The sequence below is a fragment of the Malaya genurostris genome, chromosome 3, assembly GCF_030247185.1.
Source record: "Malaya genurostris strain Urasoe2022 chromosome 3, Malgen_1.1, whole genome shotgun sequence".
Taxonomy (NCBI): domain Eukaryota; kingdom Metazoa; phylum Arthropoda; class Insecta; order Diptera; family Culicidae; genus Malaya; species Malaya genurostris.
Window position 1 is genome coordinate 155,901,504 of NC_080572.1, and position 60,948 is coordinate 155,962,451.

General features: G+C 37.2%; 1 protein-coding gene and 1 pseudogene across 1 annotated transcript; both read right to left on the reverse strand.

The window, feature by feature from the left end:
- Positions 1-3,091: 3,091 nt before the first annotated feature.
- On the reverse strand, positions 3,092-60,722 carry LOC131434926 (cytoplasmic tRNA 2-thiolation protein 1). Its single transcript, XM_058602213.1, has 2 exons — positions 60,581-60,722; positions 3,092-4,111 (listed from the first exon to the last, which is right to left on the reverse strand). Exons 1-2 carry the CDS (start codon positions 60,626-60,628, stop codon positions 3,158-3,160), a joined length of 1,002 nt encoding a protein of 333 aa, XP_058458196.1. The 5' UTR covers positions 60,629-60,722; the 3' UTR covers positions 3,092-3,157.
- Positions 21,313-21,488, reverse strand: LOC131439707 (U4 spliceosomal RNA; annotated as a pseudogene).
- Positions 60,723-60,948: the final 226 nt, after the last annotated feature.

Genomic DNA, 60,948 nt, shown 5'->3' on the forward strand with positions numbered 1-60,948 from the left:
ACGTTCCACTCCTTTGTAGTGGTTCAAAGCCGGAACAGTTATTTTGTAGCCTTCAGTACATAAACGGATTGTTGCCTGTAGTCCTTTGCTGATCAGTGTGTTGAAATCCGAGCGTAGAGTTGGTGGGAAGCCCTTCAGGTAGAAAGGCGGCATTTTTTCCTTCTTCTGCAGTTCCTCTTCGACATCTACTGGCAGATCAGCATATTGGTTTTTACTCAGCAAACGGTCGTTTACCTGTACATCACTTGGGTTCAGACGCTTAGCATCCTTTGGATCCTTCTCGGATCTATGGCGGTTTTTACCCATAGCTTGGGTAGGTAGACAACTGCGAATAAAAAATAAAACAAAATCGAAATTAGTCGTAGTAGGTTATTCGTCTATCCACATCGAGTGTTAGATGACGAATATTGATCGAATTTCGACCACGGTTCCCCTTTTATCCGCAGTCAGTTGTAGATATGTGCCTGACTACCTCAAAATCGTCGTCCTTGCGCGAAAAAACCAAGCAAAAGTAAAGAGTTTTCCGCGTTGTTTTAAAAATTTGAGAAAACCTAATATTTGAGTTGTTTGTGGTTATCTCACACTGTTCAAAATAATATCCTAAATTCCTGATCAAATTTTTAATGAAATGGTGAAAGAATTATGTTGCTGCTTTTAATACAAGTCGAGATATTCACGATTAAGTTCTGCCCATTCTACCATATGGCTAATTTTGAAAAGGCACCCCATAGTAAAGTAAGTCGTATTCACGACAATAGAAGAAAAATCTTTGGAAACCAGTGTCACAATAGAGAAACTGCACAAATTTCAAATACTCAACAGACAAAAGTTGGAGTATCTACAAACTATACATTCAACAAAATACCTAATGCATACGGGCCTGTCCATATTTAGTATCATTTTAGGATTAACATCACTCATCTGTTTGATAAAATTCATTAGACAGAGTAAGCTATTCAACAAAGACGAACAACCACCAAAACCAAATTCGGAAAGACCAAAAAGTATCGTCCCGGGACGTGCCGAACTTGAGGAAGGAGAAGTTAACGAAGCGCTCCACCGTTCACTTATTTCAACTTTGTCACCAACCGGCAATAATTAAACATAAAGTACACCAGCGGCATCGGCATCATACAGCATCGGATTCCATCGGAGATTTTAGCATCAGTTTATCATGTTTATATAAAGCATCTTTTCTAGAGAATTCAGGGACAGGGCCTCTGTAAACCTTTTCTAAATTGTAATAAATCACTTTTAGTCTAACTCAATTATATATATATATATATATATATATATATATATATATATATATATATATATATATATATATATATATATATATATATATATATATATATATATATATATATATATATATATATATATATATATATATATATATATATATATATATATATATATATATATATATATATATATATATATATATATATATATATATATATATATATATATATATATATATATATATATATATATATATATATATATATATATATATATATATATATATATATATATATATATATATATATATATATATATATAGCTAATGATCAAAAAAGAACCGGAATTTTCGTTTTAAAATTCCCGCGCTTGTCCAATCGGTAAACTTTTATTCTCTCAATGTTGGCAACACTTTTATACACATTCTGTCAAATTTTGACGCATATCCCACGATTAGTTTTTGTTTGGCGTCTCTACAAAGAAGTTGAAAAGTTTTCGTGTGGCGATTTTTATAATGGATGAAAATTTAGGACAACGTGCGTGCATCAAATTTTGTGTTGCAAATGGATTTAAGTGTTCCGAAACGTTGAAAATGATAGAAAAGGCCTTTGATGAATCGTGTCTAGGAAAAACACAGGCATACGAGTGGTATAAACGCTTCAAAGGTGGTCGTACAAGCTTGGATCATGATGAGAACCCTGGCCGTCCAACAACATCTGTTACTGAAGAAAACATTGAATCGGCGAAGCAAATCGTGTTGCAAAATCGTTCTGTACCGATTAGAGAGATTGCTGTGTTGTTGGGCATTTCTTATGGATCAGCCGAACACATTTTAACTGATGTTTTGGGTTTGAAACGCGTCGCTTCTCGGCTGGTGCCAAAAAGCTGAATTTCATTCAAAAACAGCGTCGTGTTGATGTGACCAAAGAGATGATTTCCAACGCAGATAGTGACCCCACATTCATCGAATGCATCATAACTGGTGATGAGATGTGAATCTATGAATATGACGTCGAAACCGCACAACAATCGACCGAATGGCGCTTCGAAGGCGAGCCATTGTTCTAAATTTTCATCCATTTTAAAAATCGCCACACGAAAATTTTTCAACTTCTTTGTTTAGACGCCAAACAAAAACTAATCGTACGATATGCGTCAAAATTTGACAGAATGTGTATAAAAGTGTTGCCAATGTTGAGAGAATAAAAGTTTAAGTTTACCGATTGGACAAGCGCGGGAATTTTAAAATGAAAAATCCGGTTCTATATATATATATATATATATATATATATATATATATATATATATATATATATATATATATATATATATATATATATATATATATATATATATATATATATATATATATATATATATATATATATATATATATATATATATATATTTATATATACACTAAGGTCTTTTTTTATGCGGTTTTTTACGCGATTTTTTTTATGCGAATTTTCAGAGTTATGCGGTCTTTTTTTTATGCGAAGTTTCAGAGTTATGCGGTTTTTTTTATGCGAATTGTCTGAGTAATGCGATTTGCCCTTCTGCGGTCTTTTTTTATACGAAGTTTCAGAGTTATTCGGTTTTTTTTATGCGAATTTTCAAAGTTATGCGGTTTTTTTTATGCGAATTTTCAGAGTTATGCGGTTTTTTTATGCGGTACGTAAATTCGCATAAAAAAAGATAAAAAATAAAAAAAAAACCGCATAACTCCGAAAATTCGCATAAAAAAAGTCGCGTAAAAAAAACCGCATAAAAAAAGACCGCATAAAAAAAGACCTCAGTGTATATATATTTAAATAAGGTTTCACTTTCGGATTTGGAAACAAATAGAAGTCATGTTATACTGAGAATTTTTCTTTGTCCACATTTTGTTATGCGTATACATTATGTATTAAAAATCGTTCTTCACCAAATTTACAGTAATTAATCGATCTGCTTTTGATTTTTTTCCTATTCCTAATTTTGGTAAACCTCGATTTAATCCTTCTAATAGTACACATGCTTTACATGGTTGTTGTGATGATATGAAGCCACAGCGTTTACACACATCTCTAGAAGGTTTTTTAACACTATGCTTGAAGGATATTTTCTCTCCTGAATGAATTATATCGATTATAGCCGATGGTTTAACCTTCTCTAGGTCTTTTAGGAACGCTCTTGCATAGCCCCGATATGCATTCGGGGAAAAAACACATTCAGTGGAAAAGTAAACTATTTTTTTGAAATGTGCATACATTACAATTTCTTTTTCATATGAATATTTCAGTGGTTTAACACGCGGCACAGAATTTGGTTCATTTCCACCTGTTTGAATTTCACAGCATCTACATAAACGTGATGTGTCCCCGCGCAATATGTTCATCAAGACAGTTTCGGCTATATCGTCTGCGTTGTGTCCTGTAGCAATACAATCTACACCAAGCAATCGCGCCCCTCGATCTAAAGCTTGTCTTCTGAATACTCCACAAAATGTGCAATTGTTAGATGCCCCTATGTTATCAACAATTTCATCCATAGTCCAGTTATAGAGTTCTTTATAAGACAAAATCTTAAGTTCCATATCGTAATCATCACGATTTTTTTTTACTGTTTCAAGACTGTCATCTCGATATCCTGAAATACCTTCATCTATTGATAGTAATTTCAACTCAATACCGTATTTATATCTTTCGTTAAGAATCTTCAGTACATGCGCTAAAACAGTACTATCTTTCCCTCCACTTGCAGCAACAGCTACTAGACTTCCTTGTTTAAAAATTTTACTCTGTTGAATAGTGGTATGGATTTCTGTTTCGAACGCTAAAAAGAAACACTCTTTGCATAACGCATCTCCAGTTTTTGGACGCTGTGAATAAGATATAAAAAGTTGTTTGTTATTGTTTTTTTTATAAATGAAATACGGTTTATTTATTAAGAGATAAGGATTACAGACTTTAGGATATTAATTCATTCTTGACGTTCGAGTCAACACTGTTTAAAAGGGTGTCTGAACTGTTCTGATAAACTGAACAAATGTCTGCGTGTGTGTGTATGTCACCTCGGTGACATGATTATCATCGGTATACAATTGGCTTGAAGCCGAAATTTTTGGTTCTTTGGATCTAGTTCGCTGTCAAATGCTGTGTTTAAGCAGTGTTCACATCATTCTTCATGCGGTTACACCAACATAATGAAACGATTTCGAAGGAATATAATCAAACTATAATAAACCATACATTTCGTTTCTTATTCAAAAAGAATTCAAACTACTGGTTTCATAAAGAACACAAGATCAGAATTATGCTTGTATTGAGTTTGACGAAATTAACTTTTGACACCAGTGTGGTTTGATTGTATTAACTTTTGGATGCAGGGTAATGTCGGATGCGCACGATACGCTTTACATTTTGTTTCCTCTTGCATGAATTTTGATCAGAGATTAGTCTACAAATCATAAGATTTCTTATATAATACTGCTGGGCTTTCGTCGTCAGACTTTTGAACTTTCCGCGACGTTTTTTTTTTTTTTGCTCGCAAACTCAATTTTGTGTATCATACTTTAGAAAGAAATTGAAGCCTGCAGATATTTTTTTGAATTTACAGACTATGCAACCATAATTGTTTTGATTCGATATAATGGTTTTTGGTTAAACGAATCCTTGTGAAACGTATGTTTTAGTCAATATTAATATTAGGCACTTGCTAATCGTTAGTGAGCATTTACAGAGAACAACTCGAGCTTTTATTCTCTAGCTACGGTAATAACTTAAGTAACAGGTCTCAATACTTAAAAAAATTAGTTTTTGAAAAGTATTGTTTGAAGTTAAAATCTCATAATATAAATATTTTAATATATTCACTAATTAAATGACTACTGTCATTCAGTAAAAAGCGTTCAAGCAGACAGGTTGTGTTACTGGCTTGTGAGTTAACGGCTATCACCGAGTCAAGGCAACTTTAGCTGCAGGTAAACAAAACCCACCTGCTCCTATTGCAAACGCAGCAAAAGCTGGTGTACAGCCAATATTCGGGGCGTTCCCGACTTGGAAGCAATCGAAGAAGGCCATCCCACTCGTACGCACAGAGGTGAAGAGACACAGAGGTGCGAACGCATAGAAGTGCTCAAACACTGAGGTGCGGAGACGAAGGGGTGTAAAGGCACAGAGGTGCTAAGGCACAGAGGTGCTACGGCGCATCAGCGCAAAGCCACAAAGACAACCACCAGGTATCATTTCGTATGGTATACAGTACCGGTTGCGGTGGACAAAACGAAGCATTATCGCGTGGTGCTACACAAGAAGCATCACAACTCATCGTCAACAAGAGCTACAACGCTGTATCTAAGGCCAGGTACAGACAGCGTACAGACCAAGCTCAGAGAAGACCACGACGGCAGAGCATAGAAGACAGCAAATTTAAAATAGTTGGAGCGAGCTTCATGCCGAGTACCTGTGGGAAGCAGAAAGCGACTAACAGGTAGATCTATAATTTTAATTTCTTTCACTTCAAAGAGTATTCTCGTTTATATAATTCAGTTGAGATCAATTATTTAAACACATTTATGTAATGGATGATCTAATGGATGAGAATCCAGGAGATCCATCTCTGCCAACAAGCGAAAATTTAACGGTTCCTAACTCGCAGAGAACGAAGTTTTACAATGAAACTTCAGCGGGCCCATGGATAGTATATTTTCGGCGTAAAATGAAGGCATTGAATTTATTTTATATATCTAAAGAATTGACATCACGATTTCCCGCTACCAAAGAGATCTTAAGAGTCCATAAAGACAAGATCCGTGTTGTAGTCGATTCCTTAAAGCAGGCTAACGAGATTGTTGTTTGCGAATTATTTACCCGCGAATATCGCGTATATATTCCTTCGAAAGACGTTGAAATAGACGGTGTTATCACCGAAGCGGGTCTTTCGGTTAAAGAGTTGCTTGAGCATGGAGTTGGACGTTTTAAAAACTCTATGCTTGAGAGAGTAAGGATACTCGAGTGCAAGCAATTGTACTCAGCATCTTTTGAAGAAGGAAACAAAACTTATCGACCTTCGGATTCGTATCGAGTAACATTCGCTGGATCTGCCTTGCCTAGCCATGTCCACATCGATAGAGTTCACCTTCCTGTTCGGCTTTTCATACCAAATGTTATGAATTGCACGAACTGCAAAAAATTTGGCCACACAGCTACTTACTGTAGCAATAAGTCGAAATGTACAAAATGTCGAGGGCCTCATAAGGATAATCTTTGCGATAAAGATATTGAAAAATGTGTTTATTGTGGGGAAAGTCCTCATGATGATCTTTCAGTATGCGCTGCATTTAAATTGCGTAAGGACAAAATGAAGCTTTCTTTAAAAGCACGGTCTAAGCGCACATATGCGGAAATGCTCAAAACTATCATTTATGTCCCACCTTTGGAATCCGAGAACGGTTTTTCAAATCTCGCGGAACCAGATGAATCTGACTCCGACGGAATTAGTGAAGATACCTCGTTTGTCACTCCTCAAGGGTCTGTTAAGAGGAGATTAACAAACCACAAAATACCAAAAAAGACACCTAAAATTACACCTTCAAAAAAAGATCCCCGTGTTAAACGGCATTCCTTCCAATAGCTAGAGATTTTTTGAAACAGTTATCAGCTCAATGGCCAGTTCTTTCAGGTTTTGTATCATTTGATGGATAATTTATCATCCGCCGCAAATGATTCAATCACTGTTCTGCAGTGGAATTGTCGAAGCATCATGCCAAAACTTGATTCATTTAAAGTTTTGTTGCATAGTCAAAAATGTGATGTATTTGCTTACATCAAACATAGCCTTAAATTTTAATGACTTTAACATTATACGTCTCGATAGAGACTCTCCGTATGGTGGAGTGCTTTTAGGAATTAAGAAATGTTATTCCTTTTATAGATTAAACATTCCTTCGACTTCTAGTATAGAAGTTGTTGCTTGTCAAATAAACATTAAAGGAAAGGACATTTGCATTGCTTCGGTATATATTCCTCCAAGAGCTCAAGTTGGACAACGACAGCTTAATGAAATGGTCGAAGCCCTTCCTGCTCCACGTTTGATTTTAGGAGATTTAAATTCGCACGGAATGATGTGGGGTTCCGTTTACAATGATAGCCGATCATCTTTAATATATAATATTTGCGACAATTTCAACATGACAGTATTGAATATGGGTAGCATGACACGGATTCCAAGACCTCCTGCACGTCCAAGTGCTTTAGATTTATCTCTTTGCTCGACTTCAATTCGACTAGATTGCACCTGGAAAGTATTTCCTGATTTACACGGTAGCGATCATTTACCAATCATCATCTCAATTAGCTGTAACAAATGTATTGCTAATTCAGTTAATATTCTATATGATTTGACAAAAAATATTGACTGGATTAAATTCCAAAGTAATATGTCAAGTATCTTAAATTCCATGGAAGAGCTCCCCCCACTTGAGGAATATGACTTCCTCGTTTGTTCGATACTAGAGGCCGCTGAACAAGCACAAACCAAACGATTTCTTGGCCCATCGTCTAACAGAAGACCTCCAAATCCTTGGTGGGATAAAGAGTGCTCAGATGCTAAACACGCGAAACAAAATGCTTTCAAGGCGTTTTTAAAACGAGGAGGAGGAACTCCGCAGAATTTTGAAAAATTCTTGGTTTTAGAAACCAAGTACAAGAACATACTTCGGGTCAAGAAATGCAGCTATTGGAGACATTTTGTGGAAGGTTTGTCAAGAGAAACCTCAATGAGCACTCTTTGGAATACGGCCAGACGAATGAGGAATCGTAACGTAGGAAATGAGAGTGAGGAGTACTCGAATCGATGGATATTTGATTTTGCGAGGAAAGTTTGTCCAGATTCTGTTCCTACGCATAGCATTATTAGGGAGTCTTCTTCAAATGATGATTCCATTGATAGCCCCTTTTCAATGATGGAATTTTCCATAGCACTCATGTCTTGTAACAATAACGCTCCTGGGTTGGACAGAATTAAATTCAATTAGGTGAAGAATCTGCCCGACCTAGCAAAAAGACGTTTGTTGGAATTGTTCAACAAGTTTCTTGAGCAAAATATTGTTCCACCTGACTGGAGACAAGTGAAAGTTATCGCCATTCAAAAGCCAGGGAAACCAGCTTCCAATCACAACTTATATAGACCTATTGCAATGTTGTCCTGCATCAGAAAATTGTTCGAAAAAATTATTCTTCGACGTCTCGACACTTGGGTCGAGACGAAAGGTTTGTTATCAGATACTCAATTTGGCTTCCGAAGAAATAAAGGGACGAATGATTGTCTTGCATTACTTTCGTCTGACATTAAAATTGCCTTCGCTCAAAAACAACAAATGACCTCTGTATTTTTAGACATTAAAGGAGCATTTGATTCAGTTGCCATTGATGTTCTTTCAGACAAACTCCAACATGGACTTCCAGCGGTTATAAATAATTATTTGCACAACCTTTTGTCAGAGAAGTCCATATATTTTTCACATGGCGATTTGGCAACATTCAGAATTAGCTACATGGGTCTTCCGCAAGGCTCATGCCTCAGTTCGCTCCTGTATAATTTCTATGTAAACGACATTGACAGCTGTCTCGTAACCCCATGTACACTAAGACAATTGGCAGATGATGGCGTGGTTTCAGTTACTGGATCCAAAGCTATTGATCTGCAAAAACCATTGCAAGATACCTTAGATAAATTGTCCGTTTGGGCTGTTCATCTGGGTATCGAATTCTCTGCGGAGAAAACTGAGCTGGTTGTCTTTTCAAGAAAGCATGATCCCGCGCAACTTCAGCTTCATATGATGGGAAGAATGATCCAACAGGTTTTGACTTTCAAATACCTCGGGATGTGGTTTGATTCCAAATGCACGTGGGGAGGACACATTAGGTATCTGATAACAAAATGCCAACAAAGAGTAAATTTTCTTCGAACGATAACAGGTTCTTGGTGGGGTGCTCATCCGCAAGATCTAATAAAATTGTATCAGACAACGATACTTTCAGTGATGGAATATGGATGCGTTTGCTTTCGTTCCGCTGCAAATTCTCATATTATCAAACTGGAGCGAATTCAGTATCGTTGTTTGCGAATTGCTTTAGGCTGCATGCATTCGACACATACAATGAGTCTTGAAGTTCTGGCGGGAGTTCTTCCATTGAAGGATCGTTTTTGGGAGCTTTCGTCGCGACTGCTAATAAGATGCGAGGTACTGAATCCCCTAGTTATTAATAACTTCGAAAGGTTAGTTGAGCTTCAATCTCAAACAAGATTCATGACTGTATATTTTAACCATATGTCACAGGAAATCAACCCTTCAAGATATATTCCTATCCGTGTCAGCCTCCTAAATGTCCCTGACTCAACTTTATTTTTTGACACATCCATGCAGCGCGAAGTGCGTGGGATCCCGGATCACCTACGCTCTATGGAAATCCCAAAAATATTTTCACGTAAGTTCAGGTATATTGACTCTGAGAAAATGTTTTACACGAACGGATCGCGAATTGAAGAAGCGACAGGGTTTGGTATGTTCAACAATAATGTTTCGGCCTCATTCAAGCTTCAAGAACCTGCATCTGTTTATATAGCAGAGTTAGCAGCAGTTCATTATAGCTTGAATGTAATCGTCACATTATCTCCAAACCATTATTTCCTCTTCACAGATAGTCTGAGTGCAATTGAAGCCATTCGCTCAAACGCTGCTGTCAAAAATGAACCGTTTTTCTTGGACAAAATAAAACAGTGTCTGAACGACATATTGAATAATAATTATCAAATCACAATAGTCTGGGTCCCGGCTCATTGCTCCATTCCAGGCAATGAAAGAGCCGATAGTTTTGCCAAACGTGGTGCTATTGAAGGTGAAATTTATGAGCGACCGATTGCTTTCAACGAATTTTATAGCGCGACTCGCCAAAGAACACTTGCCAGCTGGCAAGCTTCTTGGGATAGAGATGACCTGGGTCGGTGGATGCACTAAATTATTCCTAAAATTTCGACAAAGGCATGGTTCAAGGGGCTGGATGTGAGTAGGGACTTCATTCGTTTGATGTCCAGACTCATGTCCAATCACTACACGTTAGATGCACATCTCCTTCGAATTGGACTTTCCGAAACTAATCATTGTGCTTGTGGCAAAGGCTATCGCGATATTGATCATGTCGTTTGGACATGCGTGGAGTATCGTGATGTCAGATCTCAACTAATAAATTCCTTGCGTACCCAAGGTAGACTATCCAATGTCCCAGTTCGAGACATTCTTGCTTGTCGTGACCTTTCTTACATGAAACTTCTTTATCGTTTCATAAAGACAATTGAAGTTTCAATTTAATAATTGACCCTTTTGAGGGTTAGTTCTGACTCCTACTGCGTCCATTAGTTCATCCAATAGCAAAATTTTAATAAAAATGATGTGCTGATACAAATAAACTAAAAATAGGTTACGAGATCAACAACAAAATGTATAAAAATTTAAGCTTATCTTATAATTTATAGCAGTTAATCGCTTGGTTCAAATAATGTTCTTAAGTAGATTTAATAATAAATAACGAAATAGCTAATATGATATTTAAAATATAAGAGGAATATGTTTTATTAAACTCAAATCGCTGTGACTATATTAGTATTATATTAGGTTAAGAATTCTATGTGAAAGTGATGATACGGCGAAGAAAAACTTATGTAAATTGCCTTAAGAAATAAACGTATATATGAAAAAAAATGACTACTGTGTTACAATAGCAATATTTTTATTTGATAAAACTAATTTAAAATTTACGATCTTCTCGTAGCATGAAAGAAACGGATAATTTAAGTGTGTTTGCAATAACTTTTCTTAATATTCTTGCCATTCTTTCTATATTTACTCATACTTATTGAAAATACAAACAAACGAAGCAGAGCAGAAACGTTTTTACCTCAGTCGGTGTTGAACAGTCGTTCGCACCGCACGCATATAGCTCTTGGCTCCTGGAAAATTTTTCTGGCTACCTAGAGTTTCATTGATTCAGGGCTTCAGTCTTTTTCGAGGCTACCTGAATCACTAACAGTCTTTTTAAAGACTATCAATTAGTCAGGCAAGGCTATACAAAGAGTGATATTAGAGTGACTAAGTGATACAAAGAGTGATATTAGAGTGACTAAGTGATACAAAGAGTGATATTAGAGTGACTAAGAAATTAATCAGCCTTTTAAAGGCTAGCTATTCAAAGAACTATTATTCAAAATTCATAATTCCATTCATTTAAAAAATGCCGGCGTTCAATCGGAAAGGCAACAAGCCTAAGGCTTAAAATAATTCAATACGGAATAAATCACAATCCGTTATTCAACATTTTTTCCAATAACATTCACGATCTTATAGAATCTGAATGTAAAAATAAAAGACAACGGACGGATTTCCCTTGCGTTGATCCTATGCCGTCTAACAATATTTACGAGATTCTTCCTGAATCCGATTGTAGCGACATAGAAGAAAATTCTTCAAAAATTCCCAAAATGGACGCTTGTCGATCTGAGAAGAAACAACAATCTATGCCACCAGTGACGGTGATGATTTCCGACTTAAAAGCATTCCGTACTGAGCTTTCTACTTTCCTCCCGGAAGTAAAAGTCTCATTTCAAATCGGACAAAGAGGAGAATGTCGAGTCTTGGTTGATGGATTGGAAGATTACGAACGACTTATTCGATATTTGTCCGAGAAACTTCATAAATTTTATTCATATGATATAAAATCAGACAGACCCTTCAAGGCTGTCTTGAAAGGCTTATCAAATGATCAAAGTATTGAGGAAATTAAAAATGAAATCAAAGAATTGCTTGGTTTTGCCCCTTCCCAAGTAATACTTATGAAAAAAAGAGCGAATGGTACTTCTAAACCACGCTCTGGAATTTCCCATGAACTTTACCTAATACACTTCAATCGAAGTGATGTAAACAATTTGAAAACTTTAGAAAAAGTACGTTTCATTTCCCACATTAAAATTCATTGGGAACATTATAAACGGCATAATCGTATTGCAAACTTAACGCAATGTCGTCGTTGCCAAGGCTTCGGTCATGGAACCAAAAATTGTCATATGGATATACGGTGTTTGAATTGTGGTAAATCGCATTCGAAAGACGTTTGTCCAATGAATGAAACCACTGATAAATTTTCATGTTCAAATTGCAATGGAAATCATAAATCCAATTATTTGAAATGTCCTGTCAGGGAAAAAATTTTAAACGCTCGTTCGCTTAGACAACAAGTCAAATCAACGAACTTAAATTTACAGAACATACCTGAAAATCAAAAAACCGTAACAAATGCCACGCCTAATTCTTCTAAGGCACCTATTTCTTCTAATTTAAAACAAAAAACAGGTACGCCTGCCAATTCGTCTTCTAACGAAAACAATTTATTGACAGATAGATCGACCTCGTCATCATCTTCTTCTAATGTCAGTTATGCTGGTTTATTAGGTAGAAATCTACCACCTATTTCTTCTAATGTAAATAATCAAAACACAGGACCGCCTTGCAGTCCATCTTCTAACGAAAACAATTTATTAATAGGTAGACCGGCCAAATCATCATCTTCTAATGGCAGTCTACCTACAAATATTCCTTCAATGCCATTCGCTTCTTTAAATGAAGTCGATTTAGGCGATATAACTGAAAATAAAATGATCTACCTACAAGATCAACTTTTTCAAATGATCATCCAAATGAATTCGACTTCATCACTTTTTGAAGCATTTCAAATCGGATGGAAATTTGCAAATAATATTATATTGAATTTAAAATTTAACAGTGATGTTAAATAATCATTTGAATATTTTAAATTGGAATGCTCGATCCTTGAAATCGAGTGAAGATGAATTTTATAATTTTCTCGAAGTTTACAAAATCCATATTGCCATTGTGACAGAAACTTTTCTTAAACCAAATGTCAAATTGAAAAGTAATCCACATTATGTGGTTCATCGATTTGACAGGTTTACTGGAATGGGTGGTGGAGTTGCCATTTTTGTCCAACGGCAAATTAAACATCGAATTTTACTTTCTTTCAATACTAAAGTTATTGAAAGCTTGGGAATCGAAGTTGAAACCATTCATGGAATTCATTTCATCGCTGGAGCATATTTGCCATTCCAATGCACCGGCGAACAATTAAATTTCTTTAAAGGCGATTGGCAAAAACTCACAAGATATCGACCGAAATTTTTCGTAATAGGGGACTTAAATGCTAAGCATGTCCAGTGGAATTGTAGGCAAAATAACAGTAATGGTAAAATACTTCATAATCAACTCTCAGCTGGTTACCTCACAGTTCTTCATCCCAGTAATCCTACTTGTTTCTCTTCCGTGAAAACCCCGTCTACAATTGATCTGGTTCTAACGGATCAAAGTCACATTTGTAGTGATCTTCCTGTAACATTCAGACTTTCCAACGAAGCTATAATTAATCCAATTAGTTCTATATTCAACTATCGTAGAGCTAATTGGTTGGATTACAGATCTCACATTGAAAATCATGTGGATCATGAAACTATTTTAGAAAATTCTGCGGACATCGACACAGCAATTGATAATTTGAATCATTATATTATCGAAGCTAGAAATCTTTCAGTTCCCAAAGCTCCAACTAAATTAAATTCTCCTATCATCGATGACAATCTTCAACTGCTCATTCGGTTGAAGAATGTTCGTCGACGACAATATCAACGTTCTCGTGATCCTGCTATGAAAAACATAGTTAAGGATTTACAAAAAGAAATTAAACATAGATTTACTATTTTGCGAAATGAAAATTTCGCTAAAGAAGTTGAACAAATTAAACATATTCTAAACCTTTCTGGAAACTTTCTAAGGTTCTTAAGAAATCTCAGAAACCAATTCCAGATCTCAAGGAAGGAAATCAAATACTTCTTACAAATGGCGAAAAAGCTCAAAAACTTGCTCAGCAGTTTGAGAGTGTACACAATTTTAATTTGAACGTTGTGAGTCCTATTGAAAATGAAGTCTCACTGAAATATGAGCATATTTCAACCCAAGTGTTATCACACGATGACATTATTGAGACGAATTTTGAAGAAATTAAATCAATTATTAGGAAACTCAAAAACATGAAAGCTCCTGGTAATGATGGAATTTTTAATATTCTTATTAAAAATCTTCCCGATGTTGCCTTGAGACTCCTGGTTAAAATTTTCAACAAGTGTTTTTCATTAGCTTACTTCCCAAAAAGATGGAAAAACGCCAAAGTAATTCCTATCCTGAAACCTGATAAAAATCCTGCAGAAACATCAAGTTATCGACCAATTAGCTTACTTTCTTCTATCAGTAAACTTTTTGAAAAAATTATCTTGTTGAGAATGATATCTCATATAAATGAGAATTCAATTTTTTTACCAGAACAGTTTGGATTTCGCCATGAACATTCAACTACTCATCAACTTGTCAGAGTAACGAACATGATAAAAGCAAATAAATCTTCTGGGTTATCCACTGGAGTTGCTCTTCTAGACATAGAAAAAGCATTCGACAGTGTTTGGCACAAAGGCTTAATAGTAAAAATGTCTGATTTCCAGTTTCCTATTTATTTGATCAAAATGATTCAAAATTATTTAACTGATCGTACTCTTCAGGTTAGCTATCAGAATTGTAAATCTGAATTGCTACCCGTACGAGCGGTGTTCCGCAGGGTTCGAGCGTAGCTCCAATCTTATATAATATTTTCACTTCTGATCTTCCAAATCTACCCGTTGGTTGTCAGAAATCGCTATTCTGTGACGACACAAGTCTGTTAGCCACCGGTAGAAATCTAAGAATGATCTGCAATCGCCTACAAAGAAGTTTAAATATTTTCAGTGATTATCTGTCAAAATGGAAAATTAAACCAAATGCAGCAAAAACGCAATTAATTATCTTTCCTCATAAGCCAAGAGCTTCTTTTCTTAAACCAAACAATAATCACATTCTCAAATTGAATGGCTTGGAATTGACATGGTCTGATCAAGCTAAATACTTAGGTTTAACGTATGACAAAAAACTCACTTTCAAGGATTACATTGAAGGAATCCAGGCAAAGTGTAATAAATATATTAAATGTTTATATCCTCTTATAAACAGAAATTCTAAGCTCTGTCTAAAAAACAAGTTGTTAATTTACAAACAAATTTTCCATTCAGCCATGCTTTATGCAGTACCAATTTGGTCAAGTTGTTGTTCCACCAGGAAGAAAACGCTTCAAAGGATTCAGAATAAAATTCTGAAAATGATTTTGAAGCGTCCTCCCTGGTTTAGTACAAATGAGTTACACAGACTCACAAATATAGAACCATTAGATGTAATGTCACATAATATTATAAGCAAACTCCGACAAAAATCGATGCAATCTTCAATTGAATCGATTCGCTCTCTCTATTAGTTAGTAAGTTAGTATATAAGTTTCTTTTTCCCATTACACAATACAAGTAGGTTTAGAATTTTCCCTACACAAAAATCTCAGAATTGCGGAAGCAAATAATGTCCTCATGGTAATAACCAAATCATATATATAATAGGGCTGAAAAGTCACCACTTGTGGCTGAACACCCAATTTAAATCTTAATAATTTAATTTTAACTCATATTCCAATAAATAGTTTAAAAAAAAATAAAATAAAATAAAAACGTTTTTACCTTTTTTTATATATATATATAAAATAGGTATAGAATTCGCTCAAACTTTAGAAAATTTTTCCGAGGCCCAGAGGGCCGAATGACATATACCAATCGATTCAGCTCGACGAACTGAGCAAATATCCGTGAGTGTGTGTGTGTGTCTGTATGTGTGTTGTCAACTAAGAGGTCGAGATCTCAGAGATGGCTGGACCGATTTTGATCAAACTATTCGCAAATGAAAGGTCTCCCCGTCACCCAAAACGCTATTGAATGGTTTTGAGATCAGATGTTTAATTTTTGAGTTATACGAAGTTTTATGTCAAAATTCTCAGTTTTTTGACAGTAGCTGTCACAATTGACCTTGAAAACAGAATATGTTTTCAGACTTAGATTCCGCACGATAATAGCTATCCAACAAGCCATACATTGTTAAATTCCGTCCATTTTTAACGGAGATATCGAAATTTTTGTGTAAACGACTTTTCCCCCTATTCTAGTAGTAGAAGTTTTGAGCGCTGTATGACAAAGAAATGCTTGGGAGCAACGGAAAACACGATTTTTTAAACTGTTACATACAATTGTTTCTAAGTACCAAAAAGACTGTGTACAGCATCCTTTTTCATGACATTTAGTCTCGGACCGATTTTAGCAGGGCTCGTTTTTGGCAACATAATCGTTCGAATATGACATATATAAACCAGATGATGGCAGAATTTATTTAAAATATATTGTTTTAAACTACTTACAGCAATAAATGCTGGAAGAACATAACAGCCATATACCATTCGAATCAGTTCGTCGAGATCAGCAAATGCGTGTGTGACAAATAATTTCACTCAATTTTCTCGGAATTTTTTTTTCTACAAATTCAGATTCATATGAAAAGTCGTATGCTCCCAAACAAAGTTCCTGAATTATGATTGGTTCCGACCTCTGGTTCCGGAACTACAGGATGATATGTGAGACGAAATCAAAATTGTGTAACTCATTTTTCTCGTAGATGGCTGAACCGATCTAAGTTTCAAATGAAAAGTTTAAAGATTCTGTAAAACATCTTGCTTTTCAGTCAGATCCAACTACCGGTTTAGGGGATGCAGGGTGATTGGTATAAAAATGTCTATTTCACATAAATTAATCAGGTTTATCGGGTTAGCAGATTTGGATTGTCGATAACCAAATAAACTTATTTCAGTTTTAGTGGTATTCAGTTTTCGATTCGGAAGGCACTAAAAATTTAATTCGTACTACGATTTCTCAAAGATGTTTACACTGATTTTCAAACATTTTGAATTCCGGGTCCAATATAAAATCGTTTCTCAAAGCTCATCGTTTTCTCAAAAAAGCCTAATCGAATTTCAAAAACAAAAATTCAAATTAAAATAAACTAAATACAAAAATTATTTTATTTTACCCAATTATAACTTCCGATTCTCGAAAATTCAAACCGATATAGAAGATGACAATCCCGAAAAGCTTTAAAGTTGGACTCAAAACTATTGCAATTTATTCTTCATATGGCCATACGAATAGGTTTGGGTTATGCTGGTTCCTGAATACCGGCTCGGGAAGTACTTTAAATTACCCTAAACTCTAAAGTGGAACTTACTTCGACATATCATGGCATGTTTAATCGATTATCACACTTTTAGATTCAAATTTGATCCGATTTGCAGTTTCGACATTACAGAGTAATGAGTGATTAAAATCTCAATTTGCCGTTTAAAACGACGGTCATTAAAATAATGTCATGAAAACTTAAACACCGAAGAATATTCATGCAAAAAAACACATGCGGATTGATAAAAAAAAAGGTATCATCTCACTGCTAGGTGGATTAAACACGTTTTTAAAATTACTCTGATGATTTCAGAGATAATTTATAGAATATCATTTCTATTTCAAAGATATTAGTACAACTAAATACTTTTTTACAACATAACAATAACATAACATTACTCAACGGTTGCCTATAAAAATTCTTCGACTTTTGATTTCTTGCTCTGGATTGAAAATTTTATGATTTTCAGTATAAGACAGAATTTCTATAACATACTGTTGACAACAACTCCACCAAAACAAAATGCGTTGGTTTCAAGAACCAGCTTCCATAGCAGGGAGGTGGTGTATGTACGACGACACGACCTGCCACTCTTCTATCGAAACTGTACCCCTCAGTAACTGGTAATGTCAAAATGAAATCACCTGAACAACTATTAAAACTGGCAACACAAGTTGATGAATTATTGATTTTGAGTAACAATTATCGAAACCTTGGTTACCGCTTGTTGAAGACTTGAGGAATGTAAACAAAACTAACTCTGTAGCGAAACTTTTCATCAGTCCAATCATCGAAATTCAGTATCGAAATATGAATGATCAAACTGAATCGATCCGGTATATTCGTACTATTCTACGTACGAGATGCATAAAATTCGAGTGCAGCAAATCAAAGATACTTAAATATTTGAGCTTCATTTCTTAATCCATTCCAGAATCGCACTTCATATACAGGTACAAATACACCGAATTCATATTTGCTCTTTTCTAATGACTTTTTAAAGTACAACTATTTCAATTGTTCCACAAATCTTTGTATATTTGCCACTTCTGAGTTTGTTCCAAATCGTTTAACCCGCGTTACTGATCAGCGTACATGTTGTAAGACAATACGCCGTCATATTTTAAAGATTCGAGAAACTCCTCTATTTCTGTTCTGTTAGTCAGTAACTACGATTTCCCGTGAGGTGTCTGGAACCTGTTGAAGTAGTCGAATGTCAAGAATATCGGATACATTCAAACAATAATTTTCTTCGTTTGTTCCGTGCAGTCTGGCACGAAATTCCTAGTTTGATGACAATATATAATATAATACAATAATATGGTAATGATTCGGAAACTCGATTAGATATTCCTGAAAAGAATGACCGGCATTATGAATGAGTTTGATACCACTATATTACAGGGAGAGCTACTGGATAGCAATTATGATGATATAAGATGACGCATGTCTGTCATAGCACTACATCTAGTGTTAGATTTGTATAATGGGCACCCAGTCACTCAATTTTCCCAGAAATGGCTGAACGGATTTTTACAAACTCTTCAAATGATAGGTCTTATGGTCCCATAGATCCCTATTGAATTTTATCCCGATCCGACTTCCGGTTCCAGAAGTACAGGGTGACATGCACCAATCAAATGAAAAATAAAACTGTCACTCACTTTTCTCAGAGATGACGTAACCGATTTTCACAAACTTAGATTCAAATGAAAGGTCTTATGGTCCCATAGATCGCTATTGAATCCGATTCGACTTCCGATTCCGGATTAGCACGGTAATATGTGCAAATTTATGCAAATGAATCTCGGAATTTTATTAAAAAACGGAACAATAATAATATTAATAATAACAATAATAATAATAATGATGATAATAATAATAAAGTGACAATAAAAATAGTAGTGCACTTACCCCTCTCTCCTCCACCATATCGCAACTTACCAAAAGTCGAGTTATTACACAAAGTACCTCCTTTTCATCATTCTCCTGGGACGCCCCAGGGTTCTTCTACCTAAAATTTCCTCAGGCCTTCGATAACAGTTCCTTATTTCAACATTCTCGTTTCATTAAGCCCCCATCATGAAAATAAGATAAAATAAAGTCAGGTGTTAGTGAGTTTGTTGTATTATATAATGTAAAGTAAGGATGCGCATTCAACACCGGATTGTCCAGAGAACCCACAATATGTACGCAATGGCACGATTGCTTAAAATGTCTTCACACCTGACCGAATCAGTTTGCCGTCAATGCAATTTGTATAACATACACACTTAAAAAATGTTGCATCTTCTTAGATGCACATAAAAGGAGCGTCGCGATTCACTTACATTCACAAAACATAGCATGTAGAGATTAGTCACATAATTAACTTCACAGTTAATTTAACTGAAGTTTACATCGATACAGACGCAAAATTTATATTTACATGTTAGTAGATGTCAAGCGTAAATTTCATTTTTTCTAAGAGTGAAAGCACCGATATCGAACCGGATCGGAAAGGTTTGAAAGTTCCTTAACGGTTCATAAAATGTCAATCCACTCTTATTCCTGATCAGAGATGCCAGATCTGCAGATTTGTCTGTGAATCTGCAGATTTCAAACATAGAGCTGCAGACCCTTTTTGTTGTGCAGACTTTTGCAGACGAGTTTTTCGCAGACTTTCGTCAAATTTTACAAATTTTGAAATTGTCGCGACTTTTTTTTGTCAAGTCTGTTTAGCGTATACTTCATAGAGAAATTGCTGCCATACTTGCTAACTGCAGATTTGTTTTCGGATATACAGACTTTTGCAACGCTGTCTGAAGATATTTGAAATTTTTACCTGACATCTCTGTTCCTGATAATAATAAGTCCACTTTTTTTTAATTTTATTCTCCTGCTTAGGTCTAATGTGATATACGCAAAGCAAAGCCTTGGTATTACATTCCTGTAGTGGAATTTGGCCTTCTGTTTCAACATACTTCGCAGCCGATTCAGAGTATACAGACCCATTGCATGGTTGGTGCTACGAGCCTATTGACACAACGAATCGTTCCAGGTCGGGGCACGAACATACGACAACTGGTTTGTAAGACCAGTGCCCTATGCATTGAACCGCCAACCCGGGACATGTGATATACGCCCTTATTCTGAATAACGTCGTATCGATTTTACGATCGTATTTTATTTGTATTCTTAATAACGCTAGCAAAATCAAAGATAGCTAGGATTCGATCAAACCACATTCGATCGAAAAACCAATACGTCGCCATTCAGAATAAGGGTGATATTAATCACCCCCACACACCACGACGACACAAAAACACCTGAAATTATGTCGGTACATGAGTGGCCTAATAGTCCACCAAAATCACAATAGATTTCGCCTTTGCGCATAATAGCCCTTTCATAAAAGTCGCTCGGTCTACTTATCCCTTTGGCCAACTAGCCCCGGTCACCCCTACAATAGTATTTATTTTACTACCCCATATACTACCATTTATTTATTTATTCGTCAAACAAATGTAGACTACAGACAAAAAAGAAAAGGGGGATAATTGATAATACCGAATATCTTTCTCCGAATTGCAGAAATTTCTCTTTTCCTACCTTACTCCCTCGAGCTATTAAGAAAATTGTAATCTAAAATGTGTTTCGCCTTTTATGTTATTTTTCGTTCATAGGCTCAATTCATACGCTTTTCTTTTATTAAAAGTGTTTCGCCTTTTGCTAATAGTTCTTCTTATCTCACATGCTTTTTCACTTACTTAATTTTAGAATTTAGTAGTCTAATGAATACTATAAGCCTTTGGGGTGAGCTCAGTTTGTTCGCATCCTTTGTCTCTTTTTCGAATATGACTATTCATCAGCAAAAAAATTGTTCCTCTATCAGAATCGAGAATCAGATCCAATTGGCTCAAGTGGCACGTTCGTGTCTTGCCAAGGTATCTCATCAATTTCCTATTTCAACTAGCAATAATCGCACCTCGGTTGTACCTCATTGGTTACGATATCGCCACTGCGCAAAGCTATCAATTTCCTATTGAGAAGGAAAGGATAAAGGGAACATGGAAGGAAGTTGTGCAATCCTGGAAGAATGCAGAACGTGTGTACCACATTGGGTGAAAAACGATAGAATATCCTTTAGTTTTAGCTCCGCATACACAGTCTCAACCATATATGGAGGACCAAAAACCCGGATACGTAGTTGCGTCAATGCGGGACAGTTACAAATCAAATAATATGGAGTACTGTAATCGCATTCACAGAAATCACACGAACAATACTCAACACACCGAATAGTAGCCATGTGATAATTGAGTTTGCAATGTCCAGTCGGAGCTCTGTCCAAAATACTGCAATGATAAAAAACGCAGGAGACATTTTCACATTTTCAAATTTAAATCTGGTAAAAATGTTTTTGTCTGTACTCTGTCTTAATATTGACACTTTCGTTTTCGTACAGTTGAACAGTTGCGGCACACAAAGGTACTTGTGCCTCATGACAAGTAGCTATTTCATGAGACACAGAGTGGCACACTTAGGCTTACAGTATATTACGTGTTTTTGTCGTGAATACGACTTACTTTACTATGGGGCGCCTTTTCAAAATTAGCCATATGGAAGAATGGGCAGAACTTAATCGTGAATATCTCGAGTTGTATTAACGGCAGCAACATAATTCTTTCCCTATTTCAACAAAAATATGATCAGGAATTTAGGATAATATTTTGAACAGTGTGAGATAACCACAAACAACTCAAAAATTAAGTTTTTTGAAAATTTTAAAACAACGCGGAAATCTCTTTACTTTTGCTTGGGGTTTTCGCGCAAGGACGACGATTTTGAGGTAGTCAGGCACATATCTTCAACTGAACGTTATAAAAGGGGAACCGTGGTCGAAAATCGATCATTTCTCCTTGTGCGTTGGATGGAAGCAGACGTCGAGGCGAGAAGACGTATTCAAACAGCGGCATCGGAGAGTGCACCTTCTGCGTGATTAAAAACCTCGTAGTTCTCATTTGCCTTCCGGTCGTCAAGGCGAGCAGACGCTTTAAACCAGTTTCGCATCATTTGACACTGCGAGCGGATGTGTTGGTTTGTATGCAAAGCTTGTTTCAATTCAAGCAAGAACGATTGCATCAGCTGCTGATGGTTTGCATTGGTGAGAAGGAAAACAAGAAACGAAAAGTGGACAACATTATATAAAATCAGCCGTTCTAATGGCTCTAAATGTTATTTAAAGAACTAGTAAGATTACTTCTTTGCAAATCGAAAGTAGAAATCATCAGTTTAGTGAAAATCCAAAATAATTTGATTTGCTTCGTGCACTTTTCGCTGTGCAAAAATCGTTCGAGATAAATGTTCCGAATTGTGCTAATAATCGTAGAGAATTCCACAATTTGGTCCTGTACGGCATCTTGATAGTTTCTTTCAATGAAATATGCAAATCCGAAATGAGATAATCGACGTCAAAATTCGTTTAAAATTTTAGTAGTAAAAAGGGGGAAAGTTTCGCAATTCACACAATCGATCAACTATCAATTCGAATTCGAAAGTGTAAAGAAATCGTGTCAGTTTAATTCGTATTCTCGACATCCAGTTATGTCTTTGACATTACACACCCGTACTTTTTTTAAGACACAATATAGTTTGTGTTAAGCGATGTAGCCCAATCTTATGCTTTATCCAACTAGTTGAAAGTGGTAAAGCTGGTTCAAGACCAACGAAATCATTTGTTGCACCAGCTCTAGCCAACTCATCAGCTCATTCATTTCCAGTAATATCAGAATGGCCGAGTACCCATAAGAAGTAAACAGCATTTGAAATGCTGAGGTCTTCAATTTGAGTTCAACATGCGATCACTAGGTTCAACCGAGAACAATTCGAACTGAATGCGTTTAAAGCTGCCTGACTGTCGGGACAAAAATAAATTTGTTTGTCACACATTCTCTATTGAAGTGCCGATTGTATTCCAGACAGAATCGGGCAGATTTCTCTTTGGTACAGTACAGTACAGTATCTACCAAGTGAGCGAGACTGCTCTAGCTCATTTCACCACAACAGACACCAGCACGGCCAACCAACCGAGAACCGTCCGTATAACAAACTATGTGTTCATCAAATTGTCGTTCTAAATAACCAGACAACCATTCCGAGTAGGATAGCTCACATTTATTGTATTAAATAGAAAAGGCATGCGAGAGTTAGGTCACTAGGAGTGAGTGAATACTCATCCCAAGTAACCATTTAAAACCACAATCGAGTGTGCCTAGTAGCATAGTCTAAAGGGTTACTGTTCCAAAGTCCTGCAACCTTAAGACGGTATGCACAAGTTAATGCTTCTTGTTTAAGGAACACATGATTTATGCACAGTAGCGCCTCTAGAGCAGATGTAGGAGTTGTCATGAATACTCCTGTTATCGCCATTAGGATCGTGCTTTGGAGATGATTTAGATTTGACTGGACTGGTCCTTTCTGCCACAGAACATCCATATGCTAAAGTTGGTCTAACAATAGTTGTGTAGATCCAATGAATGCATCTGGGTTTGAATTCCCATGATTTTCCAAAAGCTCGCCTGCATTGGCCGAAAGCCATGCAAGCTCTTTTAATCCTGAAGTCAATGTGAGCAGACTAATTCAGTTTTGTCGTGAATACGACTTACTTTACTATGGGGTGCATTTTCAAAATTAGCCATATGGAAGAATGGGCAGAACTTAATCGTGAATATCTCGACTTGTATTAATGGTAGCAACATAATTCTTTCACTATTTCATCAAAAATATGGTCAGGAATTTAGGATAATCTTCTGAACAGTGTGCGATAACCACAAACAACTGAAAAATTAAGTTTTCTTGAACTTTGAAAACAACGCGGAAAACTCTTTACATTCGCTTGGGTTTTTCGCGCAAGGACGACGATTTTGAGGTAGTCAGGCACATATCTTCAACTGAATGCGTATAAAAGGGGAACCATGGTCGAAAATCGATCATTCGTCATCTAACACTCGATGTGGATAGACGAATAACCTACTACGACTAATTTCGATTTTGTTTTATTTTTTATTCGCAGTTGTCTACCTACCCAAGCTATGGGTAAAACGCGCCATAGATCCGAGAAGGATCCAAAGGATGCTAAGCGTCTGAAGCCAAGTGATGTACAGGTAAACGATCGTTTGATGAGTAAAAACCAATATGCTGATCTGCCAGTTGATGTCGAAGAGGAACTGCAGAAGAAGGAAAAAATGCCGCCTTTCTACCTGAAGGGCTTCCCACCAACTCTACGCTCGGATTTCAACACACTGATCAGCAAAGGACTACAGGCAACAATCCGTTTATGTACTGAAGGCTACAAAATAACTTCCGGCTTTGAACCACTACAAAGGAGTGGAATGTTATCTGCAGCAGACAAAAGCGGAATACTTCACACACGATATTGCCGCCAACAAACCTATGAAGGTTGTACTTCGAGGACTACCCGACATGATGGAAGCCGAACTAAAGCAGGCACTGTCGGAAGCTGGACTAAAGCCTATGATGGTGTTTAAAATGAAACGACATAATACGGACAAAAAGTTTAGACATCAACTGTACCTGATTCATCTGGAACAGGGGTTCCATCACCATGAGTCAACTGAAAACGATTAAATCGTTATTTCACATAATCATCGAATGGCAAAAGTATAAACCGGTACATCGGGATGTCACATAGTGCACGAACTGTTTAAACTACGGCCATGGAGCGAGGAATTGCCACATGAAAAGTCGGTGCGGGAAATGTGCCGAACCACACAATACCAACGATTGCCTACTAGATGACATCGCTGTAAAATGTGTGAACTGTGGTGGTGACCATCCATCCACTAGCAAATCGTGTCCCAAAGTGCTGAGTTCACAAAAATTCGACAACAGGCGTCCCGTAAACAATCAACGCGCAAGAATGTTCCACAGAAGGATGAAGTTAATTTCCCACGGCTCCCACCGAAGAGGGATATTCCGAATTTGCCGCCACTTCCTCGCAGCAATCCAAAAGATTCAGCCGCTGGATCACAAAAAGAATCTTCCTCAAAAATCCCTCCTGTATGGGGCAATAATCAACCCCAAGCAAAGGTTGACTCTGGTGATTTATTCACTGCTGAACAACTGATCGTCATTTTTGAAACAATGACAACAAAACTACGAAACTGCAGAACGCGGTTAGATCAAATCAACGCTTTAGGCAAATTCATCATTGAATATGCCATATAATGAGTTGGTTATAGTAAATTGGAATGCTTGCTCACTCAGGAGCAAAACTGCTGAATTGTCCGACTTTCTTCAAGATAAGAATGCCGATACTGCTATTATAACTGAAACTCATCTTAAACCTGAAATTTCTATTTTTAATTCCAATTACAGGATTCACAGGCTCGACAGGACAACTACCAGAGGAGGGGGAGTTGCCATTGCCGTTAAACGATCCATTCAGCACAGGCTTCTGTCAGCCTTTAAATTGCAACTTATAGAAGCCATCGGAATTGAGATTACAACGACGATGGGACCCATCATCATCATTGCAGCGTACTGCCCCAAACAAACCAATCTTCGAGATGGTACGTGTGCATCATTGAAGCGAGATCTGGCTATGCTCACTCGACGACAGAACAAATTCATCATTGCTGGGGACCTGAACACGGCATGAGCTGTGGGGAAACAAAAGACAGAATCGAAACGGATTCGTACTTGCCGAAGATTACGAAGCTGGACAATACAACATCCTCGCTCCGGATCAACCAACGCGACTTTCCAGAACAGGAGTTCATTCCATTTTGGATATATTCATCAGCAACATCGCCATAGACAGCTTTCCGGTTGTCTTCAACGAGCTCTCTTCCGACCACTTTCCAGTAATGTTGACGTTGGGATCTTCACCAGAAACAGTGCCTATTCAACCTCGGAGGTACTATTATCGCACCGATTGGGTCCAATTTCAACAAATCGTCGACCAACATATTAATATCGATCTGCCACTTGATTCCCCGATGGAAATCGATGCGGCCCTATCTTCCTTCCAGCATTCAATCACAGTCGCTCGTTATAGAACGGTTCCAGTACAACATATGCCGAGTTCCTCTCTTCAAATCGACAGTGTCACCAAGAAACTCATCCGACTTCGGAATATCTACCGGAGGCAGTATCAACGAACTGGCATCCTAGATAGGAAGACTTCTTATAACAACTTAACTAGAATAATCCAGGAAAGGATATCTGAGCTTCGCAACAGAAACTTCCAGCAAAAGCTTCGAGAAATTCTCCCACATTCAAAGCCCTTCTGGTCCTTAACAAAGGTGCTTAAGAAAAAACCGAAGCCTATTCCTCCTTTGATGTCACCCCAGGACGCAGCTGAAGGAATACCTTCAATCACACCAGTAGAGAAGGCAAATGCGCTACCCGAGTAAAGGCTAACATCAAAATTAGAACAAATTGATATTTGATTATGATAGCAACATCAGATTGAAATCCTAATATGATATCGACTCATCAAACTTTCAATTGATATCACATTGTGTTATCATTTTGCTGTTTAAAGGCAAAAGTTTTGTGAAACTCAAAAAATGAAAATATTAAAATCAACAACCTAGTGAATCCATTGCAATAGAGCAAATTCCAAATGGCAACACAAAAATACGAAGTTAAGTTTCAATGGGAGAATTATTCCTTCAATCCATTGTTGCCTTTTACAAAAATGCTTCGACATCCTGCCGAGATCCTGCAGTTGACCGCAACCATAACCGCGAAGAAACGATTTTTGTCAACTTTTACGCAAATAATGCTCTTTCTTTTTAACCACGAGAATATTGGTGTCAAACCACACGTCTGTGAGGCATTAGATAAATTGGCGATCATCGGTACCAGGTTTGTCTGAAGCAGGTCGATCGGAATAGTGGCTTTGGCATTCCCATCTCGCTGATCGTCTTCCGTAGAAGGAGCTTATTTCAGAATTTGATATGAGAAATATATTTGACGTCATCGACTTCCTTCTAGATACGTTAAGTATCCGATCCTGTAAAAGTTTCAGTTCAGTTTTAAAAAATGTTTCGACATTTGTAGTCATACGACGTCGCGAAGTTCATTCCAAAGTTTTTAGACCATTATTTTCAGTGCATCCAGAAATCGGGGACCTGGATGGCGAAAATAATCTACTCGCCAAATCCGTTCTGAAAATATCCATAACTTTATATCCAACAGTATGGAAAAATTCATTGTTTACGAAGTTCGAACATCGAATATTGAATGTCTCAGATTTCAGAACCTAGAGCTAATTCTTAACAACACTTTAGTGCCTTAAAAAGCCACCAAGAAAATATATGTTTAATATGTATATTCCTAAGTAGTCCACAAACTGTGTCGAAGAACCTCTTCAAACAATTCTCATTCCTATTTATAAATGCTTAGAACTTCATGTACTCACTAACGCTAGATACTATAAGAAGTATTTTATCAATCATCCAATAGATCTTGGAACCTTAATACACTTTTATAAAGAAACCGTCTAACTAAATCTTCATAATTTTGAGTTACACGACTAATTTCTTTATATTACATTTTGGTGGGGAAAGGGTTCCAATCAGCTTTTTACAGCCCTGACCAAAATGTGTTGCCCTCCCCGTTAATTTGTATCAGGCCGAATTAGCGCATGCGCGCCATATAAACGCCTCTTTCAATATGAGGAAATTATATTATTACCCAACAGTTTCTATTATTTATTCATGTTGGTTTTCTTACCTTTGTTCATAGTTTATATTCTGTTTTACCTCAATTCCAGTGTTCTATTCAGCTGTCACTCTTAAGTGTTTTTTGTTGTCATTTTTCACTCCGTACTTTTGCTGGCATGTTATGTTGTTGCCTCAAATGTAAAAGTTAGTTGTATACAGTGGTGTTTATGTTCTTACCAATATTCCTTTCTAATTCTTTCAGCTTTTTCGTATTTCTTGTTCCTCATCCAGTCATCCGTTTCCAAAAAAAAAAAACAAAAAAATTAGTGTTTCTTTGATCTTTGTAGAGCAGCTCATCATGGTTTGACGGATAAGAACTGAGGACATGCGTTTTTATTTAAATGATATTAACACTTGGGTTTTATTAGTATTGCTACAGCATGTTCACATTTCGTTATCTTCGGTTGATCCTTGATAGTATTACCATCCGTTCATGAACTTTTGAACATCTGGTGTACACTGACTCACAATCGAAATGTGTCACAACCAATTTGATGCAACGCACCCGAGAGAACGGTATAATGTATGTTGTACACACAAAAACACATACATACACACAGGCACACACGCATACACACATGCATATATACCTAAATGTATTCCACAAGCAAGCATCACAACATTGAGTTACTATTTCTATTCTAATAGATTCTAACTAAAATTTGTGTGCCTTTAGTCATCTCAATAGTAGAGTCACCATGTTATTTTACCGATTACTCGACTTTCAATAAATTTTTTGAGATAAAATCGAATACAAAATCTTTGCCTTGTCTGTAAGAAGCAATGGCACATAAAAGTAGTTCGGAAATGATTCAATATTGCTGTTTTAACGAAAAAACATAAAAAATGCTCCAAATTTCTTTACTCTTTCATTTACTCTTGAAATTAATCTATCAAACAGAGATAACAGATCTCACTCTAACTAATGGTTTTCGTACATAAAATGACTAATGGATTTGAGATGAATGGGGGTACCGTTACCCAATTTCTATCTCTTCTATTGGTCGATCGTTAGTCCTGAGCTGAAACGGTGGCCTTTATTACCGTTCTTGCATGCACTTACTCTTACATTTCATTCACACATCATCTCACGCATCAGGTCCCAAACGATACATCCTCACAATACAAACTGGATGAACATCCTTTGACAGCTATCAGTGGTTTGCTCATTGGTTCGGTCATTATTATTTTATTATATTCTACAATATTCTATTTCATTCCACAGTATTCCATGGTACACAAACCACCAATAAACGTCAAAGATGGACTCGATTTACTGTTCATTTATTGTCATCGTGTGGAACCCAATTGGGATACAATTACTCTACTTAATTTTCACTTCACACTGGTAATAAGGGCCGGTAGTATGAAAATAAAACATAAAAAAGAGCTCAGTTAAGCCCTACCGGCCTGTCCAACCCCGGATGTTGGAGCGTAATGCAATCAACATCTTATTCAAGTCGTTCCATATATTATTCATTTAATTCAATTATGAAACTAAAAGCTGTAACGTCTATCTTTATCAAATTGTAACGCTAATTGATTGTATGTGATGATGTTTGCAATACCGTCAAGCCCATCAACCAATGGGAGGGAATTTTAAGTTACACGACTAATTTCTGCATCAAATGATCGTAAATTATAAGTCTACACAAGAACTAAAATTTTTCTGAAGAGATTCTGGTTCTATCTGTGGTAAAGAAGCGAGATAATCGTTCATTGTTCCAATTAGTCGAAAAAACAAATGATCTGGGATACCTTATTGCCGGATTCCTAATTCACGTTCCCTGTGTTGTAGGAGACTTCACTGTAAAACGTTTGGTCTTCAGAGCCTCTCAATATTCAAAGTGATTACATGTGCAAGTTGTTTGAGATCAAGTAGATAACTCATTTTAATGTTATAATGTTTGAATGCTACAGCTTTGGATATGAGAAGGACAAAGAGAACATTTTTATACTGTTATCAAATAGCCACACTGCTATTCACGGAAGCGACGCAACGAGTGTGCATTGACAGAAACTACCTGCACACATCTTTGTGAAACAACACTGCTTGTCATATAACCGAACATTTTCCGTTTCCTTATAGCTTACTTACAGTCCATAGCAATCGCAAAAAATTCGCATTCCAAATCACCTAACTTCGAAACCGGATTCTCTCCGCGGTAGTGTGGAGATTGCATAAAATCTTTTTTCTTGCTTGCGACTAATATGGAGATTGCATAAAATCTTTTTTCTTGCTTGCGAGTAATATCGCCTAATTGTATACTACCCCGGACCTTTTATGGCTGTTCTATTTATAGATTATGCTCGTGACGTGTCATTTCGAGAAAATCTACATCATATTAAGTTTTCAATGTGCTTTCACTGAGAGCAAAACTAGTTTTCAGTTTGATGTCACACAGCATTTTTTTTGCTTTCGATTTTGATCTTTTAACCGTTAAAACGACCAAAACGATAGCAAATTAAGTAATCGATATATACGATCAAATTGAGTTTTCTTTTTGATCTCACACTCTACTCGGGTTCCCTACCCTGCACATGAGCGTGTGCTATTTGTGTAGTCCACCTACTGACAAGAGACAATACAAGAGCGGACACTGGTGCTTAAAAATTATATTATATTAAATTTAAAAAAAAACTGACACTCAACTCAGCACGTGAGCTAGCACATGAGTCAGCTCACGAGCTAGCTCCCCATTCCAGCTCATGAGCCAGCATCGCGAGCTGGTTCTTCGAAGTATACGACTCTCGATCTAGTAGCAACACAACAGCAACATTTTTGAAAAGGTACAGCACAGGACTGTATGAGAACTGGCTGGTTTGCTGGGTCATCACTGGTTAAAACCTCTATAATCTAGAACAAAGAAAAAATATACTAAGTCTTAGCTTCAATTTCACATTATAGTTAATTAGTTTAAAAATTGTAGTAACTTAGCTAAGAAACATGAGATTACGAAGACGAACTACGGGGATAACAGAAAAAAGTGTTATATCATAGGATATTTCTAGCAAATTTTCAAATATTTATTCCAGTTTGCCAAAATAATGGGGGGAGGGGGTCATGGCCACTACAATAAATCTTTTGAAGGGGCAAAAAGTGCTTTGCCCCCCAATAGATTTTTTTGTGGGTTTACCGGTCGGGCAGCTGAATAGCGCAAATTCTGAACCGGGCCCATTTATGGATCCAGGATATACAATATCAATTCCACGCCTGACGATTTAGTCTATTTTGACCAACTGAACACTGGCGTTGGCCAGGAATTGTGCATTGATCCTTTCACCATGCGCAAGTGCGTTGCTGAAATATTTAAAGAATATATTAAATACTAATTATACATACTAAATATGGCTTGATGGTGTACTTAATCTACAATCTTGAAAGAGGAAATAAATGTATGTTTTGCATTTGCATAGTAAAATATAAGTGATGAATGATGAATGATGAGTGAGTGGAGTATTAGTATGGATCTAAATAAAAGTAACGAATGTCTGATAAAGCACCAAGCATACTACAATGTAATCTAAGAGAAAGCTACTTTCAACATGCAACTAAACAACAATGTGTGGAACTTTCGGACGCAGTTATCCACGCCATTTGCGGTTAAAAGTGCAGCATTTGTTGTAGCATGGACAATGCCTGACAAGTTTGGCACACTCAGAAAAAGGAACATATCCATTTTATTGCTCCCATTCTGTGTATTGTTGCCTCTTCTTGTCAGACATTACCCATGGGACCATTAGTGTGCATCCTTCTCCATTGAGACAAGCCCTGAGGCCGTGACAGCATCATTCAATCTGTCTCAAGGTTGTGCTAACGCCCAGGGTGAATCAAATGCCAGAGATTATTGATTCTAAAATGTTTTCATTGAATCAAACATTTTTTACTATATAGTTGATTTTGTGATATTTAACACAACTTTTACTGAGATTTAATTTTGTTACATCATTCAAACGTCTTTCGAGGAATTAATAACTTTCGAAGTAGTTGACGAATTTAAATTATTTGCACTATTGAAATCGTTCGAATTGTGCGATACGAAGCAGAGGAGTCAATACCGCAACCGTGCTTAGCTGAGCGCATAAAATGCATTCAATAGTAATTAAACATTTAATTTACAAACTAGTCAGAAAAATGTTTTAATCGCAATTTATTGAATTTAAAAAAAAACATCATTGATTGTATTTGATTCTAAGTGAAGTGAAGTAAGATCCAGGTGGAAATTAAATATATTTTAATTTAAAGCACGATATATTTAAATTTATTGCTCATTTTATTATTTTCTGTGCACGCAAAAATAAAAATTATTTACTGTGAAGTAAATATTAAATGTATTTGAATCAAAGGGAAATGAAAATAATCGCTGATTCAAAATAAAATATCTTTGAATTCAAAGCGTAGTATATTAAAAGTTAGGACGTAAAGTAATCATTAACGAAAAACGCTACGAAAATAAAATTGAGAATCGGATTTCTTTCAAACCTTTCCCAATCACTGGAACTGTTCTCCCATTTTAACTATCCTGGTATTTGATTACACTACTCAGAAGACAATTTGATTGAACGTTTTTTATTTACACTTTCCTTTTCCGATATAGATATATTTTTAATTTTACCCGTATGTCCTTATATCGCAAGCATACTATCGCAATATTTTATATATTTTCGTTGAATTCGTTCGCCCGATAAAGATATAAGATGTTAAAATCATTATTTCTTTCTAAGAGATTTCCCTCTCGTATGTAATAATCATACGAATTGCAAGGACAAGTTTTGATAAATCGAATTTTGTTTACTATTAACTAAGTGTCTCTTAACAATGCCCAAAACTGTTCTTCAAGTTAATTTTCTGTTACACAACTGACAGTTCGAAGTCATACTACCCATCGAATTAAAAAAAAAACTGCTACGACCCGAACTAACTCACTTAGGGACCGTTCATAAACCACGTAGACCAAAATCTGGTATTAATAAACCCCCCTCCACCCTCGTAGACTTTCCAATTCCAAGTGAAAAATTTTGATCATTACAAAATCAGCCCTACTAACATCGGTCCTTTAACGATTTCTGAATTTCCCTGGACATTTCACTAGTCAGAACGCTCATGGATTGCAGAAGCAATTGACATCATCTTAATTTCTTCTTTCACTGCTTGATTACGTTGTGACTAAATAATAATCGGACAGCATAAAAATTGAAATAAATTCATATATTCCAATAAACTTAAAATCCGATTACTTTTTGCAAAGAATAATGAGCTTTATCAATTTATGTTAGTACTCTCTTTTATTTTTTCACTTCTATAGGGAACAGAAAAATGAAAGAAAAAACAATATAGTCGTCTGTCTTTGAGTATACTTCTACTTGGTCATAGAACTACGGAGTATCTCATTTGATAATCACTTTCACATTACAGATTACTGCCGATGAAGTTTTTAGTCAGCCTGTCAAGGTCATTCGACGTGACAAATTGCAATTCTGCTCTCAAGCATCATGCATTTGGTTGAATATACAATTTCAACTGTCTTTTTGATCAATCAAAGGAAACGCGCGGCCAGCTAATTGAACTAAGTTAAATTGCTTGAAAAATGAAAAATTATGAGACTACGTAGACTTTAGGCGAAACTCCCCCTCCCATTTGTAGACAAACGTAGACTTTTGTCAGAGCCCCTCCCTTCCACCAGTTAGTCTACGTGGTTTATGTACGGTCCCTTAGACAAAACAATGCGCATCTTCTTCGCATCGTAGATCTTGCGGTAATTCGATCCCTGGCTAAACACATACAGTTACTCACAACATTGATCGTAACACGTATGATGCTACAATTTATTGCAGTTTCTTACTGTTGCTAGCTAGTTTTTGATTTATTTTGAAGTGATTTTGCAATGAAAATTGTTTTCCTTATAGTTTCCGTATATCGCATTTTGGTGGGGAAAGGGTTCCAAGCAGCTTTACAGCCCTGTCAAAAATGTGTTTCCCTCCCAGTTAGTTTGTATCAGACCGAATTAGCGTATGCGCGCCATATAAACGCCTCATTCAATATGAGGAAATTATATTATTACCCAACAGTTTTAATTATTTATTTATGTGGGTTTTCTTACCTTTGGTCATAGTTTACATTTTGTTTTACCTTAATTCCAGTGGTTGTATTCAATTGTGTTTCGTAAGTGTCTTTTGTTCTATTTTATTTCCATTCCGTACTTTTGCTGCTAAGTTATTTTATTCACTTAAATGTAAAAGTTGGTTGTGTGTGTGTGTTTTTTTCTTACCCATGTTCCATTTTTATCTAAGATTTTCTAAGAGTGTTAATAAAATTATTTTCCAATTTTTCAGCTTTCTTCTCTCAGTCTTCATTCTTCTCTTTCTTCATTCTCAGTCATCCATTTCCGAAAAAAATGGATTAGTGGTTTTAAATAACATCTTTGTAAGGCCGGTCATGATGGCTTGACGGAAAAGAACTGAGGACATACGTTTTTATTTAAATTATATTGACACTTGGGTCCCATAAGTATTACTACAGCTTGTTCACATTTCGTTATCTTCGGTTGATCCTTGACAGTGTTACCATCCGCTCAGGCACTTTTGGGCATCTGGTGTACACTGACTCACAATCGAAATGCATCACTACCAATTTGATACAACTCTCCCAAAGGCACGGTAAAATGTATATTGTACGTACACACAAAAACACATACATACCTACTGCAGCGCCCTTAGCAAATTTTCCTTCGAATTTGCTAATATTGTAGAAAAAGTAGGAAATTGTGAAGGAAACTCTCATATCAGCGTAGCTGCAACCTTCAAGTATAAAATTTGTTATTGAAGCGTGCACATTTGCGAGCATTAGTCATCGCAACGATGTTTAAGAAACTTTGTTATAAAACCATAGACAGTTCCGAGCATTAGTCAGCACAGTAATGTTGTAGAAAACAAAGTTATTTTCACGGACACTGGTCACTGCCTCTGGCATAGTGACAGAGGTCTCGACATTCGGTAGAAGCGCAGCAGTGTTGTAAAAACAAAGTTATTTTCACGGACACTGGTCACTGCCTCTGGCCTAGCGACAGTGGTCTCGACTTTCGGTAGAACTTCGGGAGAAAGTCGGATGAACTTTCTACTTGAAATCACAAGCTCGGCTTGTACTAAAATCTTCGGGCTTCACCCGAAAGTAAATGTTAGGAGCTTAAAAACCCCTAGTTGGGAAGAGTTAGGGAGTAGTTCAGTTTTACAGAGTGCGGTAGCTAGGCGCGAGTCTCGGGAGTCGACCCGTAGACAGATTAAGTAGTTTTTGCTTCGAGTATTCGGGTTAGTCTAGTTCGGAGTGTAATACAGTAAGCCGTAGGAGTATGCATAGTGTGCATTGTGAGGTTCGAGTATCAAGTGACCTCAAAATCAAGTAAGAAATAATGTCTTTGGAAGGCATCTAAAGAATTGAGTGAAAGATTGCTGTAATGGGTAAAGATTTAACAGTTTCATGTGCAGTGTTTGATACTCATATGCGAGAAGAACAAAATAGTTAGACACAACCATTGCTCGTGTCAGGATAGTGTTGATAAATTACGACAACAAAATTATGTGTTGAAGAATTAGTGTTGATAAATTACGACAACAAAAGTATGTGTTGAAGAATTAGGGTTGACAATATACGACAACAAAAGTATGTGTTGAAGAATAACTTCTTTTATTAATGTAAACAAGTAAATGTTGAGACATATATTCGACGAGATCACGATGTTGTGAATCACGAGATCACGATGTTGTGAATAGATTTACAAACTAGTGGAGTATGCAATAGACTGTACTGTAGTAGGACATACGTTCATATGTGCATAAACCTAATGATATGCCGAGCTTAGTGAGACTGCGTGAAGTGTTAGCCTTATTAACAATCGTTAGTGACTTTTTTGTTAGATTGTGGGAAAGAACTCCCAAAACAGCCTAATCCTGCACTATTGAGAATAAGTAGCTGTTAAGTGAAAAGCACAGAAAAAATTGAAACTCAAAAAAAGGTGAATTTCGTGATATTAAACTCAAGTACATGGATGAATCAATACAATGACGTAAGAAAGAAACCGAATTGAAGAGTGTTACTCCGTGTAGAACTGAAAGAAACATCCTCTTCGTTATTACTCTTCCGCCACCGCTCGGCCGGAAGGTTACAAGTGGTGACAGCGGTACTAGCCGGAAGTGGCAAGGATACGCCAGGACTAAGGAATAGGAATCCGGAATTAAGGATGTTGGGAGAAGTAGCATTAGTATGGTGAGTCCCCATTATTTTTATTTTTTTCTCGTTGTTTTGATCGCGTAATGTTGCCACTTATTGTGAGCGCTAAATCATAAAAAAAAATAAAGATGGCATTAGCGCGAAAATTTTTCTGATTTGTTTAGCTCGCGCTCGCAAGGACCAATATTATTTTTTCTAACTACATTACTCACAATCCAGCAACTAGTAAACGATATCAGAACTTTTTCTCATGCCTACAGCGGATTTCTAGAACAGTTATATACATTCCGTTGTTGAGCCATTTGGCAAGCAATAAATTTGTTCAGTTTCCTTGAAAACTGCGGACGTATAGATTACGCTCACAGTTGATTTGTTTACGTTTTGACCACGGTCAATACGAGCGCATGTGTTGAAAAAAAAAACAACACCGCGATAATACTTACAAAAGTGGCCACACTAGCATAAAGGCCTAAGAAGTTTTTTTTCTCCCCTTCGTTGAAGAGACACGAATATCACGACCAGCGGAACAATTAGCACCGGTGTAATGATTGTAAGGTCAAGGTGACCATCCGAAACCAACGCGTATGAGCGAAGGAATCGGCAATCTGACGCATCATTTTGGCGAATAAGCAAAGCCGTCTGACATAATAAAGCAAGCCAACGAGCGAGGCACCAGGAGTGCATGCCACGATGTATGTATACTTAAACGGTGGTGAACCAACCCATATAGGCGGAGCCTACCGAAAAATGCGTTGCTAGGCGACATACCAAAACAATCGCGGCCATATTTACGGCTAAAAGCCGGGGAACCGAGACGAGAACATAGCGCGGGGAAAAGAGGCGGTAGGAGACAATAATAATAACAAGCCGACATTGACTTTGAGACGCGTGCGGTAAACAATAACGGTCAACCACGAGTATGGTATGACGTTCCGTTGCAGCATATGCCGTCAATGAATTTAATTATTATTGAAGTTATCAAGAAAGCTATTTGTTTCAGGACCACTACACTCTCCGCCAGGTGTGTGGGTGTTTTGTTTTTTTTTTCTGTTTGGGAATTTTGATTAAAAAAAAATGTGGGGCTATAGCAAGTACTTGTGAGAAATTTTAAGGTGTCCCCGCAAATGGACAGACTGAGTGAAATCGAAGAGTACATAAAAAGATAACACGATAATGTATATAAAAACAAAACACGGCCAAGATCATTACAAGGCGTGTTAGGAAAAACTCAAGCGCTGAAAGAAGCTTTCGAGGAATATACCAATCTAGTAGAGCGTTGCGAATTTCGCTTAACAATTGATGATTGGAACAATTTAACAGATCGATATAGTATTATAAAGGAGAAGTATAACTCCTCGATAAAGATATTGGGCGGTTCAATCGTAATAGACCCAAATCCAGACCGTCCAGCAACGCGCAGAGGAAGCATATCTGGGGAAATTATCAGAAAAGAGACGCTAATAGAACGACGGAGAACTCAATCAGGTGATGGGAGTGAGAAATTGCAACGCGAGCAAGGAAACAGTAGTAGCGAAAGCGGAAACAACAAAGATAAAGAAGACAAAATGCAGGGTGTAAACAGAGAATATAAATTTCCTATGCAGGAGGCGATTCAGTGTATTCCTGAGTACCAGGGTAACGCTGACGAACTAGAGCCGTTTTTGGTCCAGATACAATATTTTGCGGATGATATACCGGAAGGAGAAAGCGAAAGACCACTACTCAATATCGTATTAATGAAGTTGAAGGGGAAAGCATCCGGATCTATCAATAAAATACGGGCAAATACATGGAAGGCTATGTTTCACAACCTGAAACGTGAATTCAGCAGAAAAAGTTCGAGTGGGGATATCCAACAGAAAGTGGAAACACTTGAGCAGCGGCAGACAGAGTCTTTTACAGCATACGCCAACAGAGCACTACACATTTATGAGTGTATCGAGGAGATGCAGGGAGACAATCAAACTGAGATCTCGTATGCAGAAAAATGTTTGAGAAGCCACTTCATTGGAGGATTGAGAAACATGAGTTTGAAGCAAGTGGCAAGAAGTCAAAGAAACATCACGTTCAGGGATCTTGTTCAGTTTCTTCAAGAGGAACATGCAGACTGCGATCACCTAGAAGAAATAGAGCAGAGACTCCAAGCCTGTCGAATCTCACGGAATGGAAATGGCAACCGAACATACCAACAGGAAAATAGGAGTGGACCGAGGAACCAAGAGGCGTATGTCGGACACGGGAATGGTAATAGGCAGGCACGAAACTATAATCAAAATAGTAATTATAACATCGCGCAAACAAGAACGAATCGCGGCGCAAGGCAAAATTATACATACCACCAGGGAGACGATTTCAGAATCACACGTGATGAAGGTCCGGCCCCCCATAGGGAAACCACGAGACACAGACAAGGACCGAGCACATCTCGGCAATATAACGCATTAAGCGGTGGGTCCAACCAGAGACATTATGGCGAATCACACCAGGCATTCCGACAAGAACCGTGTAACCAACTAACAAGAAGAGATTATGAGAGAGAAAATCAACAACGACCGAGAGCTCGAATGTATGGGCACCAACCACAAAATACCCATACACAAAGCGGAGGCCGGAATAATTGGAACAATTACGAAACAGCGGAGCGCTCGTACCGGCAGGAACGCCAAAACAATCGAGATAGCAACGGTAACAACTACAACAACTATAGAAAAAACTAAACAAGGGGTCATTCGAGTGGATAGAGGACCGAGCACCCCATAATATTATTCAAAAGCAAGACTTACAAAAAAATATATGTGTACTACAAAGATCTATTTCACAGTTGAGAAATCAAGTCGGGCAAATAACGAATATGATGCTAGAAATGAGACAGCAAGATGCAACCAAGACGAATCTCGGGTCAGTAAATCAAAAACGCATCCGAGAAGAAAGGAAGTCAGGAACCACGAGTCAAGTAATGACTAGAAATTGGTTCAATGCATATGAAATTGAATTGAGGTACACAGCTAACCCATATATAAGAAAGAAATTTCTAATCGATACGGGGGCCAGTTCCAACCTAATCAGTAGAAAATGTGCAGAAGAAATAGGCTCTGGTAAGATAAACGGACAAGAGCGAATACGTTATACGGGGGTGGTAAACATCCCGCGGGTAAGTCTAGGTACAACCGAAGCAGAATTTATAATCCAAGACGTAAACCTAAAAGTGAAATTTGACGTAGTCGAAGAATTGGGATTCGATGGAATCCTCGGGATGGAATTCATAAATAGATACGTCACGAGTTTGGATAACAAAAACGGGATAATATACATGCAAGAAGAACCTATAGAGTTCAGCACGAAGGTGAGACCTTGCACAAGAGGATCATTATATTTGGTACAGGGTAAAGAGCCCACGCAGGAGAGGATACACAGACAAACGCCAACAGGCACTAATAAACAAACAGAGATACGACTAGACAAGCTAAATATGAGAAAAATATTAGACGAAATAGAAAAATCTCCAAGTAGAAATAGGACAACCGAAAAATATATAGAAAATAATGCAAAGAGTGGTAAAAATGAAGTAATTATCGTAGTAATTAAGTAATGCTGAAGCCTTGGAAGGCAGTTTAGCAAAGCATAATAAATATGAAGTGAATAAAAATGATAACATTAATGCATCGTATCAGAGCAATTATGAGTTATACAAAAACGACGATCGATCAGATAGTATGCTCCCCGGTTGTGGAACTACTATTACTAATGAAGAAGAGAAGGATTTTATTGACAGAGAGTATGACGAGGAAGACAAATGTTTCCTTGATTTAGATACAAATCAAGACGTAATTCTTACGGAAAATGAAAGATACGGTCAAATAACTGGTCGAGACCGAACGGAAAAAGTATTAGAATCACTAAATATGAATCATCTAAAAATAGAAAATTTTAGAGATATAGAGAAGATTATGGCATCATATAGCGATGTATTCTATCTGAAGGGGGATAAATTAATTATCACTGATGCGGCAGTGCACGAAATTGAGACCACCTCAAACGTGCCTATCAACAAACGGCAATACAGATTTCCAGAAGCTACAAAGAAGCATATTAATGAAGAAATTGAAGAAATGCGTAGACAAGGTATCATAAGGCCTAGCAAAAGTCCGTGGAATGCACCAGTCCTATGTGTTCCCAAGAAGGACGACGAATTTGGTAACAAGAAATACAGAATCGTGGTTGACTTCAGGGCTTTAAATTTAGTTACGAAGCCATTTGTATACCCAATTCCACTAATTGATGAGATTCTAGATAATCTTGGAAACAGTAAGTATTTTTCTACCTTGGATTTAAAATCAGGATTTTACCAAGTACCAATTAACTCAAAAGATGCAGCCAAGACTGCGTTTTCAACTCCAAAAGGCCACTTTGAATTTACAAGAATGCCTATGGGCCTGCGGAACAGCCCGTCGACGTTCCAAAGATTAATGAATACGGTACTTTATGAGATAGAAGGGGTTAAAGCAATCGTCTATCTAGATGACATAATTATTTTCGGTGTTACTATCGAAGAACACAATGAAAACTTACGCAAAGTTTTAGAGGCTCTCCGTCGACATAATCTAAAAGTCGAGCCAGGTAAATGCCAAATTTTGAAAAATGAAATAAAGTATTTAGGACATGTTATTGACAAAGAAGGAATTCACCCTATGGAGGACAATATAAAAACAATTAAAGAGATGGCGGCACCAAAAACAGTCAAAGGTGTTCGGTCATTTTTAGGAACAGTAAATTTTTATGGAAAATTCATACCGCACATAGCCGAGAAACGTAAACCTTTGAACGATCTCTTGCGAAAGAATGTTAAGTTTACGTGGACAGAGGAGTGTCAAAAATCTTTTGAGGAATTGCGGAATTTTTTAACTTCTGACACACTGTTAGTTAGACCGAACTATAAAGATACGTTCGTGATCACGACAGATGCAAGCGAGTACGCTATTGGAGCAGTACTCTCGAATGAAAAATCGATCGACAGGCCTATTTCATATGCAAGCAGAGGTCTAGTAGGTGCTGAAAGAAAGTACCATACGATTGAAAAAGAGTTGTTAGCCATCGTATGGGCAGTGAACCGTTTCAAACATTTTATTTATAATCAGCGATTTATTGTATACACGGATCATAGACCACTCATTTCAATATGGCATTTAAAAGAAACCTCGCCTACGCTAACGCGTTTACGTCTGAAACTTCAAGGGTTGGAAATGGACATTCGCTATAAACAAGGCAAAGACAATGTTGTGGCAGACTTTTTATCCAGACTGCCCGAACAGGCCGAGTCCTTACACCCTATTTCAATAGTCACTAGACAGCAAAAGCGTCAACAGCAGCAAGCAGAAAAAAATGAACTTGCGAAGCGGAAAGACGCGGAAAATAAAACAACTTCCCCAAAACAACTGAAAGACGAATCAGGCAGGTTTACCTTATTTAAAAATAAACAAAAGACAGAATGGAATCCGCACATGGACGGATTAGAAAACATCGATTTTGGATGGGACGAAAAGGAAGATTTGGGAGCACTCTCATATTTCGAAGAATATGAAATATGCATAAATAACAATGACATCAAATTTGATCTGCTGAAATTTTCAAAACAAAAAACTAACGAAAGTGATTTTGATGGTACTTTCGTAATAGTAAACAGTAGATCAGCATATAAAGAACTAGCCGAGCTGATACACTTACCACACGGTTTAAAAGACTACCTAAATGGAAGAGTATTTTCAATTCCAAATCGTAAAATATGGGGAATGGTTCTACATGGCACGAGTAGATCAATAACCGATACAAGAATTCTAATAGATGGGTTAGTAGATGCATTCACTAACTGCCCGGAAGACCTGAAAAATGCAAAGAACATACAAATTATCTCTTTTCGAAACATGCAGAAAACTCCTGAGGCAAATGTGTTAAGATTTATTGCCGAGAAATTTAATAAAATTTTCACCCTATATGCACCGGAAAAAGACAGGATGTGGGTGCCAGAAAAAGACCGCGAAATTACATTGAAAGAATTCCACGATGCTCCTCTAGGCGGACATGTTGGAAGTAAACGGATGTTGAAAAGAATGAGTCCACTATTCCATTGGACTAATATGCGGAAGGATATCGAAAATTATGTTAAACAATGTAGCTCGTGCCAGAAAAACAAAATCGGTCGAGCGAACAAAATTCCAATGAGAATTACCACAACATCGTCCGAACCGTTCGAGAAATTGTATATGGACATAGTGGTTTTACCCGAGTCAGAATGGGGGAACAGATACGGACTTGTGATGCAAGACGATCTGACTAGATACCTAATTGTAGCACCGATGGAAAATCAAGAGAGTGCCACGGTTGCGCAAACTTTCGTGAATAATTATATTTGTAAATATGGAACACCCGCCGAATTGGTAACCGATAATGGAACCAATTTCGTTAGTTCTCTTATGAAAAATGCATGTAATATTTTAAAAATTAAAAAAATTACTACGAGTACATATCATCCACAAGCAAACTTGGTGGAACGATCGAATAGGGAACTGAAAACCTATTTAAGACAATACGTAGGTAACGAACCGAAAACATGGGATCAATTACTCCCATTCTTCAGTTTCGAATATAATACCACTGTAAATTCCTCAACGGGTTATACACCGTTTGAATTATTATACGGAAGACGGGCGAACATCCCAAACTCCGTCTACAAATACGATAATGATGGTCTCTACTATGAGGACTACGTCAATGAAATGCGATCTACATTTAAACGACTTCACCACCAAGCCCGGGAGAATCTAATTGCGTCTAAACACAAGCGCAAAGAATTATATGATAAAAACTCCAACGAATGGCAGCCAATGTGGGGAGACTTAGTGTTAGTAAAAGCCAATCCCACAGGCGCAGGACAAAAATTGCAATCACTTTGGAGAGGACCGTATGAAGTAGTTGCTCTTCCTAGTGAGCAAACAACAACTGTAAAGAATGGGAATAGACTAGAAAAGGTTCACAATAACCGATTGAAAAAGTATACGGATCACAGAATATTAAGATAATTAAGAAATTATCCAAGAAACATTAGAAAAGTAAATAAAAAGATTCAACATGTATACAAAGTGATACACGAAAATAAACATATTGTATTAGAAGTTTCATCGGAAAACTAAATACAAAGGAATAATATTTAAAACATAAGGGAAATTGAAACCCTGACAGTAATTGAAATAAAGAAAAATAGGATACAGTTATAAATGAAATTAACAGCAAACATCATACAATGATACGTTGACATAAGAATTCAACGAAAAACTTAAAACCACAGTGTAAGGAAAACAATGGATAAGATAAAAACATGAAAAATACACCAAGAAGGGAAAAATATCAGCGAAATATGTAAGATGAAAGTCGAAATGAATCAATTCGAACACGAAAAAAAAAACATGATTGCGAGCAGAAGGATATTAAAACTGTTGAGAGGGTAATAAGAGAGGGTCAATAAGAAATAAAATTTTACTTATGCAATGAAACGAACACCATGAAAACAAATGGACACCAAACGAAGAAAGAAAAATAAGGTGAAACTGATGATAATAAACTGATGATGATGAAGATACATCAGAGAGACAATAAAGCTACATTGTCAAAGAAGATATATAATGGGGGGAAAACTTATGAAGAAAAAAAAGAAAGGGTATACTTAAAGAAACTCAAACATATAGTTGAAGTAATACAATGTGGAAATAAACTATGGGAAAATATGGGATTCTAATGATCCTAGATGAATCAACCAAATCAAAGAAAATTCAAATATATTATAAACATGGGAATCATGTCATACACAGCAATACTGTGCTGGTCATAGGAAAAAAAAGTTAAATTAAAGAGATAATCTGAGATGTGAGAAAAATTTGTTCTTGGGAGGAAGCTATAATGCTACAAATTAAAATGAACTTGGGAAAAGTTACAATGAGTTTAGAAAAAAGAAGAGTACATTACACAAGGGAGGTAAACATAATGGCATAGAATACGGAAACAATGTTATAAATAAGGAGAATTTCTATGGTGAAAAAAGATGGTTTATCATTAAATAACATAAAACTAACAAGAAAAGGATAAGACACAAGCGAACAGACTATCAAAACGACGCTGGCCAGCAAATAATTTCTATATAATGTATGCATTTATGTAATGATACTAGTATGAGTGATCAAGTGTGTGTGTGGACAAGGGGATCGCGACCCCGGAATGAAAAAATAAAAGATGCATACAATATGAATGAATTGAGGATCTCTTAAGTGCAAATTACGCACTCAAATCAAAATGTCAATAAAATACAGATACGACAATATGGACATGTAAAAGTTACGAAAACACAATGAAAGTAGGATACAACAAATAATTAAAATATTATATACCAAAGAATTCATGGGGGATTACAAAAATACATATATATGAAAACTCTGCCACTAACAAACTAATAATATTTTAATACTTTATGGGTTACCGTTATTATTGGAAAAATATCAAAACCCAGATTTGAGTCTATTTTTAGAAAGGAAAAACAGGAACACGTGCCGAAAGAACCAGCTCAAGTAGTGGGGGAGAGAAGCTGCGGCATGAGCACTACACAACCGACCAGATGAAAGGACGGCTTCTGAAGCTGCGCAAGCAAGGATGGTAAGACACCATTAAAATGAACACGGTATAGAAGCTAGTTGCGGGAAAAATTTAGAAAAAAACTGGTTTAGAAAAGATTCATTATAACCTGCAACAAGCATTCGCATGCCGCAACTTTAATAACAATTTTATATCCACAGACAGACGTATTGTCGACAGACGGGTTGTCGACCTGTATCTACAGATTAAAGGTACCTCAACAAAAAAATATATATATATATATATATATATAAGTAAACATAAAAACCTCTCGATTAATGAAATACACGAGACAACATATAGACAAATAAATATATCGCAGAAACACTTAATGCATAGAAAAAAAAACATAGATTCAACTGATAGAAAGAAGAAATATGATAATGGAAAAAAAATTACGATGCACAAAGTTATGATAACGAAAAAAATATAAGAGAATATGATGCACAATGCGATTATTAAGAGAAAAAAATATACATATATACAAATAATAACCATCACAGAATAGACACCAGATCACGTAAGACGTCTATAAAAATAATAGCAAGCATAGAATAGAAAAATGTTTACACTAAAAGCACAGCATCATACAAAACGAATAAAAGTTTTTTTTTTTTTGGAGTCCCGAACTGTGTGTGTGCCCGAAAATAGTCGTCGCAGAAGGAAGGATGTCAGTAGCTTAGCCAAGCTACCTAAGAGAACGAGAGGGTGTGATCGGATGCGGTGGTAAGTTGAAGACAAAGGGAACCGGGGAATCACCAAGACGTCAGAAGGAAGAACAGCAGAGCTGAAAAATCGAGGCCAAAAAATTGCGGAAAAATTTAGCATGGAAGACGTAATAACAAACCAAAATAATGGCAACGTTACAAATTGCTACATCAACAAGTACAAATGATAACAAAACAAGAAGGAAGTAAATGCAGTCAACACAGTTAAAGATGACTTGCGCGGGTATGCAACAGCGTTACAAACTGCTACCCTATAATTTATTCAGTGAGCATCGTCAAAGCTCAGCTGAATACCATAAACAATTATTGGAAAATCAAAGCTTATTAATACGTGAAAAAAATTAAACAGTTGGTTGTTTAAAAATACACTACGAAGAAGATAACCACGAAATCAAATGCAATGCATAAAAGTTGCTAGGAGCCTCAACACATTGTACCAAACGAGAAGCCAGGATGAGAAGCAACAATACAGAATACCAATATTACTACTGACAGTAATCCCAATGATGTCCAAAATGCAAAGGAGTCAACGGTCAATTTTCAACTATGCCCAATGAAGCGAGTACATAAGCAATGAGAAGCCCTACTACGTATCACCAACACAGAAGAACGAGCTATTAGGAACGAGAACGACACGGAACCCAGAGTCCGAGACTAGCAACCGTTCGATCACTCCCACAGATAAAGCAACAATAGAAGCATACCATGGAACAGGATGGCGTCAGAGGAGAACACACACACACGCGGACCATCGTAAGGTTAGGAAATTTAACTAACGTATAGCCAACAACGAAAAATAAACCAATTGGCAATTGTAAATACGGAAATTTGTGATCCAGCTACCAACCTCAATGTTATAAACCAACGCATTCGACTTGATGTCTACCCTTCAGGTAACATCAAGCTCAGTAAGTAAGGGGGCATGCAGCGCCCTTAGCAAATTTTCCTTCGAATTTGCTAATATTGTAGAAAAAGTAGGAAATTGTGAAGGAAACTCTCATATCAGCGTAGCTGCAACCTTCAAGTATAAAATTTGTTATTGAAGCGTGCACATTTGCGAGCATTAGTCATCGCAACGATGTTTAAGAAACTTTGTTATGAAACCATAGACAGTTCCGAGCATTAGTCAGCACAGTAATGTTGTAGAAAACAAAGTTATTTTCACGGACACTGGTCACTGCCTCTGGCATAGTGACAGAGGTCTCGACATTCGGTAGAAGCGCAGCAGTGTTGTAAAAACAAAGTTATTTTCACGGACACTGGTCACTGCCTCTGGCCTAGCGACAGTGGTCTCGACTTTCGGTAGAACTTCGGGAGAAAGTCGGATGAACTTTCTACTTGAAATCACAAGCTCGGCTTGTACTAAAATCTTCGGGCTTCACCCGAAAGTAAATGTTAGGAGCTTAAAAACCCCTAGTTGGGAAGAGTTAGGGAGTAGTTCAGTTTTACAGAGTGCGGTAGCTAGGCGCGAGTCTCGGGAGTCGACCCGTAGACAGATTAAGTAGTTTTTGCTTCGAGTATTCGGGTTAGTCTAGTTCGGAGTGTAATACAGTAAGCCGTAGGAGTATGCATAGTGTGCATTGTGAGGTTCGAGTATCAAGTGACCTCAAAATCAAGTAAGAAATAATGTCTTTGGAAGGCATCTAAAGAATTGAGTGAAAGATTGCTGTAATGGGTAAAGATTTAACAGTTTCATGTGCAGTGTTTGATACTCATATGCGAGAAGAACAAAATAGTTAGACACAACCATTGCTCGTGTCAGGATAGTGTTGATAAATTACGACAACAAAAGTATGTGTTGAAGAATTAGGGTTGACAATATACGACAACAAAAGTATGTGTTGAAGAATAACTTCTTTTATTAATGTAAACAAGTAAATGTTGAGACATATATTCGACGAGATCACGATGTTGTGAATCACGAGATCACGATGTTGTGAATAGATTTACAAACTAGTGGAGTATGCAATAGACTGTACTGTAGTAGGACATACGTTCATATGTGCATAAACCTAATGATATGCCGAGCTTAGTGAGACTGCGTGAAGTGTTAGCCTTATTAACAATCGTTAGTGACTTTTTTGTTAGATTGTGGGAAAGAACTCCCAAAACAGCCTAATCCTGCACTATTGAGAATAAGTAGCTGTTAAGTGAAAAGCACAGAAAAAAATGAAACTCAAAAAAAGGTGAATTTCGTGATATTAAACTCAAGTACATGGATGAATCAATACAATGACGTAAGAAAGAAACCGAATTGAAGAGTGTTACTCCGTATAGAACTGAAAGAAACATCCTCTTCGTTATTCCTCTTCCGCCACCGCTCGGCCGGAAGGTTACACTACATACACACAGGCACACATACATACACACATGCATACATACCTACATGTATTCCACACGCAAGCATTACAACATTGAGTTACTATTTCTACTCTAATAGATCCCAACTAAAACTAGTGTGCCAATAGTCATCTCATTAGTAGAGTCACCATGTTATTTTAGCAATCACTCGACTTTCAATAAATGAATTGTGATAAAATCGAATACAAAGTCTTTGCCTCGTCTCTAAGAAGCAATAACGCATAGCAGTAGTTCGAAAGTGGCTCAATACTGCTGTTTTAGCGAAGCAAAATGCTCCAAATTTCATGTTACTGCTGAAATTAATCTATTAAACAGAGATAGCAGATCTCACTATAACTAATGGTTCTCGTATATGAAATGACTAATGGATTTGAGATGAATGGGGGTACCGTTACCCAATTTCTATCTCTTCTAATGATCGATCGTTAGTCCTGAGCTGAAACGGTGGCCTTTATTACCATTCTTGCATGCACTTACTCTTACATTTCACTCACACATCATCTCACCCATCAGGTCCCAAACGATACATCCTCACAATACAAACTGGATGAACATCGTTTGACAGCTATCAGTGGTTTGTTCATTATTATTTCGTTCTATTCTACAATATTCTATCTCATTCCACAGTAATCCATTGTACACAAACCACCAATAAACGTCAAAGATGGACTCGATTTACCGTTCATTTGTTGTCATCGTGTGAAACCCAATTGGGATACGTTCACTCCACTTAATTTCCACTTCACACTGGTAATAAGGGCCGGTAGTATGAAAATAAAACATCAAAAAGAGCTCAGTTAAGCCCTACCGGCCTCTCCAACCCCGGATGTTGGAGCGTAATGCAATCAACATCTTATTCATTTAATTCAATTATGAAACTAAAAGCTGCAACGCGTATCGTTATCAAATTGTAACGCTAATTGATTGTATGTGATGATGTTTGCAATACCGTCAAGCCCACCAACCAATGGGAGGGATTTTGCAATGAAAATTGTTTTGAAACATAATTGAACGAAAACCTGGATTAAAATTATTTTGTTGTTAGAAATAATCGATTTATAAGGAAATGTTTCTAATTTTTAATCTCACAAAATTGATCGTACACCAATATCGACACAATTTACTATGAACTCGTTTTGTGTGTGAGCTGTCAGTGTAAGAGTAAACAATATTAATAGTTCGTTTTAGCTTTGGTTTGAGAGTTATAAATTGAAATACAGAGAAAACCGTTATTTTTTGTAATGAAACGCAAAAGAAAGCAAAAAGACATTTCTATAAGAAAATTGATCATTTCCTTGCGCTGTAAAGGAAAATCCTTACGTGAAATAAGAGAAATCGTTGGACGATCACATTCCACCGTACAGAATATCATTGACAACTGGAAATACGAGGGAACTCTCAAGACGAAGGCAGAAAGAGGAAGAAAACGGATCCTATCGGAAGTTGACGAACGGTTTATAGTTCGCAAAATACGAAATAACCCGAAAATAAGTGAACCGAAATCGACTGCGGGAGTGTCTCAAGATATCAACCGATCTATTTCAACTGAAGCTATTCGTCGCGTTCTCCGGAAATCTAATCTGCATGGTCATGTTGCCTGTAAAAAGCCATTCATATCAGCAGTAAATCAGAAGTAGCGGATTGAGTTCGCCTAACCCCACGTAAACAAACCGCTGGAATTTTGAAATCAGGTAATATTCACTAATGACAAAAACAGTGGCGTCTCGTCCTCATGTGCACCTCGTGCACTGCACAACCTGTCAGATTGAAGAAATCAACTGGATCCCAATCTTCATTTAATTGTTTTATAGGTTCCCTTTTGTCCGATAAAAGCAGCTCGGATGGTACCGAATATGGAGTAATGAGCGTTGTTTTCCACACCACAATATGGACCACAAACTCACCCTAAGCTTCTTGCGCTTGCTGGTCAATGACAGCCGAACGATCTTTTTTATATTGTATTGCCGCAGAGAATGCGTGGCGCTCTATACCCGATCACATTGGCTTGTGCACCAAAATTTCGTATATGTACACAATTTCAAGTATCTCTTGTTAGTGTCTTTTCTGTGCACTTGAGTTACTGCACAGATTCAAGAAGAGAAGGAGTTACTCAGCTAAGCTCTGAGATTTGTTGCTCTCTCACGTTTGGCTCTAAGGGAATTTTTTGTGCTTTTCAGGGTTACCATACTCGCAGATTTTTCTGTAAAACCCCAAATTTTTCAAATCATTTAGCCATATAGATTCTGTACCACAGAGTTTTCATATATAAGAAAAAATCATAGATTTCTACAGATTACGACAAACCAACTGTTTTTTTCATTTTTTCACCCAGATTTTCATAGATTTTTTTTATTCGAGCATCACAGATTGTGAGCAAATATTTATTTGGCAGCCTTGCGACTCCAATGGTATGTACAAGCTTCCACTCGCTTTCTCTTTTTAACATTCAGATTAGTTTCATTGAGGATCAACTTCACTTGGCACGCTTTCTATTTAGATAAAATTCATGCAGTCGAATATTGTTGACGAACTTCTGTATAATCCGTTGCAAGAAGGTGTATGGAGGAAAAACTTTTAATATCGAAAATGGACGTGCCGAGGCTGGATACACTGAAATCGACCTGTGTTAGGAAAGGGAAAACAATAACTCGGAACTTTAATGTTACTGCTTATGAGGTAAAGTGGCTATGTGGTTCACACAAAAGAGTAAAACTTTTTTGTTGGCCATGTTTGTTATTTCATAATCTGTCAGATAATGGTGTATGGATAAAAACCGGATATAAAGACCTAAATCATATTTCTACAGCTGTAAGATCCCATTCAACTACAAGAGAACACATCAACAATGCCATGGCATACCGAATGTTCGGGAAAATCCGGATTGAGGATGTAGTTGATCATGCAAACGAAATCGCTAGGAAAAAACATAATATGTTGGTAAAAAAGAATCGAGATGGGATGAAAAGTCTCATCGAACTGATTTGTTTTCTCGGATCACATGGATTAAGCTTTCGAGGGCGCAATGAGACAGACTCGTCTGTGAATCGTGGAAATTACAAGGACATGTGCGGATTGATTGCTTCAAAAGACAGTTCGTTTTCGGACTTCGTCAATAATAATGCGGTATTCTCGGGAACTTCAGCAACTATTCAAAATGAGCTTGTGGAAGTAGTTCAAGCTCCGACCTGGAAGGATTCTTAGTGTCAGTAGGATCCAGAGTACTAGCCATTGAATGATTCTCTACACTAAGAATCGGCTGCGAAGTCTGTTGAAACAGAAAGGCCAAATTCCACCAAAGGAATGTAATGCCAAGACATTGCTTTGCTTTGTGGAAGTAGTTGGAGCTGTAATGATCGAAAAAATTGCGCGGGAAGTGGACTCTGCAGAATTTATCGCTGTAATGATCGACGAAACCACTGACATCTCAAGAAAATCTCAACTGGCTTCAACTTTACGCTATTGTATGAAGGATGGTAAGTTATTTGAATAATACAAATACTTAGAAAGAAAACGACGTTTTTAAAACTATGTGAAATGTTATGCATGTCGTACTATCGTTTGTCCATCATTAGATTGTTCATGTTTCGCACAGGTATCTCCGTCGAAAGATTCGTGTCATTGGATGACATGAGCAAGATTAAATGCGCTGAAGCTCTTGCCAAACAAGTAATTAATTTAATGGAGAAATTTAAAGTATCTCGTCTCAAGTGAATTGCCCAAACGTACGACGGAGCTCGCGTGATGTCCGGAGCTACTGAAGGAACGCAAGGAATTGTTAAAAGATTATTTCCGAACGCAGACTACATTCACTGCAAAGCACACGTACTCAATCTTGTTTTATTACACGCTTGCACAGATCACCCACGTACAAGGAAATTTTGTTCATCAATTTCTTCGTTGGCATCATTTCTCACGCAAAACCCGAAGAGAGATTCTGAATTTAAAAAAATTTATGCAGCAAAAGATCCCGAACGTGTGTAAAGTAAAAGGGGCTTATAGTTCAAGGATGAATAATATAGTGAACACGTATAACACAGAGATAACATCTTGTTTGGGTGAAATTTATTTGGGTTAGATTGAATGGGATAGTGACACGGCAACACATGCACGAGGATTGCATGGATTTATGCTTGACTTGGACACCATATTTCTTATGAAAACCTTTGCGTCGATTTTTGCATTTACAGATATTTTGTACCAGATTCTACAGCGAAAAGAATTGGATTATATCGAATGTGGCAAGAGCGTTCGTGATACTTGTACTAATATAAAAAAAAACTGAAAGCCGGAAAAAAGTTCATCATTGTTTGGGAAGCATGTGTAGAATTGGCAGTGGTCAGCAGTAACGCGTGTTGTTGCCGCTGTTCGATGGCTCGATTTTTGCTGCTTGGAAGTTCCGGATGCTGATACTCTTGGAAGAGCACGAGCTCGTAGAGTGCATTGAAACGTATGCAGCAGAAGTGGAGGAGTTAATTGTACAAGAAAACGACACAAACGAGGTAAAGGCCGCGAAGGCGGAAATGCTGAAAAATCGCCTTAAAAAGGAACGCAAATGTAAATCGTTGCTGGTTTCAAGGATTCAAGATTCACAACTTGAATACATTCAGGGTAAGCAATTCCCGAAATATATATGGGACACTTTGCATCGAGTATTCGAACGTCGCAGTATCGCGAGTCGAATGCATTTAAAACGTGAAATGCTTCAATTACGTTTCGGAGGAGGAAATTTACGGGAACATTTCCTTCGGTTTGATAAGCTGGTACGAGAATATAAATCGACAGGTGCTGTTTTAGAAGATTTGGATGTAATCTGTCATCTCCTTCTAACGCTTGGTTCTTCATATTCTGGAGTTGTGACAGCGCTCGAGACGATGCCAGAAGATAATTTGTCCATCGAGTTTGTTAAATGTCGACTGCTGGACGAAGAAACAAAACGGCGAGGTATGGAATCTTCACCATCGCTGACTGAAGAGGCTGCTTTTTCCGGATCAAAGAAAATGAAGACAAAGTTGATTTGGTTTCACTGTAATAAGGAAGGACATAAACAAGTTAACTGTACGGACCGAAAGAAACAGGCTAGCCAGAAAGGAAGTCAAAAATCAAAAGCGAATGTAGCTGAAACAGATAACGAAAAAGGTGTATGTTTTGTGGGGATAAGTACTGAATTGGCGAAAGATCAGCGTACTCCATGGTTCATAGATTCCGGAGCGACTGATCATCTAGTGCGAGACAAAGTTTTGTTCAGTACACTGCAACGATTAAAGAGACCTATTGAAATTGCAGTCGCAAAGGACGGTGAGACAATTATTGCAGAACATATCGGCACAGTGAATGTGATATCGGTAGTTAATGGTAAACAAATTGATTGTACAATCGAAAATGCCTTATTCGTACCTAAATTGCGTTGTAATTTGTTTTAGTGATGGAGGTCGAAAAAGCCGGAATGCGTGTCGTATTTGAATCTGGAAGAGCTACAGTATATCGCGGTTCAAAAATCATCGCGAGTGCATGTCGTCAAGATAAACTGTATGAGCTTGATTTTTACACTGCAAAGCAAAAGACTGATGATGCTTCGTTATCGTGCGGTCGAATTCGGAAAAACTCAGAACTGTGGCATCGACGATTCGGTCTCCTCAATGAAAATAGTCTGAAACAACTAATACAAAACGAAATGGTGTCGGGAATGAATGTGAATTTCGCAAGTGACAATCGCGACATGATCGTATGTGAATCGTGCGTTGTCAGTAAGCAAACAAGAAAACCGTTTTCTTCGTCGATCGGTAAACGCGGATCGCGTGTTCTCGAACTCGTTCACACGGATGTGTGCGGTCCTGTTACGCCGGTTGAGCTGTCAGGAGAGAAATATTTTGAGACATTTACGGATGACGAGAGTCACTTTACGGCTGTATATCTGATGCAGTCCAAGGATCAGGTGATGGAATATTTCAAAATATATGAGGCCTGGGTTACCGCGAAATTTGGACAGCGAATTTTACGACAGAAATGCGACAACGGAGGAGAATATAAAAATAAACAATTTCTGAATTTTTGTGAAAGCAAAGGAGTTAAAATAGAATGGACCGTTCCATATACTCCTCAGCAAAACGGCCTGAGTGAACGACTAAATCGAAAGTTGATGGAAAAGGCCCGAGCGATGTTAGCGGATTCAAAAGTCAGAAAGTGTTTTTGGGGACAGGCAGTGCTGACAGCAGCCTATCTTACTAACCGTAGCCCGACAAACGCGCTAAACATGAAGCAAACTCCATTTTAACGCTGGGAGTCGCGGAAACCGAATGTTTCTAATATAAGAGTATTTGGTAGTAGTTTACGTTCACATTCCGGATGAGCTGAGACGGAAGTTGGACTCTAAAGCCTGGAGCGGTATCTTCATAGGTTACAGTCACAACGGATATAGAATCTGGAACCCAACGAAGAAACGAATTATAATTGCGCGAGATGTGGATTTCGTGGAAGATTCGATTTCAACGATGAAGATGGATCAATATATCGACCCATTGATTAGAGTTCCTGAAACGAAATTAATTGAATTGAATGGTAAGGAAGAAGATACATCCGACGAGGAGTTCGAAGGTTTTGCTGAAGAAGAATCCATAGAGCAAGGAAGCGATTCTGAAGAAACCGAATCAGCTAATGGAAGACCACAACGAAAACGAAGAGCACCTACGTGGCACAGAGACTTTGAAATGGAACATGCAAGCTTTGCGTTAAATGCCATGAACTATGTTGACGAAATTCCGGATACGATAACCGAACTTCGAAAGCGTGAAGACTGGAAGGAATGGAAAGCTGCCATAGAGGACGAAATGAACTCCTTGAAGCAGAACAATACTTGGACACTCGTGAAGAAACCAAAAGAAAAATCAGTTGTGTCATGCAAATGGGTGTTTCGGATGAAGCGTAGCGACCGGGCATGCCGGATAAGTACAAAGCAAGACTACTCGCTAGAGGTTTCTGTCAAAAGCGAGGTTTTGATTATTCCGAGACATATTCTCCTGTAGTTAAGATGGATACTTTGCGAGTTGTTTTAGCGTTGGCAAATCAGAGCGGATTGCACATTCATCAAATGGATGTGAAGATTGCGTTTTTAAACGGTGAACTAGCAGAAGAGAACTTTATGGCTCAATCAGACGGGTTTGAGCAAGGGAAAGGACTCGAGTGTCGTTTAAACCGAGCACTATACGGATTGAAACAAGCTTCGCGTGGAAGTTTGTGGAACAGATGGGTTTGGTGCGAAGTGCTAACGACCAATGTCTATATACTCTCGGATCTGGAGAAAAACAAGTGATTTTAGTATTATACGTGGATGATATTTTAATTGCGAGCCCCTCACTTGAAATATTGCGAAATATAAAACACAGATTAACGGAGCGGTTTGAGATGACGGATACAGGTGAAGTGAAACAGTTTCTAGGCATGACTATCGAACGAAATGTCGATGATGGAACACTAGAGATAAGCCAACGAGATTACTTTGAACGAATGCTCAAACGTTTCGGGATGAGCGAATGCAAACCGAAATCTACACCGATTGAGAATCGATTGAAACTTGATAAAACGGATGAAAATCAAAGAACCAATATGCCATATCGAGAGCTAGTAGGATGTATAATGTATGCATCGATCACAACTAGACCGGATTTGTCAGCGGCCGTCAACTACTTCAGCCAATTTCAAGCCTGCCCTAGCGAACTACTAGGAACTACTTGAAGCTGAGATATGTCGAAGGAACGTTGGACGTCGGGCTCGTTTACAGAAAGCGAGATGTGGTACCATTGCTAGAAATGTATTCTGATGCAGATTGGGCGAACAACACTGTGAGTCGACGATCAGTTAGTGGTTATATTTGCAAGGTATACGGATGCACTGTAAGTTGGGGAACTAGAAAACAACAAACGGTGGCACCGTCATCGACTGAAGCGGAACTGGCGGCGCTTTGCACAGCTATTTGTCAGGTCGTATGGATGAAACGGTTGCTGGAGGATTTGGGCAAACAAATGGAACGAGCGATACCTGTTTTTGAGGATAACCAGTCTACGATTCGGATTGCGGAGGATTCGAAGGACTACAGCAAGTTGAAACATGTGGACACAAAATTTCATTTCATCCGTGACCTTGTGCAGCAGCGAATCATTGAAATTCGTTTTGTGCGGTCATCAGATCAACAAGCGGACATCATGACGAAGAGTTTACCAGTCGCTGTTTTTAGAGAACTCTGTTTGAAAATTGGTTTAATAAGAAATGAAAGCCATAGTGGTTAAGCAGGGGTGTTGAGAGTGTAACTACTACGCCTCTGCGTGCTCCCATTTATTGGTACTTCTCTGTATATTGTTGTTCTGTTATTGACAAATGAACTTCCTGTTTTTGAATTACTATTCTAACATGCGTTTGAAAAAAAGCTACTTTTACATTAAAGTACTCCGCGGACTTTCCTTTTATGTATATTTCCTTCTGGCCTATTCGGAAACCAATTCATTCTATTCAAAATCACAGTTCGCCGAAAAGAAGATGCCAGAAATTCTGGAAATATTGTTTCCTTATATCCTTATATTACATTTTGGTGGGGAAAGGGTTCCAATCAGCTTTTTACAGCCCTGTCCAAAATGTATTGCCCTCCCCGTTAATTTGTGTCAGGCCGAATTAGCGCATGCGCGCCATATAAACGCCTCTTTCAATATGAGGAAATTACATTGTTACCCAGCAGTTTCTATTATTTATTCATGTTGGTTTTCTTACCTTTGTTCATAGTTCATATTCCGTTTTACCTTAATTCCAGTGCTCTATTCAGCTGTGATTCGTGTCTTTTGTTGTCATTTTTCACTCCGTACTTTTGCTGGCAAGCTATGTTGCTTCCTTAAATGTAAAAGTTAGTTGTATGCAATGTTGTTTATATTCTTACCAATATTCCTTTCTAATTCTTTCAGCATTTTCGTATTTCTTGTTCCTCATCCAGTCATTCGTTTCCAAAAAAAAAAAAATAAAAAAATAAAAAAAATAAAAATTAGTGTTTCATTGATCTTTGTAGAGCAGCTCATCATGGTTTGACGGATAAGAACTGAGGACATGCGTTTCTATTTAAATGATAATAACACTTGGGTTTAATAGTATTGCTACAGCATGTTCACATTTCGTTATCTTCGGTCGATCCTTGACAGTATATTACCATCCGCTCAGGCACTTTTGAACATCTGGTACACTGACTCGCAATCGAAATGTGTCACAACCAATTTGATACAACACACCCGAGGGAACGGTATAATGTATGTTGTACACACAAAAACACATACATACACACAGGCACACACGCATACACACATGCATACATACCTACATGTATTCCACAAGCAAGCATCACAACATTGAGTTACTATTTCTATTCTAATAGATTCTAACTAAAATTTGTGTGCCAATAGTCATCTCATTAGTAGAGTTACCATGTTATTTTACCGATTACTCGACTTTCAATAAATTTATTGAGATAAAATCCAATACAAAATCTTTGCCTCGTCTGTAATAAGCAATGGTACATAAAAGTAGTTCGGAAATGATTCAATACTGCTGTTTTAACGTACAAAAAAAATGCTCCGAATTTCATGTTATTCTTGAAATTAATCTATCAAACAGAGATAACAGATTTCACTCTAACTGATGGTTTTCGTACATGAAATGACTAATGGATTTGAGATGAATGGGGGTACCGTTACCCAATTTCTATCTCTTCTATTGGTCGATCGTTAGTCCTGAGCTGAAACGGTGGCCTTTATTACCGTTCTTGCATGCACTCACTCTTACGTTTCATTCACACATCATCTCACCCATCAGGTCCCAAACGTTACATCCTCACAATACAAACTGGATGAACATCGTTTGACAGCTATCAGTGGTTTGCTCATTGGTTGGGTCATTATTATTTTTTTATATTCTTCAATATTCATTTTTATTCCACAGTATTCCATGGTACACAAACCACCAATAAACGTCAAAGATGGATTCGATTTACCGTTTATTTATTGTCATCGTGTGAAACCCAATTGGGATACGTTTACTCTACTTAATTTTCACTTCACACTGGTAATAAGGGCCGGTAGTATAAAAATAAAACATAAAAAAGAGCTCAGTTAAGCCCTACCGGCCTCTCCAACCCCGGATGTTGGATATTTTTTTGGAGACCACTCGACTCAGTAGACTAATATTGACATTACCCTCAAACCACAGCATCGATTGAAAGAAGCTTCTCAATCTTGCGTAGGTTGAGGAACTACCTAAGATCAACGATGGGAGAGGAAAGCTTTAGTCGCTCATGCTTATGGCAGTTGAAAACAAATTGCTGTCTCAGTTACAACGTAGAAGCGGTTTTCTTGATAAAGTTATTGACAGATTTGCTCGGGGTGCAGAGCGAAATACGCTTAATAAAAATTCCCATCCAATAGAACATCGTTATTTCATTGTATTCAAAACAAGCGAATATCCATTTCTCAATTCTTACTTTTTACTTCAAACGAACCGTTGCATCTGATACCACATCACATAAGCAGTGCACAACCCGTAAATTTTGTCACGAGACGCCTCTGAACACAAACATAAATTGCTTTGGATATGATGGCAAACAAATTGTTTGGAGAGAGCCGAATACGAAGCTCAAATATAAAAATTTGAGACCAACAGTGAAACATGGTGGTGGCTGTGTTATGTTGTGGGGTTGTATGTCAGTTTTCAGGCACAGGAACACTGGAGTTTATCGACCGGAATATGGACAAAATACTATATATGGATATCCTAAAACGTAACCTAAAACCAAGTGCATAAAAATTAGGACCATCATCAGGATATTGTTTCCAACAGGACAATGATCCAAATCACACCGCACATGTTGTTCGGGAATGGCTGTTACATAACGTTCCTAATTGAAAACACCACCACCAGACACCAGAAACCAGACATGAATCTCATCGAAAACCCATGGGATAAAATTTAAAGCGGTTCAAGGATACTAACACATCAAACAAATAGACGCTGAAACAGAAAATAAAATAAGTATGGGAAAACACCCGAGCATCTTGCGCAAAGAACTAGTGGACCCTATGCCCCGTCGTTTGTTTGCCGTAATCGACGCTCCCTTAGCGTCACACTATATATTAAATTTTATATTTAAATCCGCATTAACCAGCTACACTTAATAATGCAGATTTTCATAATGGGTGTACGATTAATTATGTGAGATAAAACTAAGGCGTTTTTTGTTGCAATCGAACCACCAAATGGAAAGAATCTTAATATTTAAATAAAATGTATATTAATCCAAATCATGAAATATATAACACTGAAATTACATATATTTTGTTACTTTAAACTTACTAATTGAACAGCAAAATGTGAAAATGTGATATTTTTTCGTGTGTACGATCAACTTTGTGAGTAACTGTACACCCCGAATTAAAGACGAATAATACTGTGTAATCATTACCCGAATAACAAACACTATTAGCACAGAAATTTGGATGTAGCAGAATTAACTTTCTCCATTTTTTCGATGAATTCGAAACATTCGCCCTTATTCTGAATAACGACGTATTGGTTTTTCGATCGAATATGGTACGGTCGAATCCTAGCTACCTTCGATTTTGCTGGTGTTATTAGGAATACGAATGAAATACGATCGAAAAAACGATACGTCGTTATTCAGAATAAGGGTGATTGTCAGCTGAAAAACGTAGGTAACCTGTGTTTAATTTGAACCTCTGAAATAATAATTTCAACCGGTAATCTTTTTGTGTGCTCGACAAACTTATACCGTTTTCGCATGAATCCCAACTAACCCAGTTCCAACGTAATTGCTGACAAATTCATACATTTGACAGCAGTTGGGGTTAAAACTGGGTTGAATTTTGCTTCAAGCGAAAATTATTAGTTTCGGCAAATTGTTTGAAGGAATTATATCTTTGGATTGTTCCAAGTGTAAACAAAGACTTGAAAGGTTTTCAAGTGTAAACAAAGACATCAAGTTGAACTGTAATTGATACTTATATCGTTTTCGTTTTTAAATTGCACTACACCAGTGCTACACTTTACCACTGGTGTAGCACTCATCAAAAGTTTGGTGTAGCTCTGTGCAATGGAATCGTTTATTGTTGTCATTGGTTACTGTTTATGTTTTCGTCATTTTTGTTCGTTTATTCATGCCTAAGTGTAGCACTGCACCGGTGTAGTGCAAATTAAAAACGAAAACGCCATTAGTTTCATTCTCATTTCGTAGATATTAGAAGTAACACAAACATTTCTTTCACGATATTGACACCATGACGAAAATATAGCGAAATTTTTAGAATCACAAACCCAAAAAAACTAGAAAAAAGCATTCATATACCTTTAAAAAAGCTCTCCGATGGCACTTAGTAGAACACAATACGGGCATAATTACAGTACAACCTAGGACAGGACCAGACAACTGGCTTCTTTTTCCAGAAAAATATTGCTCTTCTTATTCCGGTTGCTCCCTGCTGTAAATAATAAATGCCTCGCGATCAATGTTGCCAGTAGAGATAATTATTCATTCTGAAAACTTTCTCCCCTTATAACATGCAATTATTTATCATTTGAAAACACTTATGTCGTTTTTCATTGATTCCACTCGCTCGGTGCCAGTGGTTTGCTCTGACAGTTGATCAATGAAACGGTTTTGTAAAGTTTGGTTTGCACGCTTGCTGCTCGGAAAAGAAAACGGGTGCAAAATAG

What these genes read in the sequence shown, in the direction of transcription:
- LOC131434926 (XM_058602213.1), bottom strand. Translation starts at nt 60,628, where the DNA reads ATGCCCGTATTGTGTTCTACTAAGTGCCATCGGAGAGCTTTTTTAAAG. An exon ending in ATCGGAGAGCTTTTTTAAAG is followed by an intron (nt 4,112 to 60,580) that starts GTATATGAATGC and finishes TCTTATTCACAG; the next exon opens with CGTCCAAAAACTGGAGATGC.